The following is a 65,187-nucleotide window of genomic DNA, read 5'->3' on the forward strand; positions in this document are numbered from 1 at the left end:
GAGTACTGAGTGCACTTCCTTGGCTTTAAGTTTGCAACTTTCAAATGCTTGTGGCTGTGAGCAGCTTCTCAGACACCACTGGCAAAAGACCTGCGAGGCTCTTTCCTGGGACTCTGTTCTCATAACCTGAGCAGGTAACAAGGTCGCTAGATTTTGTAAGAGCTTAATGCATTTTTCAAAATCACCTGAGTTATTGAAGCCACTGGCCTCAGAGCCGTCTTGTCCTAGGAAGAAACTGCCGTCTCGAAATCAGGGGACTTGACTAATTTCATAGGCTCAGTGGCTTTGAGGCTGGCCTCCCCATACAATAAGGTGCATCCTAGCACCAGATCTGTCGCAGCCAAATTGATTCATATGTTCATTCCAGTCTCTTAGATAACACTCAATGCCAGGTCTGTTCCTTCCTCAAGAGCTCACCAAATGTGCTCCTGCCTTTAATTCAAACAGCAATAGAGAAAGAAACTTACAAAAACAAATCCAAAACAATTAACAAAATGGCAATAAGAATATACATATTGATAATTTACAAAAGAGGAAAGAAAAAAAAGACAAACAGCTGCATATATCAGATAAGCACCTGTGTGAGGATACCAAGAAAGTGAAATTGAAAAGCTACATTATGTATGCATATTGTATGTTTTAGTCATTCAGAGTGATGTCAGAACTGAACTCAAACCTTCCACAGAGCAGTCGCTAGTACACCAGTGCTGAGTTATCTGCAATCAAGCTCGTGAAACCCTTGGAAGGACAGTTAACAAGGAACACACCATTATGCTTATTTGGAAATTGAAAACGTTAACTCATTCAATAAATGTTGTTTGAGCATGAATGGCAATCTAGTATAGTGATTAATTGAACGGCCCCTTTTCTGATATGTCACTTTGGGTGTTACTTAACTGTTCTATGCCTCAGTTTCCCCACCTCTAAGATGCGGATAATAAAATGGTCACTTCATAGGCATGCTGTGAGGGCTAATGAGCTTATTCAGTTCTACATTAACCTTTATTATTGTAAATGCCCCCGCCTTGGAGGAGACTGGATGGTCTACACGGGAGGCTTTGGAAGACTTTATTTACACTTGTGAACTTCACAGGTGAATTTATGGTGATAAAATTACTAGTATTTACCCTGGCTTCTTTAAAAAAAAAAATCCATGTTTTAAGACTGTGGAAATAATTCTCTACTGGTAACTTTCAGGTAGGTCTGCTAATTTTTGAGATTGGATTTTTATTTGGATTTCACATTTCATGGTAAATAAAGCAGGTAGCTTGGAAGTTCTTGGACAATTTGATTTCAAGACATCTTTTCCCGGAAAGAGTAAACTTTTTTTTTTTTAAACCAGATCAGTCCCACATAGAAACAATGAATCCAAACACCAGTTTTTAGCTAAGCCTCTATTTCAAGTAAATTGCTAATATTTCATTCTCAGTGTTTGGAAGCTACTGGTTGTAACTCTAGGAGCAAGATCTCATAGATGATGGGGACATCTAGAGGCTTTTGTGAAAACTACGGGTAGCTTTGATTCCTTAGCAAGCAAACTCAGTGCTACTCATGAATGGCCCACTGGCATTGCCCTGGAGCTTGTTAGAAATGCAAACTCAGGCCCCAAACCTACTAAATCAAAATATGCATTTTAGCACAGTCTTTCAAAGAGAAAACGGGCACACAGCACCTTTACTGAGGTCATCTGAATGGGACCTAGCTTAGCAATTAGACAACTTCCCTACCCCGCTGAAGGCCGTCGGAACACCATCCGCCTTGAAAACAACCTCTGGGTAAAAATCAAATCTTTATCTCCAAATAAATTTGGCATGTAAAAAGCAAACTCTGAAAAGATAAAATGAATGTTTCACAGCTAATCTATAAGCCAATGGCTCCTTTAACGTCTATGAAGTAGAGCAACTGAAGCATCACAGTGGACTGAGACTTCCTCTCCAGAGGCAGGACACACCTGATGAAAACCAAGGAAACCCCTGAAGGGTTGCTTCTGGTGACCCAGGTACTGAAAACAGAATACAGGCCCAGGAAGCTCTGTTATCTTCCACACGTACGGCTTTGCATTTCTGGAGTCAGGGGTTCTACACACACATCAAGCCTGGATTGATCTCCCCTTCTTCCCCAAGGCAGGTCTGCCTACCTCTCACTCTCAACCTCCTGTGAGTCTTTCCTGCTCCTTATTTCCACTCTAATTCACACGACTCCTGAGGCATTTGGTACTTCACAAGTAGTCTCTTCTGCTAGGACTATGGGCTCCTTGAAGGAAGGGACAGTCATTATCATCTTGATGGCCTCCAGCACAAGGCCCAAATGTCTACTGAAGACCAATACTTTACACACTGTGACTTCATTCTCTAATTCCCTCGCATTTATAAAGCGGCTTATCTTACAGAATTCACCCATGCTAAACCAGTGGTTATGACCATTCTTGTCTATTTTACAAAATGAAGGCTGCTAAAAATCAGTTTTTATAGGCAGATACAGTGGGTAAAAATGAGCCCATAACAGAACCTCTCCCTCCCTACTCCCAGCTGCCTTTTCAGGCTTTAATACTGGTCTTTCTGGTATGCTTGAGAAGAAAATGAAGCCTGAAATCTCTCCTGGAAAATGATCATATGAGGTGAGTCAGCGAGGAACCTGTTAACTAGGCTTTAGCCTCCCTTTGGTATTCAAGTACAAGTGACAAAAACTGGCACAAACAAAAATGCTACAAATCAAGTAAAAATCTTGAGAACTCTGCTCAGTTGTCTGGTTGAGGTTTATGCTGCTGCATTTCCATTTCAAAATTTAAAAGTCTGGGTGTCCTAAGAATTATATAATCAGGGCAGCTGGGCCTCCTCTTGATTCTTCTGGGCCTCTATGATACTGTGCTGACAAGTTCTTTGGGATTCATAATTCTTTCTCTCTAAAGAAGCTGCAAGAAAGAAGTTAACTATTAAATAAACAAAAAGCACCTAAGAATTATCCTACTGAAATTCTCGGGTCAGTCACAACCTGATATGGGCCTTCTGAAGACCAGTGAGAAGTGTAAAGGTCTTATCCGTAGATTCTGTGAAACAATCCCTGTGGAAGTTTATGGGGATGCAGAAGATGTAATCTTCTGTCCCCTGACGAAACAGGAAACCGGAATTGAAAACAGTGGAAGTATCCCGAGCCGGGGTGGGGAGGTGGGGAAAGAATGAGGAAAAGATGGTACATCGGTACTTATTAAAATCTTTATTCATTTTCTTTCTTTCAGAATTGAAACCCATAGAACACATAAGGAATTTAGGTGCGTATCTGTCTTGTTTGGTATCTTACCAAGCACAACCTCTATTTGTGCAACAGCTCTGAGAGGAAATCCTTGGCAGATCAAAACAGAGGGTAGTGGTTCCTACACCTCTCTTTGAAGCAAATAAATTAACTTCCCAGTAAGTTATTCCCAGTTCCCCCACAGACATTTTGTATTTGTAACACCTTAGTTCCTTAAAAACCTGTGGCAGTAGAGTATCCAGCCCTCACCTTTTCAGCCCAGACTTGAGGCGTTGAAGGGGGAAAGCTGGCCTTCCCCTGTACAACAGTCTCATGAGGCAGGTCTATGTGCCTCGGGCGTCGGCCCTGGCTAGCACAGGAGGTGTTTGCTGAATGGATATCTTTATGTCACTTAGATTCACTCTCAGAGACTAAGAGAACCTTTTCCTAGCTTCAGGTTCTTCAGCAACAGTGTTTCCCTGTGTCAAAATAAATACATTTTTTCTTGTTAGAATACATATATGACTATATATATACATATACCTTGACTCATGTTTCCTGAAGCCCAAGCTCACAAGACGACTCACATAAGACAGCTCACTGATAGATGCTGTTTACCATCATTTGAGGTGTGGTCAGGTAATGGTCAAACAAGAATACGGAAGCTGTGGAGAAGGGAGGGTGAAGGAACATGGTGGATGGGAGGGGAAGGCCAAAAGCTTTTTTTTTTTTTTTTTTTAAAGAAAGGAAAAGATGGCTTTCTGTGGAAGAACATGTTGCCTTCAGGTGACACGGAATTTCTGCCATGTATAGGATTCATCTTTCCCAAAATAATAGGATGTACCTGAATTCTTCCATTTCCTTATTAAATTTCATTTGACATATTAATCCTGAGTGCAAATAGGGAGAAATGCCTTATTAATAAATTATTGAGCAATACTCTAAGTAAATCAGATCCTATTAATGTTTTGCACAGAAAATTATTTACCCCCAAAACCCAAAATACAGCTTCATATTAAATTACAATTCTAGAATGAAACCTCTATACCCATATTCGCCCAAACTATGGAATAAATATATTGGGTTGGCCAAAAAGTTCATTCAGGTTTTTTGTAAGATGGTGTGGAAAACCAGAATGAACTTTTTGGCCAACCCAATACTTAAGAAGTGGAAGAAAGGGGGCAGGAAATGGTACTCAGTTCTGGTTTTCTTAGTTTTATAATATTAAAATGTACCCACATCTACCTTTAGATGTTAGCTAGGCACGCCCAGCTTAGGACTGATCAAAAACCCTTCCAATGACCTGTTTGATTATAATAGTCCTTGATTCTAAAAGATAAACCATCAAGAGGACAGTGTTAACAAAACTTTAAAAAAAAGATATCTACCTCTTTTTTGAAACAGAATTTAGTGTTTATGAATTTTAGGGCTATAAGCTTATGCTTGGTTTTTTCCAAGATTCTAAACGTACTTTTGCAGCTTAATCCGATCCTGACTTAGAACATAAATTTATATTCTAAGCATCCGTTCACACCACTCTATTAGCATAATTCTAACTTTAACCACTATACATCTGAACACCTTTTAAGATCATGAATTTTAAAATAGGGAAAGAGAATGACATTATACATTTTCTGCAATGTTTGGAAAAAAGAATGAGGCATTTTTCAAAGCAGCTTTTCCTCCTGCTTTTTTCCTTAGCAGAATCTTCTGTCTTCAACATCATGAATAAAGTTCCCAGTTTGAGAACAGCTCTTATTCATTTCACTGGGGCATACTGAAGGTATCACATGTTTGAAAGAAATTTAGTTCAGCTAACATTTACCAAGGAGAGCAGCGTTGACTTCCTTCCCACTGTCCCTCCAGCTGGCTCCCTGATGCTCTGAAGTAAGCACCATCCAAGGTATTCTCAAGCTCAAATGTGAACTTCCCTGGATGCACATAGTAAATGAGTTTAAAATTGGAATTAATGCTTCCTTTTGTTAACCCTAGCTCAGTGTTTTGTGCTACTACCTGTCTTCTTAAATTCAATACCTTTTAAAAAATAACTCAGCCCATTCTGTGTACATCGCCAAATGTACATACTAAGTACAAAAGTGTCCTAATTTCATGTTGTAGTTATGGGGTACTCAGTTATCTTTCAATTTGAGAAAATTGGGGCATAAATTCTAAACTGTTTTTGAAAGGGTGGTTACCTAAAACTGGTCTCCAATGGCTGGCAGTAAATTTGTTCAACCACACTGTTTAAATATTAGTCTGCTAATATTTAAACTGCTTCACAGAAGTCAAAACCGGAACAGTCCCCAGACAAAATGCAGGAGACAAGCACCCACCTCTGAGGGCACGTGAGTGGGCACACCAGGCCTAGTTTCCTCTGCCCTGTATTTTAATGCAAGTGCTTATATGTCAAATCGCTTTGGCAGAACACAGAACTAAGCCTGTTTTAGCAACCTGAAATTTGAAAGTGCTAACAGGAGACAGAAGGACAATACTACATCGTGGGTTCAGAACTCCAAACAAGATTAAATGATGAAATCAGGGTTTGAAATAAATCAAAATCTTAAGGCTCTTCCTGGTAACCACCTTAATTTTAAGGCTCAGAAGGCTTAAAATCTTTGTTTCCAGCCTTCCACATGGCCCAAATCACAAAATAGGTCCAGCCACCAGCAGGATCTGAACTATATTATCCGTAGGAGCGAGCTGGCTTTCCTCACAAGAAAGGCACAAATAGGATCGCCAATCTCTTGGGAACAGCAGCTTTAATGACCAAATGCCTTGAAGACAGAAGTGGAAATTCATTTTAGAAATCAGGATGGCAGAGAAGACAGGCAACCTAACTCTTATTCAAGCTGTTATTTCAGTTTGCTTTGATAATTTGCAAAGGATTTGCCTGCTTTGGGCAAAAGGAAAAAAAAGTCTCCATAACGGAATTGTGCTTGGGTTGTAACAGTGGGTTCTCCAGGGACACTCTTTTGGATTAATTTGGACACAATTATGAGAATGCAAATCTTACTTAGGTACAAGTCATGCTTGCTTTTATATACGTTAAGAACTTAAATACAGGGGAACTTGTTTTTCACTAATTCAATCACCACCTTGATTCTGGTTCTACCAAGTAGGTCTCTCTCTCTTCTCCCCTCCTTTAAGAATCATCAAAAGCACCACCTACTCAGTTAAAAGCCCAAACATCTTTCCTGCTTTTGTCCTTCCTCTAATTCTATCTTAAAAACATAGTCCCTCCAACAGAGCATGCTACTTTGGCTCAACAGAATGCTGGGTTACTTGCTGCCACTCCTTAGGAAGCAGTAAAATTCCCAATTTGAATAGTCCTGGTAAAAAAGGACTCAAGAGATTACAAAGTGTTTTCGAAAAATCCACAAGTATGGAGAAAGGATTATAAGGATGGACTCAAAACACACACTCCAGAACCAACCCCAACATTAACCTATTCAAATGTCACACCTCTAATTTGTCCTTTGGCATGAGAATTAATACTGACCAACTGTGACGCCCACTGCTAGAACGGGCATACGCCAAGGAAGTCAGAAGGTGGTTCAGCAGGTACAGCTCCGTGGTCTGAAACTTGTAGTCTTTGCTTCAACTTCTACTACAGCAAACATCAAAGAAATCCAAGGCCACCCTGTCCCCTATCACCAGAACGTGCTGCTGGCCATTTCCAATCCACCTCATACCATTCAGAATTGATTGTGCTGTTTCTCTATCTTTGTAAAAACAAGTTTCACTTATTTCGTGGAGAATTACAAGTGGGAGAGAGGCATCCTGTCTTCCACCAGCACTGCGTCCATCCCAAACTGGTCAGTGCACTGCTTCACGGTGGCCAGGACACTCAGGAGCCGCTGGTCCACAGCGTCTAGGTGAGGATCGGAGAGCACTGGGGAGATGGGGTCATGGGCCATGGCAGATTTTAAGGCAGACCTCAGCACACCATTCTTCAGGGAGTTCAGTCTGTTCCAGGTAGAAACCCGAATGCTGGGAGAAAAAAAGTTTTAGGACAGGTTACATAAAACCTCTCACTATCAAATGGAGATTAAAGCCCACATGGCAGACAAAAGTAAAGAAATAATTATGTAAAATATCTCAACTAGAAAAATCATTTCTGTTTTAGAAGTAGCTCTACATTATGAGTAAGTAACATTACCACATTTTGATATTTCTTTCTCAGTAATTAATGAGAAATATATACAATATTTACACATGTTCATTGCAGTGCTATTTGTAACAGGAAAAATGTGAAACAATCTGAATGTCCAACAACTGAGAAATAGTTAAATAAATTATGGCTTATCCATTCAAGGGAATACCATGCAGCCATTAAAAGCAGTTATGAAAATTCAGTGGCATGGGGAAATGCCCATGATATAATATTGAGTCAGGGAAAATAGTTGGAGGGAAAACACTCTTTTACTCCAAACCTGTGGGGAAAGAAAATGTGTGTATAAGCATACACACAAACATACACACACGATTACAATGAAATCACTAGAGTGTTAACAGGAGTTATCCTTACATCTTAATAATTAATTTAATTTTAATTTCCTTCTTTTTATGTTTCTTAATTAAAAATTCTAGCATTAATATTATAAAAAGAAAAAGTTTAAGGATACCTATTTTTCTCAATTATTTTACCAACTAAAGAGGATCTTTTGTTATCTTAGAAAAAAAGCATTTACCTCCCTGTGGGTAATGTGGGAATTACTAGGTATGCATTAAAGTCTGACTCTGCATGAGGCAGGCAACTTGTTCTGCAACCATTTAAAAAGGAAGAAAGTAAGGATCTTCGGATAAAGCATGGCAAGGATGGACAAGCACAGAGGCAGTGTGGTTTTACTCTTCTGAAAAATACTACAAGTGCCTAGAGCATTAGAGTTCCCCCTGTGTGACAAAGGTATCACTTGATTGCCTCTCAGCTCCAAATTCACTCTTCATATATGCCCTGCTATAATGGACAGAGGTCCTTTAAGCATCTCTCCTCTTAAGCTTTCTCGGTAGAGGACGCTGGAAGGAGACTGCAGAAGGAAGAGGTTCTCCAGACGCTTCTGGCTGCTGTACAGTGAATGGGTCAGTAGTGTGTGGGGAAGGTCATCAAATGAAACTCTGCCTTGGCCCCATTTCCAGAACAGGCAGGCCCACCATGATGTTGTGGCCTTGGCCTGGCTTGGTGATAACTTTCCTAAGGCCCTCTTGACGTGGAAACCAGAGCCCCCAAAGCCACGCACCCATGCTGGTGCCCCAATTCCCTGTGCAGGCCCACAAATAAGGCTTGCCTGTAGCCTGGAGGGTTTCTACTGAGTTGTTGCTCTCTCGGTATGCCGTGCTACCACCTGCTGATTGCTTGTACCCTGCCTGCATTCTGGAGGGCTGCTTCCTGCGCTCCCAGCACCTGCAAACTAGCACACTTCTCTGCTATTCAGTGGGCTGAACTATACCTTCTCCACTGAGGTCAAAACCCCAGGCTTGGGGAGGGGGATCCCCTTCCAAGTTTGTTCTTCCTTGTTCTTCTGTTCTTTGTTCTTCCCTCAGCTCTAGTTTTCTTTTATAGTCACTCTTGTATGAAAGAGTTTAATAATCCTTATACTATACTTTCCTCTTTAATCCACCATGTCTTTTCTGTCTCCTAACTGGACCAGACTGATAGCACTATTAAAACAAAAACATCTTCCTTCACAGAAACAGGTTTTGGTTGGATGTATCACTGCTTCCCAATATTAACGAAGATAATTAAGGGTTGCCTAGGTAAACACTTTCTGCAGAATATTGTTGTTATGAAAAAAAGAAAGAAAAGAAAAGTAAAACAGACCAGTCGCCAGAAGAGGCAGTCTCACATGACCAGTGTGTCTCTGGGAGCCGAGCAGTAGGAAGCGGCTCTCCTGGACCTGCACTTCTGTGTAGCCAAGCAAGGTGGGTCCCAGCTGATTCTTAGTGCTCACGCTTTTAAATCATACTGGCAATGAAGATCTGAAAAGGAGCTCCTGAGAGTCCAGTCTTTATCTCATTTTCTTGATTTACTTTTTAATTTCTTTGTTATCTAATATAGACTTTTAAAAAATCAATTACTAAATACCTATGGAGAAAGCTACTTTTGGTTTACACAATTTCAAACTGAGATAAGCAAACCACAGGTGGGTTGTGGTGTTGAGTGAGGACTTGAAACCACAAGGTAAACATAGTACAGCAACTAGGGGCATGGGCTGCACTAGATTTTGGGTGGGGGGGAGTGAGGACTATATTCTGATATTAAAACAAACATGGATATACACTATTGGATAAACTGAAAATTTCTACTCCTACAAAACTCTAAATGCATTCTGAGCTTTGGGCTACACTGCTGTGGAAACCTTTCCCTGATCCCCTACAGCTCGGGATCTCCAGGGGGTTTGGGGTTAGAAAAGCATGAAAAGCGCTGCTCAGGTATTAGGAAGTTTTAAAGCCAAGAAAACTGATGTACTGTTACCTGAGCCTGGAAAGGAAGGCAATGCAGGCAAATGTACTTGACTGCATAACTTACATGCAACACTGATAGAGAGGGGCAAGAATGCTTCTTTCATCCAGCGAGGGGTTCCCAAAGCTGAAAATTAAATGGAAAGTTAGTGAATTAGGTGGAAGCACCTGTCCCCTGCTTAGCATCAAAGCAAGAACAAATTCTATAAGAAACCCGAATGTGATCCTGGATAATTTCATGCTCCCACAGCTCAAATCACTTAAATTAAAAATAAACAGGGCATGACCAATTAGACACAGGATTCCTAACAGCTTGTACTGCAGCATCAAACAACAAATATACTCCTTTACAAGGATCCTTTCTCCTGCCAGGATACTGCAAGGTGTTGAAGCATAACCATCCTAACATGGTATGGAGTCCACAGACCCACAGACCAAGGGAGAACCTGAAGACCCCCAAACCTGAGAAGGTTTTAAGGGTATATAGAGAAATAAAGGCTATTGATATCAGGTTCTCGCAAACAAGCAGAAGGTCATTACCTGTAAAAAGAAGTTATACTTGTTCTACTTTAATATTACCAATCAGAAAAAGACTTAGATTATCATATTCCCTACAAGAAAGTATATGGTCAGATTCAAACTGGAAAAACTGCTCACAGAGGCTGAGAAAACAGTGATTCAAAGCAGATGTAAAAATGCTCTTAGTAATTCCGAGTTAGAAAAGGAGAACTGATTCTGGAAAAACTGTCAACCTTCCACTCTTTTCCTGGAAGTTCACCTTAATAGGCGGAGAGTCTGGTAGCCCTCAGCACAGGGCAGGCCCTCAAATAATAAAAGGCAAAGGCAATTATTTCAATGTGTATTTCCACAGCACACGATCATTTTTACAAGTAAGGATAAAGATATTCAGGAACTGAAAATATAGTATAAATGCAAATGAAATACATAGCACTGGTCACTACCTGCTTTGCTGGGAATGGGAGAGGCAATGTTTGCTGGCCTCTCACTCTCTGTAGCTGTCGCCCCCTTTCATGGAGTATGAGGCACCTGGTGCTCAGTATGAGGTGGTGGCCCCCTTAGCAAATGCTGCCCAAGCATTCTTCGCTGAGTGTCCATGTCTCAGCTTATTCTCAGCAACCAACGTTAACAATAGTGACTCATCTTCTTTATCCATTCGAAAGAAGATATGGTACATATATACAATGGAATATTACTCAGCCATAAAAAGGAATGTGGATGGATCTAGAGACTGTCATACAGAGTGAAGTAAATCAGGAAGAAAAAATCAAATATCGTATATTAACGCATATGTGTGGAACCTAGAAGAACGGTACAGATGAACAGGTTTGCAGGGCAGAAATAGAGACACAGATGTAGAGAACAAACGTATGGACCCCAAGTGGGGAAAGCGGCGGGGGGCGGTGGTGGTGGGATGAATTGGGAGATTGGGATTGACATATATACACTGATATGTATAAAATAGATAATTAGTAAGAAACTGCTGTATAAAAAAGTAAATAAAATAAAATTCAAAAATACAAAAAAACAACCCCCCCCCCCCGCAAGAAACCAATAGTGACTCAGAGCCTGACAATTCCAGCTCCAAGGAAGTATTCTATTTAGCAAACATTTATTATGTGTAACTAAAAGTGTGGCACTTAACTGGGTACCATGGAGAATGCAGAGTGCAAACTGAAAATACAATCTGCTCTTCAAATAGCTCAGGCCTAAATAAGGACATTCCACTTATTCAAAATTAGTAAAATTGTCTTATTCAAGATAAAAGTAACTTGTCTTTATATATAATCACTAAGCAACTAACTGCTCTCCTGCTCATAACAGAAAAAATCTGGGCCTAGACTACCATAAAAATAGTAAAAACATCCTATCAAATAAACTAATGTTTTAAACTGTATGAACCTTTGGATAGAATAATTTAACAACAGCTAAATTTCATGTTCCGTTAACTATGTATTTCTCAAGATTCTAAACATCCTAGTCAAGAAAGAATGATGTAAGTAGCAATAAATAGAAGACCTTGGTTTCCAGTTGTCTGTGAAGAGAATCATACTCTTTGACTCTTTGGAAAAAGTGAGTTTTCCACTTTTTTAAAGTCCTCAGGGGCTTCCCTGGTGGCGCAGTGGTTGAGAGTCCGCCTGCCAATGCAGGGGACACGGGTTCGTGTCCCGGTCTGGGAGGATCCCACATGCCGCGGAGCGGCTGGGCCCGTGAGCCATGGCCGCTGAGCCTGCGTGTCCGGAGCCTGTGCTCCGCAACGGGAGAGGCCACAACAGTGAGAGGCCCGCGTAACGCAAAAAAAAAAAAAAAAAAAAAAAAGTTCTCAGATCCCTGAAGGTGAAAGGAGTACAAACTCTGAACAAGTTGGAAGGATGGGTGCCAATGGCAAAGACTCCGAGTGGAAACAAGGAGGATGCCTTCTGTTGAGCCTGTTCTGGAGGTTTTCCAGGATACCCCAGAAAGCATTCTTCTTGTATACACAGGACCCCTAACTGACAAGGAGAGTCCTGCTGGTCCTACCTTTTGGCATTATCGAGAAGGATGAGCATGCTAGCGCCTTCATCGTCTTGAAAACTCTCGTAGTGATGGCGGTCAGCATTGCCAATCAGGTAATCAAAGACAGCTGTATCAATGATGTCCAAGAGGCGAGGGCCGGAGTCATAAGGGGACGTTTTCTTCACAGCGTCACAGTAGCTCTCATCATACTCCCACCTGGAGGGAAGCAGCATCAGCAGGGTTGTTCACTGAGTGCCAGCACCACACGTAACATTGTTTAAAACACAGAGAAGAGAGTGTCCCTGACTAGCAGGTTTCCCCCTGAACCCCCCATAGTCCTTTTTAGTCTTGGACAGAACCCTGGCTCCTACACAGGGTTGGCACCTGTCCAGGCACAGGAGAGAATGAAGTAGTGGCTCACAGGAGCACTTACCTGGCTAATTTGCCCTCTCGGTAAGTCCTGCCCCATGGGTGTCGGTGTTTCTGTAGAGGCCACACATCTGGAAGCCAAAGCGTGACAGACCCCTCCATCGTGTCTCCATCAGCACAGGCTGGCTCTGTTTCTCGGCAATAATAACACTTCCCATAGAAACAAGTATTATTTCCTAAAGGAGAGAATGGAACCATATACCCTTACAGAAAAAGGATGACTCCAAATTCTCCCCAAACAATGAAGAGAGCAGCTCTGTGTGAAAACAAAGATCCTGAGCTTATTTTTAAATCTTTATTTATTTTCTGTATAGGAAATAAAAGCACATGGTGTAAAAAAATTCAAAAGGATATATACGAAAAAGTTAAGTCTCCCTTTCCCTCTCTGTCCCTTCTACCCAATCTCTCCAGAAGTCAACTACCGTCACAAGTATCTTTCTGAACTCACTTTAAGTAATGTCCTCTTCTCCTTCAGCAGGACTGACATTTTGGCCGGAATGCCCAGGGGAGGGAGAGAGGGCATGTACAAGGCCAAGCCATGGACCAGGACTTTGGTTACATACGGAATGGGGAGTAGGGTCTAGAGCAAATGAGTAAACAGACTGAGGATAATGGGAAACAGGTTTCTCATAGATGGAGAAGGGAGTTTAACATATAAAAAGAGAGAAGGCCAGAGTAAATCCTGCAGTGTTGAATTAGAACTGGAGATATTGGTTTGAATTGATGGTTTTAAAACACAGAGATATAAAAGAAAGTACAAATGTTTGTGTATGTATATGTATGCATATATATACATACGCATGCATATATATACATATTTTGCCCCTCTAGAAAACCTGGATACAATAACACTCAGGTAGTAATGAACACCCTCACATATCAGTTTCTAAATATCATTTTAATACTATATTAAAAGGAACCAGGGCTCCTTGGAGAAACAGATGACCCCTAGGGCAGGGGCAGGGAAAGTACAAGATGAGCCTGGGTCATATATTGCTATGCCAGCTCTAAGGAGGCACTCAGAGAATGACGGGGACATTCCAAATAACACAAGAGACAGTTTTTAGGGTTCCCACTGGCCAAATCTGGGATAGTTTGAGCATCAAAATAAATAATAATAGTAACAAATTGTAACTGAGTAAATTAAGAGTCTACGTGTTCATAGTGATATAAATAAATAAGTAAGTAAACAAAAGTGGGGCAGGGCGACGGGAGTTCTACTCATCAAAAGAATGGCAACCAGTAAGTCTAGAAGAAATGACAGAATTAGCAAATCACCATTTGGCAACTATCACAGTAGTAACTGATTTGGGTAAGAATTATCAATGAATTCTAAAACTGGTGGGCACAAGTTTCATGAGGATAGAATATTTATATAGTTTTGAGTTTCTCCCTACAAAGTACTCAGTAATTACTTATTAGTAAGTATAAAATACTGGAGAAACCTTGTAGACACTCACCATCTTAATCAAGTGATGAGTTAACATCACCAGCAATGGGACCAACATCACGTGCCTCTTGATATGATGCACTGAGAAGTGAACAATAGCACTTTGCTAGCATTTCCACCAAAGTTTTTAAATCATGAAGAAACATCAGACAAACCTAAACTAAGAGATATTCTAGAAAGTAACTGGCCTGCACTCTTCAAAAATGTCAAGGTCTTGAAAAACAAGGAGAGTGAGGAATTGTTTCAGCCCGATGGAGGCTAAAAAGACAAGACAAGTGAATGCAACTGAATGCAATATCCTAGACTGAATCCTGGATGTACATAGGCCATTACATGGACAAGTGGCAAAATCTGAACAGGATCTATGAATTAGATAGCAATATTGGATCAATGTTCATCTCTTGATTTTGATGGTTGAATGCTGTTGTGTAGGAGAGTGTGCTGGTAGTTGGGATATACTCACTGAGGTCTTAAGGGAGCATATAATGCTGTAATGGATATTCATGTCTGCAACCTGTTCTCAAATGATTCAGAAGTATTAACAATTGAGGAATCTGGGGGATTCTGGGTCATTTCTGCAAGTTTTATGTAAATCTAAAATTATTTCAAAATAAAAAGTTAAGGTAAGTATTGCTTTCTTTGCTCTCCACCTCTACAAAATAATAGCCATCAAATGAGCTAATTCCCTACACCCAGAAAACCTCACATACTCCTTTAATGATTGTTTATGTTCTCATGTATATGTGTCCTTGAAGAGACAAACAGCACTCAAACTTTTTAGTATTTCCAACCTCTGGCAGAGTACACACTAAATAGAAACTAATCCACTATATACCCACCCACAAAGCTGATTCTATCACTCTCCATTACTTTACAAAGTTTTCTAGGTAAAGAAGATTTGAACACTAATTGAAAGATATACCATATTTATTTTTTAATTATATTTTTTATTTTTTAATTTATTTTTTAATTATAAAAATATAAACTTGTAAGTTTAACTTGATCCATCAGAAATACCAACAGATCTTTTAGAGGGTAACTAGGTATGATAATTTTAAAGGTCATAAGAAAAAATAAATAAGAACTGCTAGAAAATTGTTAAAATAACTGCAAAGAGAGGGGACTAGACCTACCAGATATCAAAACATAGTATAATGCCTCAATAATTAAAACATTATAGGGGACTTCCCTGGTGGTCCAGTAGGTAAGACTCCACACTCCCAATGCAGGGGCCACAGGTTCAATCCCTGGTCAGGGAACTAGATCCCACATGCATGCTGCAGCTAAGAGTCCGCATGCCGCAACTGAGAGTCCGCATGCCACCAGAAAGATCCCGAGTGCCGCAATGAAGACCCAGAGCAGCCAAAATAAATAAATAAAATAAATATTAAAAAACAACAACAACATTATAGACCAGCTCATAAACAGATTTAATGTCCAATGGAGCAGAACAGAAAGTCCAGAAACTAAAGCTAAATAAAGAAACTAAATAAAGAAAATTTACTACAGGGAAAAACAAGAGACTCTTTAACAAATGCTATTGGGACAACTGATAGCTATCTGGGAAAAAAAAAAACCAACAACAGTGGAGCCATACTTCATTACATATACCAGAATAAATTCCAACAATATCAAAAACTTAAATGCAAAAAATAAAACTATAAAGGTACTAAAAGAAAAAAAAAAGCAGAATTCCTCCATAATGTTGGAGTGAGCAAGGCTAACTATGATTCAAAATCAGAAAATCTATCAGAAAAGATGGACTGATTATATTAAAAACAAAAAGTTTCTGTAAGGCAAACCCTCCCCCTAAAAAAACAAAACAAAAAACTATAAGCAAAGTCAAAAGAAATTAAAGAATTGGGGAAAATATTTATATCTCATATCACAAAGGGCTATTATCCTTCTTATGTATGAGCTCCTGTAAATCGATAGGACCAATGACAAAGCTAAAAATGAGCAAAGGGGACTATCCGGGTGGTGCAGTGGTTAAGAATCCGCCTGCCAATGCAGGGGACACGGGTTCGAGCCCTGGTCCGGGAAGATCCCACATCCCATGCAGTAACTAAGCCCATGCGCCACATCTACTGAGCTGGCGCTCTAGAGCCCGTGCTCCGTAACAAGAGAAGCCGCCGCAATGAGAAGCCCGCGCACCGCAATGAAGAGTGGTCCCCGCTCGCTGCAGCTAGAGAAGGCCCGCTCGCAGCAACAAAGACCCAATGCAGCCCAAAATAAATAAATAAATACATAAATATATTTTTAAAAATGAGCAAAGGATATGCAAAGACAAAATACAAATGGCTCTTAAACAAATAAAAAGATGCTACATGTGAAACAAATAAAACCCAAAGTTTGATAATACGTTGTTGTTGAGACTAGCGGGGAAGAGGCATTCTCATACATCACTGCTGAGAATGTAAACTAATTAAACATCTATGTAAAAATGTATGTGCCCTTTGACCCAGCACTTCCACTTCTGGATATATTTGATCATGTATGAAATAAAATATGTACAGGGTAATTTTGGGCAACAGTGGTTGTAAAAACAAAATACTGGAACTTTTATGTCCAACAAGGGCCTGGTTAAATGAATTATGGTAGGTCCATGCAATGGAGCATGATGTAGCTGGTAAAAAAAAAAAAAAGAAAGAAACTCTTTACATGAGATAATAGATTTCCAAGATGTATTACATAAAAGAATAAGATGCAGAAGTATGTACAGTATGACATATGTTGTATAAAATAGTAGAGTTAAATAAAAATATATATTCATATTTCGTACAAAAAGGACATAAAGAAATTACTAATAGAGGTTACCACTAGGAGGAGGGAGAAGGAATGGTCGGATGAGAGGAAGGCTTTTCATTGCAGTCCTTTCAATATTTTTTAAAAATTGTGAGTTGTGGGAATGTATTACTGATTCAAAAAACATAAAAAAACAAAACAAAACATTGCTTGGTGTAGGAAACCTGTTGCCTATGTGACAAAATCCAAACTTCTGAGTTTGGTAAATAAGACCCTTTATAACCGAATGGAGTCAGGTGTACTGGCTAAAAGTGCAATCTAAGGTCAGGTTTGGGGGATCAAAATATAGAGTCTAAATAGTCATTAGACTGCATGACATTGGGCATGTAATTTCACCTATCTAAGCTCCCTCTGTAAAACGGAGATAATGTAACAGTTCTTCCACCCTTGGGTTGTGAAGAGTGAAGAGACAATCCCCAGTAATTCTCAGCACAGTGCCTGACACATTGTCAGAGACCAAGCAATGCCAGCTATTTATTATGAATAATCTGGTTCCAATCTACCTTTCCAGACCTCAATATTCCGGTTTTATAGCCATGAACCTGAGGCTCCGAATCTTTCACTATTTCCTGGATGTGCCAAACTTTTAAAACTGGTTTTCTGATGACCTCGATCTCCATGCTCTCCTTGGATGAACTACCACCTATGATAATAAAATCTACAGCTCCAGCCCACACTTCTCGCCTAAGCTACCGATTTTAGCTCCTAAATAACTAGTCAACATTTACTCCTGGATGTTCCTGTCAAGGTGAGATTCTGCACCCAATTTCACTGTGTGTGGGTTTTCCCGCACCACCAAGCAATTCTTGGACACCAGCTGGGTGTCCTACAATTTAACTTAATTCTGACACTATCTACCCGGAGATAGCATCAGACTCCACAGGTTAAGGGCTCAGTCCCATAGGACTGCCCTCCACTTCAGATGGCAATTGCAAGTCCAGGTTGTCACCTGTGCTTCTGACCAGCTGGCTATAAATTAGAGGTCCCTATGAGCCCCTGTTTGGGTTCGATTAATTAATTAATAATTAATACAACAGGGAGAGGACAGTCTCTTCAATAAATGGTGCTGGGAAAACTGGGCGGTCACATGCAAAGGAACGAAACCGGACAACTATTTTATAACCTATGCAAAAATTAACTCAAAATGGATTAAAGACTTGAACTTAAGACCTGACACCATAAAACTCCTAGAAGAAAACATATGTGGTGAGTTCCTTGACATTGGTCTTGGCAATTATTTTTTGGATTTGACACCAAAAGCAAAGGCAACAAAAGCAAAAATAAACAAGTGGGGCTACATCAAACCAAAAAGCTTCTGTACAGCAAAGGAAACCATCAACAAAACAAGAAGACAACCTACTGAATGGGAGAAAATATTTGCAAATCATATATCTGATAAGCGGTTACTATCCAAAATATATAAAGAACTCATACAACTCAATAGCAAAAAAATAATCCAATTAAAAAATGAGCAGAAGATCTTAATAGACATTTTTCCAAAGAAGACATACAAGTGGCCAACAGATACATGAAAAGGTGCTCAACATCACTAATCACAAGGGAAATGCAAATCAAACCACAATGAGACATCACCTCATACCTGTTAGAATGGCTATCATCAAAGAGACAAGAAATAACCAGTGTTGGTAAGGCTGTGGAGAAAAGGGAACCCTTGTGCATCACTGGTGGGAACATAAATTGGTGCAGCCACTGTGGAAAACAGTATGGAGGTTCTTCAGAAAATTAAAAATAGAACTGCCATATGATCCAGCAATTCTACTTCTAGGTATTTAACTGAAGAGAGAACAAAAGCCCTAATTCAAAAAGATATCTGCACCCCCATATTCACTGCAGTACTATTTACAATATCCAAGGTATGGAAACAACCTAAGTACTCATCAATGTATGAATGGATAAAGAAAAAAAAATTTGGTATATATACAATGGAATATTACTCAGCCATAAAAAAGAATAAAATCTTGCCATTAGCAACAACACTGACGGCCCTTGAGGGCATTACACTAAGTGAAATAAGTCAGAGAAAGATAAATACTGTATGATCTCACTTACAGAATCTAAAACAAAACGAAACAAAATAAACCCAAGTTCACAGATACTGAGCCAACAGATGGGTGGTTGCCAGAGGCTGGGGGGTCGGGAGGTGGGAGAAATGGGTGAAGGGAATCAAAAGGTACAAATGTCCAGTTATAAAATAAGTCATCAGGATGGTGACTATGGTAAATAATACTGTACTGGATATTTGAAAGTTGCTAAGTGAACAGATCTCAAAAGTTCTCCTCACAAGAAAAAAAAAAATTCTGTACCTATATATGGTGATGTTTGTTAACTAGACTTATTGTGGTGATCATTTCACAATATGTACAAATACTGAATCATTATGCTGTACATCTGAAACTAACATAATGTACAATTATACCTCAATAAAAAAAAAATTTGCTAGGGCGGCTCACAGGTCTTGGGAAACCAGTTTACTCCCTAGATTACTGGTTTATTACAAAGGGTATCAATCAAGAGCCAATGAAGAGATACATAGGTTGAGGTCTTGAACAAAGAAGCTTCTGTCTTTGTGGAGTTTGGGGCCTAGCATGGTGGCACATGGAAACTTTTGGTTCACCAACCTGTAAAGTTCCCCGAACCCCGTACTGTTGGAATTTTTATAGAGGCTTCCTTACGTAGGCAAGATCAATTAGTAACTCCAGCCATGATCCGTTATTTCCAGCTCTCCCTTCTCTGGAGAAAGGGCAAGGATGGGGGGCTGAAAATTCCAAGCTTCTAATTATGGCTTGTTCTTTCTGGTGAACAGCCTCCATCCAGGACGCATCCAGGAACCAACCCAGAATCACCTCAATAGAACAAGATATGCTCCTAGTGTTCCTACCACTTAGGAATTTACAAGGGTTTTAGGAGCTGTGTGTCAGGAACTGGGGACAGAATCCAATATATCTATTTCTTATTATTTTACGCAAGGAAACAAAATATCCAGAATTAAATTCATTATCTTCCTCTGCTCCATCTCCCTAAGTCTGCTCCTTTCTATATATTCCTAAGATAGCTAACAGCTTCATTATACACTTAGTCATCCAATCCAGAATTTTAGGAGTCATTTTTAACTTTTTCCTCTCTCTCAACTGTCTCACTCAGCCCAAATGTTCATCAAATTCCTTCCATTCCAGTTCTTGAGTATCCCCTAGATGTCCAGGTTTTAGTTTGGACTCACGCATGTGCATTTGCTACAACAGCCCCAAGGGCTCTCATCTCAGCTTGCCCTTCCCCATTCATCCTCCACAATGCTGCTACAATTCGTTTTCTGAAACTCAGATCTGATCTTTCCACATTCAAACTCTTTTCCCTGGCCTCCCAGTGCCTAAGGAGAAAGTCTCTACTTCAGCTCAACCACACAGTCTCCTGTGCTTGCCATGCTCTTCTCTCATTTCTTGTCGCTCTTGTCTCTGCTCTGTCCTCCACCTAGAACAGGGTTAACTCAGGGAGCCTGTGAACTGGATGGAAACAAAATTACATTTTTATTTTCACCAACTTCTACCTGAAACTTAGCATTTCCTTCAGTTATGATGGTAGGCAGCAAACCACAGTATTAGCATTACCTGTGACTTTCTCAACAGAAGAAATCAATAAATTTTTCATATCATATTAGCATTGTTGCAGACACTGCAGAGTATCATTTATATTTCTGGTCCGAAATTATGGTAGTTACTAGATCACTCTAAATCTTGTTATTGAATGTGTAAATAACGAAGCACAAGTTACTCTATCACAAATTAGCTTTTTGTAATTTTAGGTTAAAAAATATATACTTCAATATTATTAGTTTTGTTTATAAGTCTACGTATTTTAATTTATGTATTTAAAAACATTATTTTGAGAAAGGATTCAGAAACTTCTCTAGACTGCCAAAGGGGTCACTTGCACAAAAAGGGGTTAAGAGTCCTTTTCCAAACCTAGGGTGTTCTTTCCCACTGTATCTTCCTGCAGGATTGCTATTCACCCTTTAAGACTTTGTTGAAACTACCACTCTAGCCCTAACTTCTAGACACCCTCTTCTTCCCCTCCACATTCCCACAGGCCCTCTGTATATGTCTGGCTCCCCCATTAGATAAAGCTCCTTGAAGGCAGGAAGGTGTCATTCATTTTTGTATATTCAACACCTAGTTCAGAGCCTGCCACACAGAGTGAAACAAAATTTTGTTCAATAAATAAATGAATGAATATAGAAGAATACAAGCAGATCAAATATTTTAGTCTCAAAATCTGGGTTTGAATCCTGGCTAACAATTAGTAGCTTTGTGAATTTGGGAAAGTCATTTAACTCTTTTAAACCTCTTTCTCAGGTCTGAAATGTGGATAAATCTCCCCTACTTATTGCACTCTTGTCAAGAGGATTAAATAAGGTAACTGTGTGAAAGTGCTTTGTCAAGTTGCAAGGGCTATACAAAATTTAGTTATCATTATACCAAGTTATCCAGTAATACATTTTAAAAATTGTGCTAAGGTCAGTCCATTATTTAAAACCCATCTCCAGCCAATCCCCCTACCTGCCTGCTATGGACTGAATGTTCATGACCCCCCTAGAATTCACAGGGTGAAGCCCCAATATGGTGGTATTTGGAGGTGGGATTTTGGGGAGGAGTCCTCATGATGGGATTAGTGCCTTTATAAGAAGAGACATGATAGAGATGATTCCTCTTTCATTCTTTCTCTGCAATGTGAGGATACAGAAAGAAGACTGCTGCCTGTGAATCACAAAGAGGGCTTTCACCAGAACCCAACCATGGTGGCAACCTGATCTTGGACTTCCAGTATCCAGAACTGTGAAAAATAAATCCCTATTGTTTAAGCCACACAGTTCATGATATCTTGTTATAGCAGCCACACTAAGACACTGCCCTATGCTATAGAGTGTATCCAGGAGCTTTTCTCTAAATGTACCAGTCCTTTGTACTTTCAGGTCTTTGTGCCCTCACTTCCATTATACTTCCTGTTATTTTGCCCAATGCCCTTCCCTCTTGGCAGCCTGGGTAGCGTCTATGGATTCTTCAATACTCAGCCCAAGTGTTAATAACCTCCTCTACAAACCTTTTTCTGGCCTCTCCCTTCCCCTGCACCTTGCACAATATATGAGAGTTAACCTTCTCTGAGTCTCTAGACAGCAGGCCTATTCTTCTCATCCATCAGGAATGCATGTTTGCCTAAGCATAAAATTGGACAAGCAGAAGTGATTAGAAAATATATGAAATGAATCGGTGACACTGTATGCTTCTGGTTATTTGTAAGAACAGCAGAGCCCTAGCCTGATAAGTTTAAATTCTGAATGATGAATCTGTCAAAAGTGCTTTAAATATTCAGTTTCACCTCATTATAAATGTAAATCCATTCACTCTAGCAAAGCAAGTTGAAGTTCATCTTGCAATGTCTATTTCAACAGTCATATCAACGCAGAGTACTGTGTCATTGAAAATGGCACCCTGAGGAGGCTCAGACAAGAGACCACAGCACCTCTGAATTCCTCCCATTCTCACTATGTCTGCAAGGAGAACAGGAGTGAGAATTCTAGCCCAGACCCCTTATCTCAGAGTGTGACAATGGAGAACAGAGGCCAGAGGGATGGCAGTCAGTTCCACACACAAAGAGTTACATAGGCTAACCTTTGCAGAGTAGGAGGAGGCAGTGGTGATCTTCCAGGCCCAAGGGCAACTCTACAAGGGAATTTCTGACCCTCTTATAGAGTTGCCTTAAGGTTTGCTCAATTCTCAGGAGACAGGAAACAGTTCCCAAGAAAGCACAGGAGTATGATAAAAACCACCAAGGCAATGATACACAGACAGTAACTGATTTAGACCAAATTTCGAGTTTGAGATTTAGTTTAAGATCAAGCAGAAGGAAATAAAGTTATCCCCTAATTACACTGTCGTAAATGATCTCACTTCCTACTTCAGAGACACACAAAGCGTGCATTAGGGAAAACTTTCAATTTCCTGCCATCCACCTTTAGATCTATTTCCCCCAGTACTCTGAGAACAAGTTGCCTGATTTGCTTTTGTAGTCCCTTGAGTTCTTCAGTTCCTAAAAGTCATGAGCCAGCTTGCTCAATGATGCCCCATTTAATTTATTAACTATTCCCTTACCTAAACGTCCTCTATAACCTCCTTACCTACAGTTAGGAAGGTGCTCAAGAGCTGCTCCGTGGCAACAGGCTTGATCTCTGTCCGCAGATTAACAAATCTGCCAACCACCAAGGGGGCTCGGCGGAAACCCAGAATCCTGGTTTGGAAGGTTGAACAGAAGAGAAAAATCTTTGGGGATATATTTTAAACAGTAGTTTTTTCTTTTTTTTTGGCTGCATTGTGCAGCTTGAGGGATATTAGTTCCCCAACCAGGGATCGAACCGGGCCCCTGGCAGTGAGAGCGCAGAGTCTTAACCACTAACCACAGGACTGCCGGGGAATTCCCTAAACAGTAGTCTTAAAAATCATGGTTAATCATATTAGGTGTGTAAAGGTATTGCTGATTGCTGGTAAGGTACATATTACATTACATTTTACAGGTTTACATTACATTTACATTACATTTTAGAGGTACATATATTTATGAATTTAATATCAAGATGTAAATAATTTATGTAAGACAAATCTAGCAAAATGTGAGCAACTGTTAAACCTAGGGAGTGGGTATATGGGTTCACTATACTATTCTTTCTACGTCTGTTAGAAATTTTTCATAATAAAATTTTAAAATTTAACAAAGCATTAAAAAAAATTGGGCCTAAACCCATACAGCGCTTCAAACCTTTACATAAAACATTGACAGAAAACTAGACAGATTAATCTAAAAGGATAAACTCACAGGACAACTTATATATAGATACATTTGAAGATACTTCTAATGGTCTAAGAGTGCAACCTTATTGTTGAGCACCATCATTTTTTTAAAAAAAGGAAATTTTCTGGCTAAAAAATACACACTCGCTGAAGAAAAGTTGGAGGGGCAGGATTTCGAACACACAGAAAATTTATGGGAGAAAATTAAAATCATCCATAATTCCACAACCGAGAAGTAACTACTGCCATTTCGGCATAAGACCATTTTTTCCTTCACATGTATATATAAACACATACTCACTCTTGTGTGTATATACACAATTGAGATTATGTTATATGCACTTCTGTCTCCTGCTTTTCACTCATCATTGTATCATGAGCCTTTTCTCATGTTATTAGAAAAGCCTTTAAAAATGACTGTGTACATGGGCATATGTATATGTATAACTGATTCACTTTGTTATAAAGCAGAAACTAACACACCATTGTAAAGCAATTATACTCCAATAAAGATGTTAAAAAAAAATGACTGTGCAATAAATAATCCATTGTTCAGGGCTGCTGACTGACTCTGTCCTAAACTTATTTTTAGAAAAGCCACAAAAGCAAGGAGATCAATAGATGTCAAAATAACATAAAAAATGAGAGAACTTCCTGAAGCCAGAGGAGGTGGTTAAATCCTAATGTAATGGAGAAATAGCAACCCAGAGCAGAAAAGTATAAGGTGGGAAAGAAAGTGGGGAAGTATTTTTTCTCCCCATTGACTGTTGTCAGACCTTCAAAGAACAGCAGCCACTTAGTGCTGGGAAGCCATGTCCAGTGGCACCTGAGCTTGGATGGGGCAGTTAACAAAAGGGGTAGGGGGACTGGCCACAGAATATCTTTCAGACTCTGAGGGAGGGAAGGGCTTTAAAATACAAGACCCCCAAAGCACAGGTGATAAATTGAAACGTTATAGAGACTTCCCTGGCAGTCCAGTCGTTAATACTCGGTGCTTCCACTGCAAGGGGCACAGGTCAGATCCCTGGTCAGGGAACTAGGATCCTGCATGCTGTGTGGCGAGGCCACAAAAATAAATAAATAAATAGAAATGTGATTACATTTAATTAACATCAAAAGTAATTTCCATACAAAGACCACTTCACTCTAAGTTAACAAACAGGTGTTGTGCTGTGCAAAGGAGGTACTAATCTCTACCCATAATTGGGGGAATATAAAATAACAATGAGATACCACTTTACATATATTAGATTAACTAAAATTAGTATGTTGGATAATATAAAATATTGGTATGGATATGGGAAAAAGATCTTCATGAACTGCTGGTGTCCATCAACAGAGAAACAGGAAGGGGTCTAGGGATGAAGAAAATAAGGAAACAAACGAGGTCTTGGAAAGACTGATACTAATGTGCAATTAAGTGATGAGTAGGATTTATCCAACTCTTTCCCACTAGGCCTTAGAAGAGGCAGTGAAAATTCATGGTATTGTGAACAAACATTTATTTAATTCTTCCCTTTCATTAGATGTTTAGATTGCTTCCATATTTTCACTACTGAAAATACTACCAGCTAAGATCTTGGTGTATGTATCTTTGAATTTCTGATTCTCTAGGGTACTTCCTAGAACAATCTGGGATGTTTGCATAAAAAGGTAGTTACTCATTCAAAGGGTATGAACATTTAAGGTTTTTGATACATAATGCCAGAGTTCTTAAAAGAATGACTGAACCAATTAACAATGACAGAAGCAGTATACGAACGTTAATGTATTCCTGCCAATAAAGTATTATCTTTTTTCTAATCTTTGCCATTTTCAGTAGGAGAAAATAGTATCCCATTGTTTCAATTGGATTTTTTTTTGGCCACGCTGCACGGCTTGTGAGATCTTAGTTCCCTGACCAGGGATTGAATCCTGGCCCACAGCAGTTAAAGTGCAGAGTCCTAACCACTGGACCACAAGGGAATTCCTTGGATTTTATTTTATTACTAGTGAAGATGAACTCCCTCTGTCATATTTATTAGCAATCAATAATTTCTATTCAACCAACTGTGTTCTTAGACCATTTTCTACTAGCATTTTAGAGCATGTATAAGATTTTCTAAACATTTATATATTAAGGCTATTAATGCTTAGATTATATTAGATTCAAGTATTTTCCTAAGTTTGCTTTTAAATTTTGTTTGATGTTTCTTGACATGAGTTAATTTTTTTTTTAATTTAGTTGAATCTATTTTTTTCTTTGTGATTTTTAAATTATGGCTTTTATGCTTAGAAAATCCTTCCTAATCCAGAAAAAAGACAAAAATTCACCTTTATTTTCTTCTGGTTTCCTTATAGGTTCATTTTTAAAATATTGTGAATAATTTCTTTTAAAGTCTACCAATATGCCCTGATTAAAGAGCTGATCAGAGGAGCAACTGGGATACTAGACAATTCAGTTACAAGGATCCTGATTAGTAACTTGCTAAAAAAGTATTAATTTTCCTAGTAAACTTATACATTTAGAATTCACATCTATTTTCCCTGTTAGAATTATCCTCGTTATTGAAGCTGTGCATATTTTGTATGAAGGACAATAAAATTCACATATATGTCATGCTATATGTTTCTAGCATATGAGGATAAGTGAGTATTATTTAAAACAAAATCAAAACAAAACAAAAATCAGGACTGCCAGGCCCAATTAGTGACCAGTTCAATTTAGGGACTTGAATTCAAACTCTGGTTTTCTTCCTGCCATTTTATTTACCAAGAACATCTTCACTCATGCCAATGAGACAGGGCATAACAGAATGAAATGACCTAAAAAAGCCTGGAGTTAAGACATTTACTTTGGTACTCCTAGTACCACCCAAATAATGAGGAACTCATACAAATTTAATGGAATTAATCAGTTATCTAAAGTAGGTAACAAGCTAAAGTTATTAGATTTCATTTTTTTATTACATTCCTTTGAAAGGCGTCCACAAGTCCTCTCCAAGATATTTCTAAAAGGAAACAAAATGAATGTAACCCACTGTGATTACACATACCTGTCCAAATGAAAGGCTGCTACCTCTGCATTGTGTCTATCATAACCAGCATAAGGTTCCCCTTCTACCACATAGTCTCGGTTATACCTGCAGAGTGAATGGGAAGCACAGATGTAGACATGAATTACATCAGTACCAGAGGCGACAGCACAAGAGGCAGAATAGAAATTTGCAAAAGCCTAATTTTGCTCTAGAAAACTTCTTTGTCAATCCTGAGAACAGTCATGGATTAGCATAGATCACTGGTTGATGTGGTGAAGATGAAGTGGAGAAGAAAACTAGAATTATACATCTACCTCTGCAATCATTCTATGAATAAAACACAGATGTTATTTTTATCCCTCTAAAAGACTTTCAATGTAGCTTAAGTAAAACTATAAGGTACTTTTCTGGAAGGTGAGGACCATCTTTGTATCTTCAGCACAGTGTTAAGCCTATAGTTCATGCTTAATAAATGTCTACTGAAATGTTTATTAGACTAAGCTGAAGTAAAAGGAAAATATGGCAAGGCTTACCAGAATGGCTATGGCAAGGCTTATTAGAGAAGTTTAAATTTCTTGGGGAAAAAAATGGTCTGGATATGCCTCTGTTTTTGTTAACAAGGAGGCAAAGGTACATTTGCCTTCCCTGTTAATGGGAAGAACTAGACACAATTCACCTATGACCTCTACTGTTCACTTGCATTTCCTCAATCAAAAGGAGACCTATCAGGCTTTACAAGACAGAAATAAGTTGAGAATGACGTGAAGAGGAGCCACTCCACTAAGGACACTTGGATCTCCAATGCTGAAAAGGCCATGGGGAAGTGGGAAACGGTACTATACAAGGCAGTGACCTTCAACATAAATGACCACAGAATAAAAGTAAAACCATGTCCACCAAACACATTTTCAAATCAAAGTGATGAAACATTTATGTTAGAAGGCAGACACGCAAAACCACCTGGTTGGACACCAGTTTCTTCCTAGCATGGTCAATATACTCAAACATGGGCTTCCCTGGTGGCGCAGTGGTTGAGAGTCCGCCTGCCGATGCAGGGGACATGGGTTCGTGCCCCGGTCCAGGAAGATCCCACATGCCGCGGAGCGGCTGGGCCCGTGAGCCATGGCCGCTGAGCCTGCGCGTCTGGAGCCTGTGCTCCGCAATGGGAGAGGCCACAACAGTGAGAGGCCCGCGTACCGCAAAAAAAAGAAAAAAAAAAAAGAAAAAAAAATACTCAAACATATTTTTTTGTTTCTAGTGTCAAAGCATCATTTAGGCTGCCAAGGATTACACCTGTTACCTCCAAATTAAAAGTCTCAATTTTTACACAGGACTGCAGCAAAAGCTGACACTATTCAAGCACTTCTCTCTCCACTACAGCTGCAGGCTGTCCATAAAGCTGGGCGACAGTCCTTGAATATCTTATTTCTCAGGACTCCAGAGGAGCCACAGGAAGATTTGTGGTGATGTGCAGTCCACTCCTTTCAGTGAAACATTAGAGAACTTTCCAGTACATGGAAAGGCTGCTTGGAGTGGAATGTAAAACCCTAGAAAAATCCAGGAACTTTGGGAGTAGGCTGGAGAAACAGGGAGGGAAGGAAAAGGGAAAGGAAGAAGAATCAAAATGAAAGAACTGCATTGGAGTCCAAAGGTGTGAATCCTTAGTTCATGCTTTGGTTATGAGAAATACGGAAAGTCAGAACTCTGGATCTCATTTTCCCCAGCTGTAAAATGAGTAGTTGGACTAGTTGACCTCCAAGGTCCCTTTCAGCACTTCCTAAGATCAGTCACTGACTTCTACCCACCCCCAGGCCCTTGCCATCTTGTTCCTTTCCCACCATAACTGTAGTTTTTGCCTGTGAAAATCAATTTACTTCCAGAAAGGATACAGCTATTGGGTTGGCCAAAAGGTTCATTCAGTTAGTGAACACGCTGTTCAATAAAGATCTTCATGAAAGTGAAAAATATCTTTTTTTACTTAAAGCCCCATTAACTTTTTGGCCAACCCAATATACTGAAAAAAATCACTTTTATAATAATGTAGTAAGGAAAAATGTGCAAATAAAGGCATCACTGTATTCCTATATATTTCATGTACTATACAAATCTTCCATCTCTGGCAGGAGGACATGGACAACCAGGCTCCAGAAATGCTGAACCACAAGTGGCTGTTAAAGAAACATGCACGTCTCGACTTAGCAGAAAGGTCTTAGATCCTCCTCTCAACAGAGCAATCCATCTTAAGTCACTGACAGAGCAGCAAAATTCATACAGTAACTGCCAATAAATCACTCCTATCCTTCTGGTGAAGGACATCAGAATGTGACCAAGAACATTAATTTGCACTTACACTAGGACTAAATAGCCTCAGAGGCCCTCAGGGTCAGAATAGCAATTTGCTGGGTGTTTGGGGGCTGGAGTCAATTTCTACAAGCACTTAAATATGCACCCACTTTCCCCACCCCGGGAGAGTGCCGGGTGTAATCAGCCCAGGTCACTGTGTGCAGTGACTAGAGCGCTATCACCTACTGCAGGGGCTCGACAGCTTGCGGGAGGTGGGGCAGGAGCATCTCTGGAGCTGGGTGTAGACAAGGGCTCTTCAGAAGGTGATGGGGGAGGAAGGGGCCACACTGACAAGAATAAAGAGCTGGGTGTAGAGAGGAGGACCAGGCTGTGAGGGGCTGGCCACTAGGCTGTGCAGGCTGGGTTTTGTCTGGTGAGCAATGGGAATCCCTGGATGTTTTAAAGTTGGGGAGCGCAGTGATTGTATGGGTATTTGGGAGAAGAATGAAAGTGGATTTCAGGATGGTCTGGAAGAGGAAAGTAATGGGAAGGCTGCAGTGGTAGTAAGAGATATGAGATGAAGCAACAGTGACTAAGGTTAGCTTATGCATTTATCTGCTGCCACGTCCACTAGTCACCAGTCTGGCCTCTTCCTCCCTCCAGGTATGCTTTGTCTGAATACCCCAGTCCTATCTGCAAAGCACCTGGACTAATACTAATGTTGCGCACCATCAGTAATATCTGCCTTCTAACACTTCCTGCTGTCCCATCTCACCTTCGATTCTTAGTGTACAGAGAGTGGGTATGGAGAGGGTATCCTTTTATTTAAACACAAAATGCCTGCAACTCATCTCTTTTCACATGAATTTAATTTTTGTTTTTAGTCTGTCTTCTTTCTATCACCCTGCTTATGCTGCGATCTCTCAGGCTACAAATCAAGAGGTCAAAGATCATATTTCAAAAGGAAAGTAGCAAATTTTTGATGATGGGTGATCCATGTCATCTCTCTTACAGGAAGGCAAACAAATTTAAGAGAATCACACGTGTGTGACAGAACACAAGCTGCTCACACTCTGACAGCTCCCTTAGTTACTGCAGGGTGATCTTGTCAAATTGTTCTTTCTCAAGTTATTCTTTCTAAGTCTCAGTTTCTTACGCTGGAAATAAGAACTGCAACTGCCCACAGTTGTGACAAAGGTTAAAAGCATCAACAGATACAAAAGTACTTAGTGTAATGCCCGGCAAATGGTGTGCATGCAACAGAAATTAGATCCAAGTCCCACACAACTATGCTTTTTCCTCATTACCTGCCAATCAGACTTTCTTTCTCCAAAAGTCTACTGCATTTTAAACCTTTCCTAATTTTCACATCTTCCACACACCATGCTTCCCAGTTCCAGGCAAATGCAGATTCCTTCCATTTCTGGAATTCCAATAATATTAGCTCTCTGCTTGCCTATTATCTACTGATATTTGGGTCATGAAGGGAGCTAAGCCAACTACTCTGGTCACAGTTGATTTCTGCACCCCTTCACCCCATATTTCTTCTCCCACTCCAGCAAGAGACCCAAAGTGATGTGTTATAATTTTCTCAAACGCTCTACTGAGGAATGAAAAAAATGTTTAGTACACAGAAAATTTTAGACATTACAAATTTTGAGAAAATCCACTAGTAACTAATTCCTGTCAAAAGAATATAAATCACCATGATGTTAACCTATTTCAAGTTCATATACAAACAGAAAACTTAAAAAAAATTAATTATACTGTAGAATGGCCACATGAATTATCTCTGTAGATCCTTAAAAAAGTCCAAAGGGATCACTGTCTAACAACATATGATCTAGCCCTCTCTAGTTCAAATTTGGACTGAGGCAACTAAAATGGCCCAGTTCTCTGCTTAAAACAGGTAAAAGAAACAACAATGAGATATCACTACACACATATTAGAATGACCAAAATCCAAAACACTGACAACACCAAATGCTGTTGAGGGTGTGGAATAACAAGAACTCTCGTTTGCTGCTGATGGGAATGTAAAACGGTACAGCTACTTTGGAAGACAGACTGGCAGTTTCCTACAAAATTAAACATACTCTTACCATATGATCCAGCAATTGTGCTCCTTGGTATTTACCCAAATGAACTCAGAACTTACATCTACACAAATCCTGCACATGAATATTTATAGCAGCTTTATTCATAACTGCCAAAACTTGGAGGCAACCAAGATAACCTTGATTGGGTGAATGGATAAACAAACTGTGGTACAGCTATACAATGGAATATTATTTAGCAAAAAAAAAAAAAAAAAAAAAGCTATCAAGCCACAAAAAGACATGGAGGAACCTTAAGACACAGAGAGAAGCCAATCTGAAAAGGTTACAAAAGGTATGATTCCAACTATATGGCATTCTGGAAAAGGCAAAACCATGGAGACAGTAAAAAGATTAGGGGTTGCTAGGGGTTCAGGGGGAGGAAGGGAAGGATGAATAGATAGAAGACAGGGGACGCTGAGGCCAGGGAAGCTATTCTGTATGATACTGTAATGGTGAATACTTATTATAAGTTTATTGAAACTCTCACAGAATGTACAGCACAAAGAGTGAACTTAATGTAAATTATGGACTTTAGTTAATAAATTAATATTGGCTCATCAACTGTAACAAATGTACTAATTTGATGGAAGACGTTAATAATTGGAGAGACTGGGGAAGAGAGGGGAGGGGGTATATAGGAACTTTCTGTACTCTCCCCTTGATTTTTCTGTAAACCTAAAATTGCCTAAAAAATAAAATAAAGCCTATTAATTAAAACAAAACCAAAGCTCAAGTGAAAGAATCACAGCTTTAGTGCTAAAAAGGACTTAAGTCACCCACCCAAAACCTACTCCAACTGTGGGTAACTCCTACTCCACAGCATCCCTGACATGTGGTTGCCCAGTCTTTAATTGTACACTTATGGTGACAAGTTGCTTATTTCCTAACCAATTCATTTTGTATCTCTAACATCTGGCACATAGTAGATACTTGACAAATTTCAGAATCAAGGATAGCTCTAACTGTAAAATGTGCAATCTAATATTGAACCAAAACATATTCCTATAAGTTTCCCTTGCTCAAAGAATCATGGAACATTAAGAGCTAGAAGAGACTTCAGAGATCCTCTGGTCTCTCCTTCCCATTTTACTGAAGAGAATACCAAGAGAGGGAGATAAGCACTCGTATAAATCCCAAGTTACAACTAAACAGCACAGATAACTTCAAGATGAAGACTTACCGCTTAGGTTTGAAGACAACTTTCTGTCCTCCTTCAAGTATCAGTAAGGCTTTCAGTTGTGTCCCTTTATAACCTACATCAGCTTTAATGATTTTCTTGGTGGCCATGGCATGCATGATTGCCCCCAGCTCTGGTGTCTCTTCAGGGTACACTTCCCGGGGAACCACCCACTGGGCTGCAATCTCCCAGGGAGACTGCAAGGTGTGGTCCAGCTTGGACACCAGCTCTACCCGCAAGCCAGCCATCATTCGGTGAAAGGCCCTCTGGTCCTCCCGGTTGGCAGCTGATGTATCTAAGTTGTCAATCAGGAAAACTTTGGTGAAGATAAAGATGACAAGGAGAATTGCTAACAGCACGACTCGCTGCTTTAGCTTCATGTTGACCTCTTTTCCTTCTCCCCTGACTACTCTCTCTCTTATCAAGGAGAGCAGGTGGTGATTGTCAGCAAGGAGATTCCATGATTATACACACTGGTCCATTTCTTCACTGAGGTGCCTCCCACAATTCCTGCAAGCCCAAGTATAAAGCACAATTCAATCAGAAATTCTGTCCTTCCACCCCTGAATCTTTTGCAAGCCTCAAATATATTACTCACCATTTTAGCCTTGCTAATCCTATGCCCGAGAAGACCCAATAATTTAAAATGAACTGGTCCAAGGAAGGACCTAATAGTTAAGAACCGGGTACAATGAAAATTTTAAAGCAAATACTACCATTTTAATAGGGTGCAGAGCCATCTAGGAGCCATTTGGATGGCTACCAATTCCTAGAAACCAAAACAATAGGAAAAAGCACAAAAAAGTAAAACATTAAGATATGCATAACTCCTTAACTTTCATTTTTACCTTTCAAAATCCATAAAGGACTTTTGAATATCCAAAACCACCAGTATTTGGTAACTTTTCAGTTATATCCTCCAAATATAAGTCTTATGACACGTTATAAGACAGGAACTCCTAAAAATGCCAAAGAGGGTACAGAGGAGAGTGATAACTCCCTCTCCAAATTCAAATACCTAGCAATCCTGGACATGTCACATCTGCTATTCATGTATTTAAATACAACGAACACCCAGATATGTACCTCTACTTAATCAGTCTTCTACTAATTATTTTTCAAAATTAAAAACCCTGTAAAATATGGATAATCAAATCTGGATAAATTAAGTAAAGGAAAAACATATCCCTATACCATCTGGCTATTAGTAGAACGTGACCAGAAAACTAATGAAACCTGGTACTAGAGCAACACTATGAAATCTGGACTGGTCAGGCACATAACAAAGATACTGATGCTACAGACATAAAGAAGTGCTGCTTCCGGTGCGGGGCACACCACCCTCTGGTCAATTCTGAAGCTAAAAGATTCCAAATACAAGATTTTTGCAAGGGTGTCAAGAACATACAATTCAGCCTCATTTGCATGCCGACAGGTTGCTTTCCACTCCACAGGGCCATTTAAAAACACGCACAAGCTCACTTTGCTACATGCCTACAGGCAGCACGCACTGGGCTAACACAAAGATGACAAGAAGATAACAGGGTGTTGCTTCACTCTCCAATTCATTTAACAACTCAAACCATTAATTGAAGAAATAAAACCAATACAGAAGATAGGACAAACGATTCAGGCTGAGACACTCCCACCCAAACTGGAGACTGCTCCCCTAATAACAGCTGGAAACACATCCAAAAACAGTCTACTAGAGCAACAGTGGGTTCTAAGGGCAGCACCTTGCTCAGAGCTTGCTGACATGCAGTTTATTCGTGGTGATTAACCTCTCTTCCCATTCATTTTCATAAAGATGGGAAAGCGAGAGTCACATTCAAATTGTAATTATCTCCAGCCACCTGTTTTGTTGTATCGTCATCTCCCAGAGAGTACGTAATACTAGTAGCTGAAACACAGTAACTCAAGTACGTCCAAAATGTAACTGTGATGGTATCAAGTTTGGTGTGAAACTCGGTAAAACAGTCCCCGTGATTACTGATAACGGCACCGCTAGCAGAGCAGATTTCAGAGGTGTCTGCTGGCTCATGGCCGAAACCACACAGCTCCTTCAATTATGTGTTCAGCAGTACACATCTCTGGCTGCAGTGGTAAAAGGTAACATGGAAATCTCCCTGTGTCAGCCACCATTTCCTCAGCACCTCCAGCTGCAACGACCTCCTGCTGAGGTACAATTCTGGCACAAAGGGGTCAGGTGCACAGCCTTTCACTTCCTACAAAACCCTCCTCAGGACCAAAGACTGGTTAACCCGTGAACTTCTAATGCGGCTGCTCATTTCCTTTAGCACGAAGAAAGTCCTCCCGTGTGCTACAGAAACAAATTATATCTAAACATTTATCACAAAGGTTAGGGAGAGTGAGGGCTCTTTGTTTTTTTTTTTTAAATCACCAATGCAACAGGAAGTTCTAGTAGCTCCAAACTTCAAACAAAACAAACTGAGTCTGTATGCTTTTCAATTCTGAAGCCTCATTACCTTCTGATGGGCCTCAGAAGAGCACATGCATCAGTTCAGGGCTGCAGATAATTCATCCACTCAACTAGGACAGACATTTCTATTGTGAGCTGAAGAGTTCAACTGTTACTTCACTGTTTACCTCTGCAGATTAGTAGCGAGGGCAGGTTTAACGAAGGGGCTGAACAAGCTTTCTTGTTTGGGATTAGTCACCACACCCTGGTAGAACAAGTAAGATTGCAATTTGACAACTGCCCGTCATGTCCACAGCCATCGACTTCATTTAGTGCTCAGCACCTTCTACTGGATCCCTGAAAGAACTGCCTCTGGGCCTCCAGGTCCTCCAATCCAGACTAGATAATGCAGCAAAATCATTTTTCTAATCACACACCATTTCTGAGTTCTATAAATCCCTTAGCAAGGCATTAAGGCCCTACCCTAAATGACTTCGGCCAATCTACATTGCTAGGCATCACTCTCATTCTCTTCACTCACTTGTCAGCTTCCACCACAAACGTGGTCCCCTAAGTCACTCCTCACTGGAACTCTCTCAAAATTCCTCTAGCTCTTATCTTTTCTTCCCAACTTCTCCTCTTTAAAGCCTACTTAAGCTTTCAAAGGCCATCTCCAAAGCCATTTCTGGTCTCTCCTCACACTCTATAGTAACTAGCCTCTCTCATCTTTAGACCAGTACTTAACTACATTCTGCCTCATCCAGTGTCTTCTTGTAGGTCGTTCTCAATCCCCCTCTCAGAATCTTGGCTCCTTAGTGATGGTAACTACCTTTGCACTCCCTGCGGTACGTAGCATAGTAAGGGTAGATGCATTATTCACCTAAACTGAACAAACTACTGCAAATGAGGCTATGCAAGTATCTTAGGACTCTGCTGTTAATTTCCTCCGTATTCGGTATCAAATGAGTGTGTATTAACTGGCACCTTAATGCTGGCTGTCCTCAATTAGCTCTCCTGTGTTTGGGAATCTACTTCTCTACCAACACTCTACTCAATTTAGTTGGCGGTTTCAGAGTACAGTCTCTTTTTCTGAGTACTGACAGTTCAGAAAGAGGTTTTCCTTTAGCTGGAAACCTGCTACTCCTTCAGCCTACAGGGCAAGCGCAATGATATTCAAGAAATCGACAAGGTAGAGGTTTTAGCGGAATTTTTACAAAAAGTCTATGAGTTTGCAAGACTCCTATTCCAGAAAAATGTATCAGATGCACGATACAGAATAATTCCATCCTCTAATAATGGTAGACTCTTTCACTCTTTACAATGACTCCCTTCTCTCCTGTATGCTTGAGAGGGGAGGGTACCCAAGACAGTTTCCATGCTGTATTGTCTTCTTTTCTTACTTGGGACAACATCATACTATGCACACTCTGCAAACTGGGTTTCTAAGAGGATCCCCCCTTTCAGATACCAAGAAAATGAAAGCAAGATCACTGGGTATATCCCAAGTTATTCATGAAAACTTCTCTTGCATTCCCAGGAGCCTGCCTGCTACATTTCATGCCCTCACTGCCTGTATAAATGCATCCAACAGTGTAACATTGTCCAGTTATATTATGGTCATTTATTTTAATGTTTCGGTTATGTGAAACAGAGCCTACCTCAAAGAACAGTCTCAGGGTAATAACATAACTCAAAAAATGTTAAATATAAAAAGGCAAGTGTGTAAGTCTTCACACTAAAAGCTGGTATAAATTCCCAGACTGGAGTTCTGGAAGGTAGAAGCTTATTAAGGAATTTTCGTACTGAACCCTGGTTTCACTCTCAGCTCCATCAGTGAAATGAGGCTTGATATGGAAGCTAATATTTCATTCCTCTCTCACTCTCCCTCCCTCCCTCTCTCTCTCTCTCTCTCTCACACACACACACACACACACTATCTTACACATTTGATAAGTGTTTCATAAGGATAAACTTATGACTAAAAATTGTTTTGCAAGAAACAGGTTCACATAGAAAAAGGTGAAGTCTTAGTATAAAGACTAGAATCCTCTGTTCAAGAATCTGGCTGATGTCTGGAGGAACACATACAGAAATACACATCAGTGCAAAGATCTGTTAGTCATCAGCTGATAAAATTCAATATATGTGGCTGCTGAGGAACATGCAAAGACCTCACCCCAACACTTATTATCTTATCAAGGGCTCCCACAAGCCACCAGTGAGGTTCCAAGCCTTATCAGTAGCAGTGCCACGTTGAATCGCCCTCTGATCAAGTGACAACCTCACGTTACTTCTCCGAAGGTCACGGAGAAGAAATCCCAACTTCTGCTCATAGCAACTAAAGTGAAGCCTTCAGTAATACTCTTTACTGAGTAAAGAAAAAAAAGCGGTCAGCGGTCAAATCAAGTTCTTACCACATGAAGGGAATGTAACGTGCTTTGTGAGTGTCAAATACCGGAAGAAAACATTCCGTATGAACATTTCATGCAGAGGGCTATTAACAAAGGGGATGGTGAAGGGGGTTGGATTTATTATATAACTAGTAAAACATCTTATCATGTTTACTCACACAATCTCCTCACCCTTGATCTTGAGTAGAAATTACAAGGCCACTTTTCCAAACTTCTTTGGTCACTGTTGGTCTCAGCAAACCTCTGAAGGTTTGGTTAGTACAAAAGGTAAGACCTGAATTTAATTAAGAGTTTTTGGTTGACTGTCTACAAAGACAGACACCAACAATTCCTCCCATTGGGAGGTGGAATCTATTTTTCCTTCCCCTGAATCTGGCCTAGCTTTGTAACTTGCTTTGATCAACAGAATGCTGTGGAAGTGGCTGTGTGCTAGGTGTCTTAAAAGACCTAGCAGCTTCCATTTGGGGCCAAGCTACTATGTAAAGCAGCTCAGGCTAGACTACTGAATGATGGGAGACCTGGCCAGCCCCTAGTTATTCTGGCCACTTCAGCTAAGTGCCAGACACAGAAGTGAAGCCATTAAGGGCATTCCAGTTCCAATTGAGGCCCCAGCTAAATACAGCCACCCATCTGACTCCAGCCTATATCATTTGGGCAGAAGAACCAGTCAGCTGGGCACAGTTGATCTATACAGTCATGAGAAACAACAAATCGTTTAGTCTTAAGCCACTACATTTGGGGGTAATTTGTAAAACCCAGCATTCTCACATCTATTCTGTCCACATCAACTATTTGGGAGACATTAAATTAACCATTAATACAAATAAAGATTGGATTAATAAATAATTAAGGTCTCTTAAAGGTAACACAAGAAAAAACCAGAATCTCAAACGGATCATTTGCTAAAGTCCCTTTACATACTTTAGAGCAATCAAGGCTAACCTTACACACTCAGAGACTCATACAACTATACACACCCAGTTTATAAAGCCTAACCTTTAAACTTCAGCCAGAATTACAACTCTTTAGTACAACAACAAAACTTTAAAACACACATACTCTCACCTTGGGGTGAGTCTGATACACTGCCCTTTTGTTACCTGGTGGTGGCATTAGAGCGCTGTGCTACATCCTTACCAGCTACCCCCTAGAAATAAATGCAGTCTCTCCTGATGCTTAGTGACAATCACTATAAGTAAAATAAAGAGCATTCAGAAATCTCTCCACTTATCATTGTGTTTCTAGCTAGGAAGTCAAAACCTCTCATACCAAATGGCATCCAGTTTTTATTACATGAATAAATCCCTATTATCCTCAGAAAACCAGCCTACTCCTGCACGGCCACCACTGCCCACAACAGCATAATACTGTTCTTTTTCACGTTCAATCGGGAGTCTTCAACTAAGACAAAATCTAACAAGTCATATCATAAATCAGTATCTACATAGTTTTCCTTTCCCTGCTAATTCTCCACTTAAGAAACAGCTTAATTCACCTTCTTTCTAAATATAAACTCTTCTGTAGCAGAGGGGTTAAGAATATGTGCTCTGGATTCAGAATGCCTGGGTCTGAATGCCTGCTAACCTCTCTGGGCCTCAGTTTCCTCGTATGGAAAATGAAATAAGAACACTACTACCTGACTCACAGAATTGTTAAAAATGAATGTCATTACCATGTGTACCGTGCTAAAATTAGTGCTTGGACAACCTATAGTAACTCTTGTTGGTCATTATTACCGTATCAAAAACCCAAAGATGACTTCCTGAGGAGAAAGAATGACAAAGAAAATAACCCTCATTGGTTATGTTGTCTTCTGGGTTACACAGTCAGGGGCTGGATACCTATGTTGCATTACCAAGAGTTCTAGTAATCTTATATTCCTGAACTAAATCCTTTCCTAAATTTGAGGAGTAGCTAAGGCTGGAAGCAAGTAGGTTTCTTCAGAGAGGGTACCAAGTGAAGCAGAAGGCTGGGAGGTTATGTCACTAATTTGACCAACCTGTTTCTCTTCTCTATAAAGTTCAATTCTACCACATTCAATGTAAGTGAAACAGAAGGGGAGCATGAACTTTTTCTATTTCACAAAAACGGCCGAATAGAATGCCCTTCACAATATTCTTCAGTTTGGAAAATTAAAGCTGTGCTTTAAAGATGACAGCTTTGCAGGTCCTAAAGCTTTTAAGATAAGCTCTGAAGTAACCTAAGTTACCGGAACAGAAAATCAAATCTCCATATAGTCTGAACTGGTTCAAGTGTTATATATTCCTCACAGTTTTCACTTCCACTTAAATATTTATTCACATATGTAAACTTTTTTTTTTCAGGAAATCCTCTAACAGCTCCCTGTGAAGGAAGGAACAAAAATGATCACCAGGCATTAATGAAGCAAAAAGTAGCCTTTCTTCCTGGTGTGAGAGTAAAACTGTAACAGGCTATGGAGTATTTGTTCCCTCTTTGAAAAAAAATCAATTCCTGCAACCTATCCCATTTAAACCTTGATTTAGGGCAACCTTCTAATGCTCTTCCTTGAAAAATGAAAAGAAAAAACCTTCAGCTCATACTGCTAGTGAGATTTGTTCTAAAAAACCAACACATGCAGCGTTCATTGATCTAGGAAACTCTAAGGAAATGCCTAAGAATCTGCATTCTCTTTCAAATGGACCAGGTATAATGAACTTTCCTAAGTTCCAGGTATTTCACTGCTCAATTATCGGTATCTAACAACCATTTAAGGCTATATAGAATATAATTACTATATAGCATAGAAATATGGAATTTCAAATCATATAACGTTTACTTCAGATTTTCATGTTTTCCATCTTTATTGTTCAGTTCACTACAGTTCTTGAAAAGGTATGTCAGCTTTATTCAACAGTGACACCTCACACTTTTAACTTTATGTTCTAGGGTATGTCAAGCTGACAGGCCACAGATCACTTTAGAAATAGGAACCCCAAGCAGGTCTGTGCTGAGTTATGGCTGAGTGGCTCCAGGCACGATCCCTTGTTATATATGAATATAAATGCACATACATACATACATACACACATGTATTTTTTGGCATGCCTGTCTCCTCTACGCTATTGTAAGTTCCTCAAGGACAAGGGATATATTTTACTCGCTTTGTAGTTTCAAGTAACCTAGCACAGTACAGGGCACATGAGAGGTACTGGATAAAATGCTTATTGAATAAAAGGAGTGAAGAGCAAGGGAGAGAGACCTTTATGGTTATAAGAATTTCTTCAGCTCTTTGGTTTAAAGATGGCTTTTTTTTAACAGACATAGGGAAACTAAGTCATGTAATGAATTCAGATATACAGTACAGTAAGAATGTTGAAATGTCAAATATGTATACCAACTTTATATACTCAATTTTAAATTGCTGCCTTCTGTATACCTTACTTCCATCTTTCAAGGCAACTGCTATTGCCAAGCTGGTGTCTGGTGTTGGTTGGGACTGGGAGTAAAGATGATCTGGAAATGCTAAAAGGAAGATTGGAGATGGTCCAACATTGCCCAAGAATGATACAAGACCAGGCTGGAACCAAATTTTCAAGTATTATTGGCAATGCTTTCTGAAACGAGAACCAACACTGGTATTTCCATATCATTTTCTTTTTTTCTACAGAAAGAACTACAGGGACATAAATGCACCTATACAGAGTGCAAATTCACTATCTAAACCAAGGATAAGAAACAAGAAATGAACAAAAGGTCTTTGGGCAGCCAAAATAATGGTCACAAAGTTCATCCACTAATACAGAAGAGGCAGGCAGACCCTCACTAAGCCTATTTAGCTGTTTTGCATTCAGTTTCAGGAAGCAGTGTTATCTGGGTTGCTACTCCACAGAAGATCAGAAGCTGCAAAAATTTTTAAAAGGGCAGCAGGGATGCTAACAACAGCAAAAGTACAGCTTTTTCACCTCTGAAAGAAGAGACAGATTGACTTCTGAAAGCAAATTCAAGAATTCAAAAAGCAGAGGGGACAAACAACTTACATATTTCAATCACCTCAAAGCCCTACAGGATTACTGTCTGTAACCATAACCTCAAGTCTATAAAGGTTACACTATATTGCTTAAAAAGCAAACAAAACATATAATACATTGTAAAAAATTCTTCACAAAAATATAGCTAAAATAAGAATTTTTGCACCCAATATCTTATTCCCACACTGCTATATAGATAAAGCAGAAAGTTAGCATTTAAGAACATGGAATGATCAACTTCACTGCCTCATCCTGTACTTGGTTGTGTTTCACATTCATAATTTCATATTCCTTGATCTCCTTTTAAAATGTACCCAAATTAACACCTTCCCCTCCATTGGGTAGTTACCATGCCAGAAAGTAGTCTGCTAAACACACAACAAAGCTCAATATCTTTCTTCATCAGCCTTCGTTTCTTATCTCATACTGGGATGACAGATGCAACCCCCCAAACTCACCAGGTCCAGAGCTAGGCCTTCCCTCTTCTGATTTTGGATACGAATGACAAAAATCACAAGTGAGAGCTTTGCATTACATTCTCTCCTAAATGGCTCTAGCAGTCATGCTGTCATTATAAGTTGGTCAAAAGCTAGTTTCAGTTGCAAAGTAAGGTCTTCTGTTCTGTGCCCCAGGTCTGTGCCAATGAATTCATTACTCCCTGAGTGTTACAGAGGCAGCTCAAGGAAGGAAAAGAGGGAGAGATTTACAGGTGTGGAATGCGGAGCACTTCGGGGAGGGATAACTCCCCTCTCCCACCCCCCAATATGAAGGACCAGAAGATGGACAGTCAGGGTCAATGATACTGACATGGCCAATACCAAGAGCTCTAGTTCTTCTATTAGTGCAAAAACATTGTCTACCAATCCAACTGCTCAGTGAGCCTAGCTAGAGAAAGGTGCAGGAGCAGGTCTGTGAAGCTGCACCCAGGCTGCAGGTGGCTAGAACACCACCCAATCACAAAATTAGATCTCAAGGCAGCTCCAGCAAGTAACACCCTTTACAGATACCCATCTCAACAGAACTATTTTCAACAGGAATCAGAAACACACTTTCTTGGCTTTTTTTTTTCTTGTAAAGAGGAGCTAAACAATTTATTATCTGCACTAGAATATTTCCTCCTCCCGCATACCGTTTTCCATTCATTCATTCAACCACCAAACATTTACTGCACACCTACTATGCACTATGCACTGTTAGGTGCAAAAAGAAAAGTACATCAATCATCATCACTACTACACCAAACTGTAGTGCCTCATTGTAACTGTGCTTCTCACCCCACCACTACCTGGTCCTTAGTCCCAGAGTGGCCTGACATCACCTTCAGAAGACAGTCTCCTTTTTACTGTTTCCAACTATGGCCACAGAATACAAAGAGCAGCCTCCTATTTCTATTATGAGATTGTAGCAGTCACCGAGAGACACCATTGTGATTGCTATTTTAAAAAGTTGTCAATTCAAGAGCTGAAGTATCTGGCTTCAGGGTTTATACCATTAAAATGATGGTCACACAAAGTGTAGGAAGCTGAAGTCTGCCCTGCAAGTAGAGGAAACAGAAAATTTCATTTAGAAATTCAACATTCAGAAAAAACAAAAGGCAGAGGCTTTAACGCTGTGTGAAAGAACTGGAGTCTACAAATGGAAGTCAACAGAATGGACTAAAAGTCAAGGAATTATCAACTCAACAAAGAAATTCTATGACATAAAGGATTAGATGATAGAAACAGGGATCTGTTTGTTCCCTATTCAAAGAACCCAGGGTGTGTGTTTTCCAATTTTCATTCTTTAACTAAATCATGGCTATTTTCCTACTAGCTCCAGAGAAACAAACAGAACAAATCAATCTCACATTTTTACCAGTCACACTGAAGAAAAGCTATGAGCTCCAAGATTTCTTGATCATCTTTTACCACCATTCATTTCTATCATTGCACTTTAATGTAAGTGAGGCTGACTCTGAATTGCTTGCTTGTGCCTCTTAATTCTCTTTTGACAAGCACTTTCAAAGGTGGAAGGCCCTCCTGTTGATTGATTCCACTGAACAGTTCTAGGGGCCAAAGTCCAACATCTCCACAAACTTCAAAAGTTATTAATTTAACACAAAACAATTTTAAATCTACCTTAGACTGGCTCTAAGTCTAGGCAAATAACTTAGCATCTTTAACATCTGTATCTCAGTTTCTCAAGGACATGTCTTGATGATAAATAACAATATCTGTGGAAGAACTCTAAGGCTTAGCTCAAAGGTCCTGCATAAATTCCAGGACTGCAATACATAGAGCACACTAAGGTCTCTAACCCAATTTAAAATAATCAACCCCATGGGACTTCCCTGGTGGTCTAGTGGTTAAGACTGCACTCCCAATGCAGGGGACCCAGGTTCAAACCCTGGTCAGAGAACTAGATCAACTAAAAAGATCTCTCATGCCGCAACTAAGACCCGGCACAGCCAAATAAATAAATAATAAAAAATAAAATAATCAACCCCAATGAAATTTATGCATTAATTTACAACAAAAGGAGGATAGGAATAGTTAGTAAACAGTAATCATAGTTATTGTTTTACATCAAGTCCTGCAATTTGAAAGCTAAAAGACCCACATTCCTGTTCCTTCAAGGTGAGAAATCAAACCTCTGAAGAGAAACTAGCCAAGTGGGGATGATACTGATACTTGGTCCTAAACTCAAGTCACTGTACCCAGCATCCCCCGTTTTCCCAAATTATAAACTCCTCACCCTTCCAACTGACGATATGGCCATTTAAAGGACTAATAATTCCCTAACAACCAATCACGTCTTGTCCCCTCCACTTTCACTCCAACATCCTCCTACCCCTTCTCTTCCTACCGGGAGACTTGCAGGTAACAGAAGCTTGATTAGAATGAAACTCTTATCACACCCCACAATCAAGGACGCAACTTGACAACTGCTCACGCTCATCATTAATGGCAACGTTTCGGTTCGCTTTTAATTGCGGGACCACAGCACCCGGAAATGAAATCTCAAGCGCAACCCACTTGGGACAACCGTATCACTTCCTTAAGTTGTGCTCGACTGCGAGCGCGGGGTGCACGACCCCGAGGAGACCGCGGACCCCTAGGCACGGTTACCCTGCCTCCTGCCTCGGGCCTGGAAGTCACTCGCGCTTCTCGGCCACGAGGTGGGCCCGCGGGCGCGCGATACCCCCCCCCCACCCCGGGCCGCCGCAACGGGCACTCGGCGGGACACGAGGGCGGCACCAGGGCCAGTCGCCTCTGGGGACCGCGTCCGGGCGCGAGGGTGGGTCACTGGACGGATCCCAGGCGGCTCAAGGCGCCCCCAGGTAAGGCCCGCGCCTCAGGCGGGCCGAGGAGGCGACGGCCTCGGCCGCGTCCCTCCAGCCACGACGGCCGGTAGGAGCCCTCCCGGGGTCAGTGAGGCGGGGCGCGCGGCCCGGGCCGGTCTCTGAGGCAGCCGCCGCTCGTGGACCGCTCTGGGCACTGGTGCCCGGCCCCTCAGGGAGGCGCCCCGCCCCCAGACGGCCCCAGCCCGGCGCGCGCCACGCACCGCGCCCCTCCCGCGGGTGGGCCTGCACTTTCCCGCCCGCCCTCGCGCCCCCAAGCCGCTCACCTGCGACGCCCTAAGCTCGCTCCATGGCCGCCCGCACGGTGCGGTGCGGCGCGGCCCCGGCCGCCCCCGCCACCTCCGGGAAGGGGCAGCCCCACGCCGCGCTCACCGCCCCCAGCCGCTGCTACTGCGGCTCCCGCCCACCCCCGGCCCGGCCATTCCCTGGCCACCTCACCCCGCGGTCCCACACCCACCCCCCCGCCTCCGCGGCTCGCGACTGTTGGTACCTTCCTAGCGTAACGCCTTCCCCGTGGCCAATCCAAGGGCTTCTTCCGCGAGGCCACACCCCCGCCCCCCGGTGGGCGGGCCTACCGGACCTGATCCGGACCGCCCGCCTTAACCTTTTGCGTCCCGGGCCGGTCCGCTTAACTCTCTTGACGCCGGCTCACGCCTCTCCTGCTTCTCCCTGCCGCCCCGCCCCGCTTACGTAAATGGACCTCTAACTTCTCTCTAGCCTTAGCTTTTTCTTTCCTGGTTTTCGTGAGCAGCTAGGCAGCCAGTCAGCGGGACTGGAAGTAGAGGTCCCTTAGGTCAAGTTCTGTTTGTGAGAAGCAATTTCCGTCCTCCTTTTGCCCTTTTCATTTGCCTCGGCTTCTGCTTCTGCCTATATAAGTGAATCCCCTTGCCCCAAAGAGGCCAGCCTTACCATAGTGAGCGCTCTTACTTCGGACCAGAGCAAAGCTCCCTGCTACATTTTGTAGCATTTAATAAAAGTGTGACTAATTTATTGTAATAGTTTCTTAACGTCTGTCTTTTTTGCAATGGACTGTAAGGCGCATGAGGACAGGGCAGTCGTGTCTGGGTCTCCAATGCCTGACACTCAGTAGACTCCCTATAAATTGTCTTGTTTTGTTTTGGCCTCGCCGCGGGGCTTGTGCAATCTTAGTTCCCTGAGGAGGAATCCAACCGTGCCCACGACAGTGAAAGCACCAAGTCTTAACCACTGGACCCCCAGGGAGTTCCCTCCTTATAAATAGTTTGAATTAAAGATTCTTCCTTCTCTTAAACTGTCTCCTTTCCACTGACTCCCTACGGTGCATCCGCTGTATAACGCATCCATTCATTTATTCATCATATACTAAGCTTGGACTTAGTGTGCCTGTCCCTGAAATATTATAATGCACACTGATCCATGCGATAAGATGTGTGACGGGAGAGACCCGGCTGACACTTTTTTCAGGCTCCATAGTTCATTTAAGCAAAGGAAAGAACTCCTTACTGGCTGTATGATATCAGGTGTGCCACTTAATCTTTCAGAGTATGTTTCCTTACCTGGCAAATGGGAGTTTATCGTAGTACATACCTCACAGGGTTGTTGTGAGGACTAAATTAGGAAATGTGTGGGGAGAGTACTTGCAGATTATTGTATAATGTTAGTTATTATTCATTTGTGTATTTTTTGAGCACTTAGTATCAGATGATCCTAGAGAAATAATTGGTTTTGATATCTGCTCCAGACAATCTACTTAGGGAGGCAGCCCCTTTGCAGAAAACATTACGTCATTGCAAGGAGTACACAGTCAAGTGCAGGAGGAGTTGTATCAGCCTTTTACTGGATATATTTGAAAATGCTTGGCGGTCGTTTTCTGACCATGGAACACATAATTCTTGGGGAAATGATCTGGATAGTAATGAGAGTCCACCTTATTTCTCTACACAGTAACATTGGTCTGCCTGCAGTCAGCTAATCCTCCTAAACCTTGTTCATTACGTCCGGAGATCATAAAGCAAAAGGGCAAATCAATATTTCCTCTAAGATGCTTTACCCCCAAAGGACTCTTTCTTACCTGTAACTCTGATAAAGACAGCAAGGATGGACTGTCCAAGTGGTACCCCTCAGGAGGCCAGTCAGTGCATCCTGCACCCTCAGTTTCCTGGTGATCCCTTTGTCTTTAGGGACATTCAGAGAGAGGGGTTCATGACCTCTCTAGGCAACCCACTCCTCTGCTTAATTTCACATCCATCAAATCCTTCCATCCACCCCACATGCTGCAGGACAGACACACCTTCTCTTCTGTCCTCAGAGAAGGAGAATCATGGATTTGGGGCCTCTGTGTCAGAGGCTTTCAGAGAGCAAAACTGTTTGGTCCCCCAGTTTTCTCTCCACTAGGCCCCATTATCCAGGCTGTTTGTGCATGTATGCACAGCACTAGCACCGTGCCTGCCACCCCAGGATGTGAGTTTCTGCCCCTCCCTCCTGTAATGGGCCTTATTTCCCAACCAATCAACAGTCAATATATTCTAGGTATTATGGGGGATGCAGTCATTTAAGAAGGGGACTCCGCCTTCAAAGAGTTTACATGACTAGCACACAGGAAGCAGCTGCAAGGAATACGGAGTACTTAAATTATGCAGCACAGACTCTGTGATCACTGAAGGAATCGAGGTCCAGGAAGATAGTGTGGGCTGGTATTGTCAGCCCACACTAACAATAAGGGAGGGAGGACTGAGGTGAGCAAAATATGGGTGGGAGCAGAGAGGGACAGTAAGAACCAGAGTTAGGCAGTGCTACGTGAATTTAAAGCCAGACTTCCTCAGCAAATGATGGGAGAATTTTTCCTTCCTTCCTTCCGTCCTCCCATCCTCCCTCCCTCCCTCCCTTTCTCCCTTCCACCTTCCTTCCTTCTACGAATGTCTATCAAGTGCCAGACACTGAGCTAGATCCAGGGCATGCAAAGACAAAGAAGCCCTGGTCCTCATCCTTGAGAATTTTACAGTCTAATATTGAGAAACAGAATGGAAGGTCAGGCAGAGCCCCCGTTAGTTAGGTCGGAGCACTTTGCCAAGGCTTCTGTGATGCTTCTTTTCACAACGCATGTGATATCTTGGGGTACTAGGTATCTTTGTCTAATCTCCCCCTTTGCCTCTGTCTTCCCTGTCCTTGAATTGCAAGGCTTTTGAAGACACAGACTGACTTGACTTCACCTTTATTTCCACCTGTGGACTGCCTCACGCAGGGTAGTGTCTCTGCACTGATATTGAGTTGAAATCAGAGCAGGGATCTGGCTGTCCCCCTCCAGCCAATGGCAGCACACTTCCTGCAGGACTCCCGCCTCACTCCACCCCAACCTTCATCTGTGAAAATGTTACATATCTCTCTAAAGTCATTTGCTCAGGAAGGCTCTCCTGACTTTTCTAACTGTACGTGTTTTCCTGGGCTTCTGAGACTCAGTACTTTGTACCTCTCTCGCGGTATGGTTTGTATTGATGTCTTTGGGGATATGTCTGACCTCTTCCCCTGAAGAGTAAACCCTTTGAAGCTGAGGACAGTGTTTTATTCACATCTGTATCTCCCATAGCACTAACCCTGTACATGGCGCATGGTAGACCCTCAACACTTGAAAGAGCTTTAGGAGAGCAGGTCCTGCAGACCTGGGGAATCGGGATCACTGGAGGTTTCTTTCTTGGCCCCTTCATCACTGTAAGCATTTTCCTTCAACTCTGTCAGAATTTCTAAGTCTCTGACATCTGTCAAGCCCTAGGTACAAGGGGAACATAACAGTCCAGCAATCCCAAGGTATGAGGGGAGTGCTATCTCAAGGTGCCTGCATACACGAACACAGCACACACACTCCTTCTTTTCAGAGAATACACCCACAGTGATGGATCCTAATGAAACTAATTAAGTCATTTCTGCATCAAGAAAATTGAAGGGAGCTGTAAGAGAGCTCACGCTGGTCCAAGGTGCTCCAGCCTGGGAGGAGGTGGCGGGAGGATTAGTAAGTGAAGGAGCACTCGTGTCCTTCTGTTCCCTGCTAGGAGGTGTGCTGCGTCTCGTTGCCTCCGGGGCAGGTTTTTTCCCTGCGTGGGGCTCTCTATGGATGCTGCTTCTGCATTTCTTTCCCAACCGGGCAAACTCCTTTCTCTCATTTTGCCACCGGCTCTGCAGAGCGACTCCTAGCCCACCCCTCGCTTACAGCATCGGGACTGCCCACTTAACCCTTCCTGTGGCACCTCTGTCAGTGCCTTCTGAGGGAACCTCTCAAGTCCCAGGGACAGCATCTCTCATACACACACACACACACACACACACACACACACACACACACACACAGCTTCTTTGCCAGGAAATTCAGAATTTGTATTAACTGTTTTCAGTTCTTTTTTTCAACCCTAGTATTATGGTTGTTTTTTTTTTTTTTAAAGAGCAGCTTTATTGAGCTATAGCTTACATACCATAAAATTCACCTGTTTAAAGTGGACAATTGAATGGTTTTATTATATTTAGAGTTGAGCAACCATCACGTAATCTAATTTTAGAACAGTCATCACCCCAAAAGTAATACATGCTATCTTCTCTTTTATTCTAAATATATATTTATCTATTTATTCAGTTTAGTTTTTTTAAATCTGCTCATTAAAAGAAAAAAGACATTAAGGGGAAAGTGAAACTCCTAGAATTACTAAGAATGCAATGGGGTTATAACTCACAAAGAGTGTTTCACTAAACTGCCATGTATGGCTGGAATGATTTAATTAGCCCGGCCAAAATGCACACTTTGTTGTGGTGTATGCTCTTGAGGGCATGTCCAGGGCCACATCTTTGAATGTTCTTCCAGTTTGTTGTGTCTTTCTCTAGTGCCACTGGGCTCTTCAGTGGGTTTGGCAGAGACAATATTGCAAATTCCAGATTGCTAATTCTCACAAGGCAGTCATTTTGTAATGTGCTTAGGATGGTACCACATGCACATGTGTATTTAATACACTTTTTTTTTTTTTTTTTGCTGTGATGGAAATTCTTTAATTTTTATTAACTCAATTTAACCCATGAAGTAATTGCAGCCACATGGAAGCTCTGGGCTCCTAAAACTCAGCTCCCATCGCCCACAGGTAATATGCTAAGGAGTTAAGCTGAAGACTCTTTTTGAGCCTCTCTCATGACTGACCCAGTGATGTGCTAAAGCTGCAGTCCTTAATCTGGCTGCACAGGAACTTTAAAAATATCCCTGTGCCTGCCCCCATCCTCAAACATTTGAATTTAATTGTCTTAGGGGGAGGTCCTAGCAAGGGTAGTTTTAAAAAGCTCCCAGCTTATTCTAATTTGCAACCCAGGCTGAGAACCACTGTTGTACTAGTGACTAAGTCAGGATCATGTTAATCAGTTGAACCATGTGAAATTACCATCTTCAGGGGGCAAAACCAGTTCAATATCGGCAATTTCATACAATTCAGTCTAATATAAGGGCAATTGGTTTTTATTTTTGAGGGGGAGGTAAGATTGTCCTTCCAAAGGCATTCTACAGGAAACCCCTGTCCGGTGACAGGGAAGCCAATGACCTATTCTGTCAAGATGCTGCCCCTTGATGGACCAGACGCCCTGCATCTCCCCTTCCAGTGGAGCTTAGTTCAGAAGAAGCTGCCAGGCATGAAGGGAAATGAGCAAAGCAGGCCAAGAGTGAGACAACCAGAGGTTTCCAGGGAACATGACAAAGAGAGAACCTTGGTCCCTCCTTCAAAGGCATTTACATTTAAGAATATATATATTTTAGGGCTTCCCTGGTGGCGCAGTGGTTGAGAGTCTGCCTGCCGATGCAAGGGACACAGGTTTGTGCCCCGGTCCGGGAGGATCCCACATGCCGCGGAGCGGCTGGGCCCGTGAGCCATGGCCACTGAGCCTGTGAGTCCGGAGCCTGTGCTCCGCAATGGGAGAGGCTGCAACAGTGAGAGGCCTGCGTACCGCAAAAAAAAAAAAAAAAAAAAAAAAAAAAGAATATATATATTTTAAATACAGGGCAGGCCAAATAAAACACATGGTTGGGGGAAATCTGGTGCTCAGGCCTTCAGTTTGTGACCTTGTCCTGAAAGGTAGATGTTCATGGAAGAGGGAGGTGGCCCAGAACAGGAGAGGACAGGATACTCAACACAGCAGGCCTAGGAGCCCAGGGAGAAAGCAGCCAACAGCTCACTGCCATGCCTGGTGTGCTCCGGGGGACCCTGTGCGAGAAACAGGGAGGCAAGACACGTTGGCACGGGGCCCTTTGGGGAAGGGAGTGCAGGGGACCCATGAGGGGGGTGTGTAAGCATTTCGAGAGAGGTTAGAACATCCCTGGCAGAAATGGTACTACCAGGATAGCATTTCCTCCAAGACAATGCACAAGAAAAGGGGAAAAGAAAAACAGTTTAAGACAATGCTCGGACACCCTCTGACCTGTTTCTCCTCTGGCATTCTGGTTTTCATTCACTGTGGCAAGCACTCAGCCAAATCCAAAACACTGGGTGTCCTAGACGCATCGACCTCACCCACCTCCAATCAGTACCAACTTCCACCAACCCTGGCTCCTAAAGACTCCTCGAATCCAGCTCCTTCCCTCCAGCCTTACCACCACTGCTCCTGTTCAGGTTCAGGCTCCGTTTTCTCCCCCTGGATTATGGCAGTGATCCTTTTTCCAGCCTCTGTCTCCAATCTTTCTACCTTGACTCCTTGCAATCTGTTCCAGAATATCCACATAGACAATTCCATCTGGAAGGATCTTTCCAAAAGGAAATCTGAACCACATTATAGGCCTGCTTATAACCTTTCAGTGACCCAAAGAATAAAGCCGAAGGTTCTCAGCAGAGCATATAAAACCCCCAGGGTTGGGACCCACTTACCTCTATGGCCTTCTCAGCCTTCTTTGCCGCACACTTTACATTCTGGAAACACTGAACTGTGTAAAGCTCCCCTGCATACCCCATGCTAGTTCATGCCTGTGTGCTTTTGCTCAAGTTGTCCTCTGTTTGGAATTCCCTTCCCACGTTCCTCCAGCCTTACTCATCCTTTAAAATGTCATCTTTATGGAAAAGCTAAGTACCCCATCTCTCAGCTCCCCTAAGCCTCTGCATCCCTCTATCTTACAGTGATTTAAGATCTTTCTTCTGTTTAAAATATAGGCATTGACTATATGTTTCCCTCTAAACTTTAGATACGTCCTGTAAATTTTGGTACCTTGCATTTTGTTTTCATTTTCTAATTTCCCTTGTGATTACTTCTTTGATCCATTGGTTTTTTAGGAGTATGTTGTTTAATTTCCACGTTTGTGAATTTCCCAAATTTCCTTCTGTTATTGATTTCTAATTTCATTCCATCATGGTTATAAAACATACTTTGTATGACTTTAGTCTTTTTAAATCTATTGAGGCCTGTATTATAGCCTAACACATGAGCTATCCTGGAATGTTTCTACTACACTCAAGAAGAATGCACATCCTGTTTTTGTTGGGTGGCGTGTTCTATAGATCTCTAGGTGTAGTTGGTTTATAGTGTTGTTCAAGTCTCCTAGTTTCTTGTTGATTGATATTCTGTATAGTTGTTCTTCCATTACTGAGAGTGGGTATGTATTAAAGTCACCAACTATTATTATTGAATTGTCTATTTTCCCTTCAATTCTGTCAGTTTTTGCTTCATGTATCTTGCAGCACCATTATTAGGTGCGTATGTGTTTATAGTAATGTCTTCTGGACGGATTCTGAACCTTTATCGTCATAAAATGTCCTTCTTTGGGACTTCCCTGACCTTCCAGTGGTTAAGATTCCACATTTCCATTGCAGGGAGCATGGGTTCGTTCCCTGGTCGGGGAACTAAGATCCCACATGCCGCACGGTGCAGCCAAATTAAAAAAAATTTTTTTTAATAAAATGTCCTTCTTTGTCTTTAGCAACATTTTTTTTAAAAGTCTCTTTTGTCTGATATTAGTATAACCACCCAAACTCTTTTTGGTTACTCTTTGCATGGAATATCATTCTCCACTCTTTTTCTTTCAATCTAAAGTATATCTAAAGTATCTCTCTTGTACATATCATACAGTTGGATTGTGTTTTTTAATCCATTCTGGCAGTATCTGCCTTTTAATTGGAATGTTTAATCCAATGAATGTAATTACAGATAAAGTAGGATTTGTTTGCCATTTTAATATTTGTTATCTCAATGTCTTATGACTTTTTGTTCCTTTATTCCTCCATTAATGCTTTCTTTTGTGTTAAATCAGTATCTTCTAGTATACCATTTAATTCCTTTGTTTCTTTTACTATATAGTTTCTGAATTATTTTCTTAGTGATTTCCCTGGTGATTACAATAAACATCTTAATTTATCAGTGTAGTTCAAATTAATGCCAACTTTATTTTAATAGTACATAAAGATTTGCTTCTATTTAGCTTCATTCGTTCTTCTCTCCTCTGTGCTGCTATTGTCATATAAATTAAATCTTTATGCATTGTGTGTCCATCAGTACAGATTTATAATCATTATTTTCCTCTTAGTATTGTGAAATCATCTGTTTCTCACAGTGACTGAAAGCTCTTTGAAGGTATGAACTATGTCTAACTCATATATGTATACCTAGGATCTGGAAGAGTGTCTGGTACACAGTAAGTTGCTCAATAAATATTTGTTGACCAAAAATAGAATGAACTGAACACTGAACTGATAAACTGAGACTATAGAACTTTTGCCAGATCACTGAATAAGGATGCACTGGTGGTTGAACTTAATTCGCTTCATCGTTAATTGTGATGCTTATATACCTATTTAGGGAAGTCAGTTAGTGAGTTATTATTAAGTTATTCTGAGGCAAATCCATTTGTTTAGTTCTAGGAAAGTATTGGTTATGTAAAAAAATTTGATTGTGGGTGGTACTCATGTGGTATGTTGGGAGGGTAGTGGAGATGGATTACTCCCTGGTTAGGTCTAACAGGTGTGAGAGAGAGAGAGGAAAGACGATGTCAGAAGGATGGAGAATTGTTGTGAGAACGGTGCTTCAAAAAAGTGCTTACAGGGCTTCCCTGGTGGCGCAGTGGTTGGGAGTCCGTCTGTCGATGCAGGGGACGCGGGTTCATGCCCCAGTCCAGGAAGATCCCACATGCCGTGGAGCGGCTGGGCCCGTGGGCCATGGCCGCTGAGCTTGCGCGTCCGGAGCCTGTGCTCCGCAACGGGAGAGGCCACGGCGGTGAGAGGCCCGCGTACCGAAAAAAAAAAAAAAAGTGCTTACAGAAGGAAGCAAACCAACCTCAAAAACACCAAAAGGGAAAACCTTTCATAATAACAGTTGGGCAACATTATCTAATGTCAGCAACAAAAGCAGTTCAATGTCCTCCTTTCAAGGACCTTGAAGTAATGAAGTTTCATGCAAGATGTACTGACTTTGGATTTGGTCCAGCCTCCTCATGTTACTGATGTAGAAACAGGTCTAGAGTTGAAGTAAGTTGCCCACAGTAACACAACTGGTTAGAATAGAGTGGGAACTAGAGATGGGATTCCAAGTCCAGTTTTCCCTCCTAGTACCTACTTGATGGGGCTCTCTGATATCCTAGGACCACCTTCTTACCTCACTTAGCCCTCCCTATCAGAAAGGAGCTATATCTCTCTGGATCTGGCTAGTGATTAAGTCTTTCAGCAACATGTATGACTCTTACTATATGGCGTGGACACTATTAATTTCCCATCCTATAATCGTTCCTTCAAACTTCCCTCTCCTTTCAGCCTCTGGTAGGGGGCTGGACATGCCAAAAGTTGTGTTTCCAGCTTCCCATGCTGCTAGAACAGGGGCATATGACCAATCCCAATTGATGGGACCTGAGGAGAAATCACCCAGAGGGTTTCTGGAGAAGGTTGTCCTCCTTACTAAAAGGAGAATGACAAGGAAAAATGCCCAACTTCCTGCCTTTGGATGCATCCCTGTAAAGAGTTTATGTGTGCAGTCTGGCAGCAACTTTACAACTATGAGGGTAGAAGCCTGAAAATAGGGCCAACCATCTGAAGAAGACAGAAAGGAAAAATAGAAAGTACCAGACACTTTTTTCTCCCATTTTTAAACTTCTGAAGTATAACATATATGTAGAAGATTATAAGCATACAGCTCCATGAAATTTCACACATTGATCACACCTGTGTAAGCAGCATCTTCTAATCACTACCTTCCCCCAAGGGTAGACACTATCCTGACATCTAACATCATAGACAAGTTTGTCTGCTTTTGTACCTCATATAGATGGAAACTGATTGGATCCCGACAAGTCCTCTTCTGAATGCACAGTATTCTTCTGCGTCTGGTGTCTTTCACTTAACATTACATTTGTGAGATTCATCCATGTTGTATGTAGTTACAGATGATTCATTCTCATTGCTGAATAGAATTCCACTGGGAGAATATGTTACAATTTAGTTATCCATTTTTATTCTTGATGGACATGGGGATAGTTTCCAGATTTGGGCTGTTACACATATTGCTGCTATGAGCATTCTTCTGCCACGAAGAGTGTTTTTGTCACCCATGAGTGGAGCTGCTCGGTAATCGGGTATGTTTATGTTCAGACTTAGCAGATAGTGCCAGTTTTCCAAAGGGATGGTACCAATTTACACTCACACCAGCAGTGCATGAACGGCAGTAGCTGCACATTCATGCCACCTGGATCCTTTCTGAGCCACTGAATTGACCTGACCTAGAATGGTCTACTTCCAATTGTGTGAGTGTTCAAGCAATGGCTAGCCAGACTCTCTGTTACCTGCAGCCCAGGGCTTTCCAACTAAGGCATTCTACAAGGGTAGATCCTGTGCTTTGCTCTGAAGACATCTTTCCTTAAAGACCAACCACTTTCTGACCTGGTGGGTCACCCACTGCCATGGCTGAGGCCTTAGTGTTTCTTTAGGGTGTGGCTCCACCCACCCAGACCCTCCTCATTTCTTTCCTAGGCTATTGAAATTCTCTGCTAATGGATTTTCTCATCGATCTCCTAGCTCCAGTATATCCACATATATTGTCACATATACCTCACAGTTGAACTCCTGAGGTCTCGTGGATAATCGAAAAAGAACTGAGGGCTTCCCTGGTGGTGCAGTGGTTAAGAATCCACCTGCCAATGCAGGGGACGCAGGTTTGAGCCCTGGTCCGGGAAGATCCCACATGCCACGAAGCAACTAAGCCTGTGCGCCACAACTACTGAGCCTGCGCTCTAGAGCCCGAGAGCCACAACTACTGAAGCCTGCGCACCTAGGGCCCATGCTCCGCAACAAGAGAAGACACTGCAATGAGAAGGCTGCACACCGCAGTGAAGAGTAGCTCCCATTCGCCGCAACTAGAGAAAGCTCGTGCACAGCAACAAAGACCCAACGCAGCCAAAAATAAATAAATAATTTTTTTAAAAAAGCTTTAAAAAGAACTGAAATTGTTTTCTTTGATAATCCATTTAGCTACCCAAGAATACACTGAAAGTGTTCTTTGCTAACAGCCAACTAATCGCCCGGTAGAGTAACTACCATTAACTGAGAACTCATTTTATTTTCCAAGCCCTGTGCTAAGAGCATCACATATTTTATCTGATTTTATTCTCACAATAAACTTAAAAAAGATCTTTGTGCCAGTTATCAATTTATGGCCTCTCAGCTCCAATCTACCCTTCATTGCCTGCTCTGTGAGAATCATATTGGACCTTTTAAATAGTTTTCCTTTGCTGGGTGGCACCACGTTAAGCCCTGTCAGTAGCAGGTGCCGGAGAGACACTGCAAGAAGGAAGGGGCTTTCCATCTCTATTCTACTGTGCCCGTCTCGGATGTCCAGGCTCCTGTAGTGCACAACGGCCAGGGGCTTCCCTAATTCCCCTTCTGGTGTCTCTAGTGAGACACATCTCCATAAATGGCTTTTTCTAGAACCCTAGAGGGTGGGTTTTAAGCAAGTTTAGAGATTTCCAGCAAGTCCCTCTGTCACAGCTCCACGGAGACTTCTCCGCTACTCAGTGAGCTGGATATTAGTCCTGGGAAGGGAGGGGCTTCCTTGGTGCTTTATCTCAGCTGGAGGGGCTGGTGGCTGCCCCTTGTGTCTGCTATTTTTGAACGTTATAGTTTTCTTCACATTTTACCAGCCAATCCCTCCTTACACCAATCCACTATTATAGTTAATAACTCTTTCAAATTACTGTATAATTTCTATTTCCTGCTTGGATCCTGATGGATATAGTCCTTGTCTGATTACCTTTTTTTTTTTTGAGTTAATGATTGTTTTTCCTTTTTATTTGTTTAGTTGTCCTTATTATTATTTCAATCCCCAAATCTCTGCCAGTTGCCTATATCTCCTCTCTGTAAAGTCAAACATATTAGTTATTCCAACAATTTCACCTTCCTTAAGAAATCTTTCCTTGGAGCCTTCTGATTCACTCCTACACAGACTTTTTGCCCTTTTTACTTGGTCTCCCTTCAACATCAGGTTGGGAATCTCCTTGGACTCTCCTGTGTGGATCACTCATCCATGTGCTTCCAAATTTTGTCACTTTCTTTTTTCCTCCCTATGTTTGCAAGTATATGCCTTTAAAAATACCCTTTGAGGCCATAGTTACAGGCCCAGGTTTATGTTCCTTCAGTCTTGCTTTAACGCAAATTTTCATTGTTTGCTATCCGTTTTAGAGAATCTGTGTTTATTAATATCACTGCTAAGTTTCTAACAAAGAGCTTATTTCATTTAGGAAAAAAAATCATTTTATTGTTGTTTTAGCAGGGTTTGGGGAGGAGCCAAAAAAATACACGTGTGTTTATTCTGTCATCTCTACCCAGAATTCCCTGTATATTATTCCTTTGAAATCTACTTTTTATTTTTAACTTAACAGTATATCATTAACAACTTCCCACACTATTACATATTCTTTCATTACATTTTCTTAAATTAGTAAAACATTTAAAAATATCTTTGGTAACCTCTGCTGAAGATATGCTATAGTTTATTTAGCAGTTTTCCCTTTGTTGGACATTTAGGTTGATTGCATTTGTTTGCTCCTGAGAAATTTTTATAAGGGTTGTGGGGTAGACCAGCACAACAGAGAGAGGGGTGCTCACCCAGGACTCTGGCAGACATGACACAGAGACCGCTTGTCATGTTCACAGCCCAGTTATACTCCCAGGGGCTCTGGAGAATCCATAAATGACTAGAATTATCTTCTTTGATGACCCATCCAGCTGCCAAGGGCAGAACATCCTGACCTCCGTCTTAGCTAGCTGCCTGCTAATCAACAGCTTACCCAAGAAAAGGCAAAGTTCATTATTTCCAACTTGTCTTCAGTTTTTCCTTCTCCCTTTTCTCCTCTATTTTGCATTTAACTCCTAATTTTGCCTTCACTATATGAAATAGATCTGCTATTGGCTTCCCTTGAACACAAGTACGTAGTGTGCTCTTAATTAATTTTCTGTCTTGGAGTTAATATTTCACACTATAACCTACAATGTTTCTGTGCTCATTCTCCTGGATAACTCAGTGTGTTCATCCAGCACCATCTTCCATGGATAAATGAGGCCCCGTCTAACTTCTGGGTGGGTCTGGATTCTGTGGCGCCATCTTGGCTCATCTGACTTGAGCACATAAGTGGGATAGAACAATTTTAGCATCTCTGGTCATAAAATGCACCAAATAATGGCATAATTACACAGAAATAAATATAGGATGCGCAATGAAAAGCTAAGTTGTGGAGAAATTTACAGGGAAACTGAAAATAGTTTTGACCCTTCAAGTCTTTACCCTCCTCTATACATAAACACAGACTGGCAATTCACAAGTAAATGCAAGGTTTTCAACATCCAGCAGTTTGGAGTAATAAAAAAAAGGTCAGAAGTAAAACATTTTACACAGTGCCTTTCCTTGTCCTTTTTAAAATGCGAAAGAGGATCAAGCAACAACATTCTCCTTCTGAGTTGAAACCCACAGGGGCTGAGGCTGCCCTGGGACAGTGCTCCTTTCATGAACTATGAGTGAAGACTGGGCTTATTCATAGAATTTGCTGGGCAGTTAGACCACACCCTTCCTGGGCTGCTGCTTTTGACCCAGTCTGTGGTGTAGGCTGGGCCTTGATGGCATCACTGACCTCCAGAGGGCAAAGCGGGACCCGCTTCTGAAGTGGCCTTCTTTGGGGAAGCATGCTGAAGGGGGAGCTTTAAGGTCAGGTATGATCTGTTGCTCCTGGTAGTCAGGCTTTCAACCTGCAGTTCCTGAGCTGCTGCCCCGTGCAAGGCCCGGGAACAATACAGAGCACCAGTCTAGTGGGGAGACAGACACGCACAGATAGAATCACAAGACAGTCTTTTCACACTCCTTGCTCAAATAACAAACTCCTACCCACCAGCTGTGTGTGCCAGCTCCATAATTTCAATAGAGAAGAAGTTTAGGGCAGCCTGTCTGGTTGGAAGGGCATAGCCAGGGAACTGGATGGAACAGTTTCTTCTTAGATTGTATACTGCACACCAATACATATGGCAAAGTTTTCCAAAGATGCTTTCATTGGTGTATATAAGGTTGAGAAAATGTCAGTTTTCCATATTACATATTTCACCACATTTTAAAATGTTTTTCTTATTTTGTTATTATGCAAGGAGGTAGGGGAGCCAGGGGTGGAGAGGGTAGGAGGGCAGCTAAAGCCCCCAAGCCCACCTTGTGCTGCCTCTAGCCAGGCCCTGCGTTAGGCACAGAGGACGTTATCCAGCACTGTCCCCACTGCAGAGGTTACCGTGTCCAGGAGACTCTCCAAGCAAATAAAAAAGGCCATAGATGGGCTTTCCTGGTGGTGCAGTGGTTGAGAGTCCGCCTGCCTGGTCCGGGAAGATCCCACATGCCGCGGAGAGGCTGGGCCCGAGAGCCATGGCCGCTGAGCCTGTGCTCCGCAACGGGAGAGGCCACAACAGTGAGAGGCTCGAGTACCACAAAAAAAAAAAAAAAAAAAAAAAAAAGGCCATAAAGGGTAATAAGTGCTGATTATTCTTCCACTGTTTATTGAGTACCTACTGTAAGCCAGCCACAGGGCTGGGCCCTGAGGGTACAAGAGTCCTTGTTCCCTGATCTCACAGGGCAGGGAGAGCCTAGGAGTGGGGTTGTCTGATTTAATACAGGACAGCCAGTTAAATTGGAATTTCAGAGAAACAAAGCACAATTTTTTAGTACAAGTTATGTTCCATGCAATGTTCTGATTTGCTAAGTCAGACAGCAGATAGGAGAGCCCATAAAGAACGCAAAGTGCTCAGGAAGAGGGAGAGGCAGGGATGCCCTATGTGTTATCTCCTCAGCGAGGCCACCGCGACCGGCCCTGCACCTTCATGGCTCTAAAATTACAGTACGTGTGGGTGTGTTTATCATCAGTCTCGCCCGGGAGAATGGGAGCTCCCCCAGGGCAGCGTCCTTATCCATCCTACCCACCGTTCTGATTTCCAGCAAGCAGGTGTTCAGGAAATACTTGTTGACTCGATGAATGTCCCTGGGGAGATGGAATGAGGGCATGGTGCTCAGGGGAGGTGGGATTGGAGTAGGGTCTTTACTAAATAGACAGAGGGGTAGGAAGGACCTTCCAGGTAGGGGGACCAGTGTGAGCAGGGATGTGCAGGGGCCGAAGAGCGGGTGGCTATGTTGTATGGGCGTGTAGGGGATGTGTCTGGGAAGGAGGTGGAAATGAGAAAAGCAGCAGGGGTCTGGCTGGGGCAGGTTCTCGTGTGCCTACCCCACTGAGGGGAACCATGGGAGGCTTTAAGGTTTAAGGGAGAATCAGAGAAGTGTGCGGTCAGAGCAGAGAAGGTGGCCTGGAGGCTATCTCAGCCTCACGAAGGTCTGAGTGAGAGGGTCTGAACTGAGGCCAGGATGGTGCTAGTGCAGAAGAGGGGACCATTGGTGGGTATTTAGGGGAAGAATCAGCAGGACTTGAGTATGCAAAGTGCTAGAAGACAAGGTAACGGATTCTGCCTTGGTTGGGGGGAGAGAGGGTGACATTTCAGCAGGGTCCTGAACACTCCAGGGGGGCAGGGGCAAGGTCTTGGGTTGGGAGGAAGGAATTCTAAGCAGAGCCAACCATCACAAGTACATGTGTCAAGGAGTGATGGGACACAACCTGTGGGGAACGGTGGGCACTCTGTATAAATAACCAAGAACAACTGACCTGCAATTCTCTCCATGTGGATAAATAACAGCTCACACCCTGACCCCACCAGCTGGGAGGAGCCCTGGGTTATGGCTACGACGAGTCTAGTACGTGATAAGTTTTCCCCCAAAGGGCCATGACCTCAGAGAACAAATTCTCCCTTGGAGAGTCACGTGGGCAGCTCAGCTGTTTCTGAGTGGTGAGGTCTAAGGATTAAAAAGCAAACACGCAGAGATGGACAGTGAGCTAATGGCGTTTCACAGGACAGTGATGATTCTAAAGCCATGTGAACGGTTGGATAGAAAATTAAGATCATGAATATCTGCTCTGAGCCAGGCCCAGCCCTAGGCCTTGAGGTCTCTGCCATCTGCCCTTCCTGTTCGAGCTTAGAGTGAAGGTCAGGGTCGGTGAAGAGAGGACAGAGTTTTATTGTGGATCTTTGTTTTTATGTATCATTTTATCTTATTATTTTTATTATTTATTTATTTATTGTTTATTTATATTTTGGCCATGCCACGTGGCTTGTAGCATCTCAGTTCCCCGACCAGGGATTGAACCCAGGCCATGGCAGTGAAAGCCCGGAATTCTAACTACTAGGCCACCAGGGAACTCCCTTGTTGTTTTTTGCTTTTACTAAATTGTTTTTTATTTGCATACAGTGAAAGTCACTTTTTTGGGGTGTATAATGTATGCATTTTTACACACCTATAGATTCTTGTGACCTCAGACAGGGTATAGAACAATTCCAACACCCCAAAGATTTCTCTAGTGATGCCCCTTTTGTATTCAGACATTTTCTCCCATCTCTAAACTCTGGCAACTACTACTCTGTTCTCTGTTCCTATATTTTTGTCTTGTCCAGAATGTCATAGAAATGGAATCATGTAGTAGGTACCTTCTGGAGATTGGGTTTTTACTCAGCACAATGCATCTGAGATCCAACCATGCTGATGCAAATGTCATAGTCTATTCCTTTGCACTGCCCAGTAGTTTTCCGTGTATACTTGTAACAGTTTATCCACTCGCTGTTGAAAGACATCAGGTTATTTCCATTTTGGGGCCATCATCAATGATGCTGGTATAAACATTCATATACAGGTTTTTGTGTGAAATACATTTTCATTTCTTTAGGATAAATACTAAAAAGTGGATTGTTGGCTCCCATGGAGATGAAGGTTTAACTTTTTAAGAAATTGCCTGTTTTCCAGAATGACTGTACCATTTTGCCTATGAGAGGGCCAAGTTTTGTTGATTTTTCTTTTCATTTGTCTCTTCCTTTTTTTGTTTCTTCTTTCTTTCTTTTAAATTTTTATCAAAGTAGAGCTTACATGCCATCTTTTTTTTTTCTTTTTTGGCCATGCCATGGAGCTTGTGGGATCTTAGTTCCCTGACCAGGGATCGAACCCCGGCCCCCTGCAATGGAAGCATGGAGTCCTAACCATTGGACCACCAGGGAATTCCCTTACATGCCATCTTAAGTGCAACATGTGTAAAACTAGATGAACTTTTATCTATATACACACCCATGTAACTACCACCCAGATCAAGATATAGAACCTTCCGAGCACCTCCTCCCAGTAACTACCCCACAATCCAGCAGGGGAATTGCTATCTTGACTTCTATCACCGTAGATTAGTGTTGCCTGTTTTAGAGCTGCATTTATATGGTATCATACTGTATGTAATCTTGTGTCTGCCTTCTCTTCACTCAACGTCACGTGAAATCCATCCAGGTTGATGTGCGCGGCAGTGTCTGTCTTTTTTGTATTGCTGAGTAGTGTTGCAGTGTATGACTATGCCTCAATATTCACTCTCCTCTGATGAACATTTGGGTTGGATCCAGTTTTGTGGCTGTTGGGAATAAAGCTGCTCTGACTATTCCTGGGTGTTTCTGTATGTTTTGGGTAGCCACAAGCACGCATTTCTGTTGGGTGCACACCCAGGAATAGAATTACTGGGTATGTTTAGCACTAGTAGAAACTGCCCAAGAGTTTTCCAAGAGGGGAACCAATTTACAGTCCCACCAGCAAGGTAGACATGTGCCCTGCAACCAGACACTTGGTGTCGTCAGGTCTTTTCATTGTAGCCATTCCAAGTGGAAGTGTAGTCATATCTCATTGTGCTTTTAATTCTCATTTCCCTGATAACTAATGATATTGAGCATCTTTTCACATGTTTCTTGGCCATTTGTATATCCTCTTTTGTGAGGAGCCTGTCTAAATCTTTTGTCCGTTTTTAAGGTTGGGTTATCTTGTTGACCTGTCTTTGCAGGAGAACGGAGGCCGTATGAAGTATCTAAACTTAGCCAGTGACCACCTCAGAGAGAAAACTGACATTGGCCTGGGGGCAAAGGATGTTTTCTGTGGTGTGAGTGGGAAGCAGGGAGAGGGGAGCCGTCTCCTCTGAAATCTTGCACAGCCTGATTCTATGGGGGGTTCTATGTAGTTGGCCCACCAGCCTCAAAGATCTGGAAAGCCCCTTTCCCACTCCTGGTCTTTATCACAAGCCCCTTTGGTAAATATTGGGAGATTGGGGTCTGGGGAGGGACCAGCCTCTCCTCCCAGATCAGTGCTGACTGCTCTGCACAACAAGCTGGGCCCTTGATTGAGTGAGGACCATTCTGGAGGGCAGAGTGAGACAAGGTGCTGTCTAGGGCTCCTCTAACGCAGTGAGACACCCTGAGAGAGGTGTCACCCCGGGCCCCTGGCAGGGTGTCCAACGGGGCTTACGGGACAGCCGGAAGGCTTCACCTACCACACCCCTGGGCCTGTGACTATATCTGACTGTGTAAGTTATACCTACATCACTTGTCTTTTGGGGAATAGGATCTAATCACTGAAACAGTTTTTTTTTTAAAATTGAAGTGAAATGTGTTTACAGAAAAGTTTAAAAATCAGAAGCTAACAGATAAATTATCACAGAATGAACACATCCATGTAACAACCACCTAGGTCAAGAAATAGAACATTTCCAGCATCCCAGGAGACCCACCTACCTTCTCCCAATTGCTGTCTTGTTTGTCTTTCTCGAAGGTAACCACTATCCTGGTTTTTAACAGCAGAGATAAGTTTTGCCTGGGTCTGAACGGACGCTGTTTCTGGATAGTGAGAGGGGTGTCAGAGCAAACCTCTCTTAGGGATACCCCTCTCAGTACATACTGTTTCAGAAAGTGCCGGGCGTGCTCATTTGTTTAGCAATATTATAGCATTCCCTCACTGAGTTATAAACCACGTGAGGTCAGGAATTTTGCCTACCTTGTTTACTGCTATATTCCCAATGCCTAGAACAGTGCTTGATACATACTGGGAGCTCCATAAATATTTGCTGAGTGAATGAGCATTGTCGAGAGGGCATCAGTGTGTCACTGCTCACACACATGAAGTCCATAGACCTGGATGTGGAGAGGAAGAAACATGGCTGGGGGCTAGAGAAGCAGCAAAGTCCAGAGAAGAAAGGGAACAAGCGGAACCAGAGACTTGGGAGGGAACGGGAATGGAGAATGGCGCAGCTGGCCAGGCAGACTCATGCCCATGTCTGATAGGTCACAGACAGTTGAGGTCTCCAAGGTGAAGTTTACACCTAATGCCCTCTCCTCCTCCTAGCCCCAGGGTCTCCCCTCACTTTGAAAAAAGCCTAATCCCAACATCGGAAGCCTCTCTCTCCTCTGCTTATTTTGCTAAAGTCTGCTCTGCCCACCTAAAATCAGGCCCTAACCAGACAGAGTCTAGATGAGACTAAACTTCCTCTTAATGGAAAGACAGGGGGGTCTTTTTCTCTAAGGTCTGGATCTACAGGCCAAAGGAAAACACACAATCCCTTCAGCAATGAGGACATCATAGAGGCCACCAGATGTTAGCTAAGGTTGACTTCCCACAGAAAACAATCAAGTGGAAATTTACCTCATTACCGAAGCTTCAATTTCCCTGAAGTCTGGGAGAAGAAGGGAGTTATAAAATGCTGTATAAACACAGTCACCAAGATAATAATAACAACATGGAGTGTGAGTGAGCTCGATTAATCATTCCAGCTTGGGGGCAGAGCAAACATCAACACCATTCCAAGCACATTCATTTCATTCGTTGATTTTTCAAACACTGGCTCAGCACCTGCTTTGAGTTAGACATTCTAGGGCTCCGTTGTACAGAAATGAACAAGATGTTGGGTCTGTCCCCAGATTTTATGGTTTAGTGGAAGTCAGCCAACTTCTGTACCTGAGATCATACGTGCGTAAGTTTTGCCACTCTGGGTCAAAGATGTGCCGTCAGAGAACTCCGTCGTCTTTCTTGTTCTTAACCTCAGAAGTTTGAACTTGCCGTGATGCATCCTAGTTCCCCTATGCTCTTTCTCTCCTAACTCTCGGACCCACCTGCCTTCTGTGATTCTGGCTGTAGTTCCAGCCTCTGATCCGGCTTCTTAGGGTAATGAGTCCTGGAATCCCATTCCCTGTTGGGGGAACTGGGTGACCCCCTCTTTTGGTTTCATAAGCCTATCTCTCCCACTTTAAGGGGGATCCTCTAGTTAACAGTTTCCATGTGTGAACTCACCATGTTTCCTCCAGGCTTGCTCTTCCCACTGTATTTCTCATGCCTTTGAAGGGCATCA

At 41.8% G+C, this 65,187-nt stretch overlaps 1 protein-coding gene across 5 annotated transcripts; it reads right to left on the reverse strand.

Moving 5' to 3' along the window:
- Positions 1-3,198: 3,198 nt before the first annotated feature.
- Positions 3,199-44,827, reverse strand: FAM20B (FAM20B glycosaminoglycan xylosylkinase; the record flags this gene model as incomplete). Of its 5 annotated transcripts, XM_082612757.1 has the most annotated exons (9): positions 44,741-44,819; positions 42,624-42,668; positions 32,319-32,825; positions 26,775-26,861; positions 23,073-23,182; positions 12,635-12,806; positions 12,226-12,417; positions 9,755-9,814; positions 3,199-7,218 (listed from the first exon to the last, which is right to left on the reverse strand). In XM_082612757.1, exons 3-9 carry the CDS (start codon positions 32,693-32,695, stop codon positions 6,987-6,989), a joined length of 1,230 nt encoding a protein of 409 aa, XP_082468883.1. In that variant the 5' UTR covers positions 32,696-32,825; positions 42,624-42,668; positions 44,741-44,819. The 5 variants fall into 5 exon arrangements, with proteins under 5 accessions (XP_082468883.1, XP_082468882.1, XP_082468884.1 ...); XM_082612756.1 differs by lacking the exon at positions 42,624-42,668 and having other exon boundaries at positions 44,741-44,827; XM_082612758.1 differs by lacking the exons at positions 42,624-42,668; positions 44,741-44,819 and adding an exon at positions 42,453-42,529.
- Between the last annotated feature and the right edge of the window lie 20,360 nt (positions 44,828-65,187).

Source organism: Mesoplodon mirus (genome assembly GCF_964341445.2).
Source record: "Mesoplodon mirus genome assembly, chromosome: 3".
NCBI lineage: Eukaryota > Metazoa > Chordata > Mammalia > Artiodactyla > Ziphiidae > Mesoplodon > Mesoplodon mirus.